Source organism: Glycine max, chromosome 7 (genome assembly GCF_000004515.6).
Source record: "Glycine max cultivar Williams 82 chromosome 7, Glycine_max_v4.0, whole genome shotgun sequence".
NCBI lineage: Eukaryota > Viridiplantae > Streptophyta > Magnoliopsida > Fabales > Fabaceae > Glycine > Glycine max.
The window spans coordinates 21,250,198-21,322,286 of NC_038243.2; the positions used below are offsets into that span (position 1 = coordinate 21,250,198).

Here is a 72,089-nt window from a genome sequence, read left to right on the forward strand (position 1 = left end):
CCATCATTGTGAATGATATTCAACTTTCTGCGCTTTCCCATAGTATGCAGAATAAACCAATCCAAAAATTAAAATAAAATAAAAATTAGATATAACTACATTATTGACTATGATTTTTTTAAACACCATGCCAAAAAATAAAAGAAGAATAAAGTAATTACCTAAAATGCGAATTTAGATTGCTTGTAAGCTATTTTTTCACCAATCTCGAATCACCAAGAATCAAACTATTGAGAAAACAACGAAATGTTTTTTGATAAAAAATGGATAAAATCATTATATTGTGAGTGATTTTTATAGATAACAAAAAATAAACACAAGAGTAATGAATAATAAGAACAAAAAACTAAAGAAAGGAATAAGAGTATATAAATGTGACAAAATGTTCAATACATGTATACTCAAAATATAACCTAATGTTCAAATAAAACAAATAAAAACAAATCATAAGAAGTCTTCATCGCTCTCATCATCATCTATATAATTATCATCCTTGTCATGTGGTAAAATGTTCTCCATAGGTATTGTAACTTCAATGATATCATCACTATCATCGGCTTCTGCTCTGATCAAATCATTATGATTTATCTCTTGTAAGACTTGTTCATTCCCTTGATTTGTGTCATTGGATTGCTCATCACCCATATCATATACATCTCTGATTTTAGCATGCACAACAACAAGCCAACCATTTTGTGTTTTATTCTCCACATAGAATACTTTCTTAGCTTGAGATGCAAAAACAAATGGATCATCGCATATATCATTCCCTGTATGTTGCAAATAATTGAAATTCACTAATGTCATACCGAAGTTATCAATTTTGCAACCCCTGTTTATATCAACCCAATCACACTTGAAAAGTATAGCCTTATATTTTCATGAATAATCCAATTGAATTATATATGTTAGTGCACCATAGTAGTGGATTTCTCCCTCCTTTGGGTTTTTATCTCTTGAACTGGCATAACTTAATGTCTTAACAGTTACAACAATGCCACTGTTTTGAGTCTTCAAGCACCTTTCACGTGTCTTTGTATGAAATCTAACTCCATTAACAATGTACCCGCTATATCTTCTTACTATTTCTAGTGAACCACGAGCTAACCACCTGATATCATTTGTCACTAGAGTGTTTTCTTGCTCTTCCAATCGAACAACCTACCACAATTTTATGTCAAATGGTTAAAATTTTTAATGAATGCAAAATTTAATATTATTGATGCTTCCTAAACTTACTCTTTCACGGAACCAATATGGAAATTCTTTACTATGAATTTTGTCAACTTCATATGGAGATAATTGACGATTTTGTCTCTTGATAAGATCAGTACGAGCTCTATGTAAAAAAGGTTAGAAAAAGTAAGCATTATCATTGATAGAAATATATTATACAAATATTCAACTAAATGAACATGAAAAAAATTGTATCTTTCGAAAGTGGTCAACATTGTTGCTATTGAAAAGCACATATCTATGTGCTTGAACCAATGCTTTCTTATCAAGAGAAATTCAAGAAGCTCTTTTTCTCTTCTTCACATTGAATCCAACTTGCTTCTTTCTCCCCAATGGTCTACCTCTAGGATTTAAAACACTTACATTTTCCACAAAACATGAGTCCTCATTTTGAGCAAATTGATTAAAACGAGTCTCCACCCTAGATAGATATCTTGAACAAAATATCAAGCATTCATGAGCTAAATATTGTTCTGCAATAGATCCTTCTGGATGTGCTCGATTACGAACAAATGACTTTAAAGTCAAAAGGAACCTAAAAAGAAAATTTTAGGTTACAAATTAAGATAATATCATTTTACTTTATAACTCTAGAATGTTTTAAAATGATTAAAAAGTATTCATACCTTTCAATAGGATACATCCATCGGTAATGTACAGGACCTCCAACTCTTGCTTCATGTGCCAAATGGATTACCAAATGTACCATTACGGTGAAAAAAGATGGAGGAAAAATCTGTTCTAATTGGCATAATGTTAGATCTACTTGATGCTCTAGGTGCTCTAAATTACGCTCATTAAGCACCTTTCCACACAACTCCTTGAAGAAACAACAAAGATCGGATATAGCTAAACTCACTTTGTCTGGCAAACAACCTTTCATAGCTATAGGAAGAAACTCTTGCATTAAAAGATGACAATCATAACTTTTGAGACCGGATATTTTGTGTTCCTTCACTTGCACACGTCTTGAAATATTAGACAAATATTCATCAGGAGCTTTTATTGTTTTGAGAACTTCCAAAAATGTTTCTTTCTCTTTTGAAGTCATTTGACACATTTGGTACAAGGGCATAAAATTTTTCCAAAAATGTGCTCATAAACATTCATCCGAGAGCGCCACTTGCAATTGACACATTTGGTACAAGGGCATAAAATTTTTCCATCCTTTGACGATTTCGCAAATGCAAAATCTAGAAAATTTAAAGCTCCTCTAATATACTTCTCTTTATTAAGAGAATTGTAGTTTATCCAACTCTTATCCATTTGATAAAATAAACTGAAAAAGTAGAATGAAATAGACATAATAAATTAGTGCTTAGTATAACTAAAATATCCAGGTATAAGTCAATCACAGTCGTGTTAGCAACTACAAAGTAGAATGACATTTTTCACTATCACTCAATTATGCAAAACTACATCAACTACTACTCACAATTATTTCACTTTTCATTCAATCAAGAAAAGGAACAAGATACCCTTAATACATCGAAAGTACTTGCTTTGGTGTTGTAAGTGGGGCCAAACACATGGAATGGCATGGGCCAGTAAGATACCCTTAATACAGACACCTGGCTTATAGATAATTAGATAATTTTGGTCTCACAAAGATGCAGCACTATTATTTTTGGGTAAGTGTTTTTGATTTGATTTGTTCTCTCCTAAGTTGACATTTGAAATTCAATCCGGACCCGGGATTGGTTTTGTCCCTGTCTAATTCCTAACCTTATATAACATTTGGATTTTAGAATATGTACTACAACAAGTTTGTATAACAGAGAAAGAACTAATTTATAAAAGGATATGTTTTTGTTCTCTTCAAAATCCATTCAATTCTTATCTCCTTGCTCTACCAACTTGGCAACTTTATGTTTTTCTTTATCGACCACTATACTAAAAAGAATATCATTTCTGATTAGCTTTCAAATCCATATCTATCCTCCTTCCTATTAATTTGCAACCGTACGCATGTGCACATGACAAGATATAAATGAATGCAAGTTTGGCCACTTAATGAAATTTGGAGCAGCTTCTTGGAAAGACATTCGGGCCTAAAAGAAGAATTTTAGGTCACCCTATATCGTGAAAGGGACTTGGGGATGTATATAGTTAATGATGAGGTCTAGCTATAGCTGGGGAATATTAATTTGCCAAATACTAATAATAATAAGGGGAACTTCATTGATAATTTGTTTGAAGATGTGGATTGGATTGATTATATTTTAGTAGTGTAGAATATAAATAACATAACTTATGCAAACTAATCCCAACAAGTAATAAGAACATATGTGCATTATTAATATTTGCACTTTTGACAATCTTGATGTAGCTACTAGCTAAGTTTACCATGATATATCATTAGCTTGAATATCAGACATGGGGACTAGTGATAGTACCATAATTTACAATTGGAACAACATTGCATGCAAATTCTTAAATAGGAGAAAATTAAACTAAGCGTACTGATGACGTAAAATTATACTACTATTCATATAAAAAAATTACAATAATTTTACAACATTACCTATTTTTACCACATTAATTATTTCTTTTATCTTTCTTTTTATTATATATAAGTTTTTGTGAAGTAAAATTATACAAAGCAAGTAAGATACTTCATCAAACACAGGAAAGTTTCCTAATCCAATATGGCAAAGAAAAAGAACTTTAATAGTCACAAATACAGCACACAGAACTATAGCATAAACAGAAGAGCACATTTATGAAAGGGTTTCATATCTACAAAACCTTATAATATGGAAAACTAACAAAAGCTTATCTTAATTGAAGTGAGAGTGTGAAATGGAATGTAGAGGCTAATGTACTTAACTGCCCCACTTTCATTTCTACCAATCATAGTCTAACATATTGACCTAACCAGTACTTGAGTAAGGCAAATCACATCAACATAACTTCATATAGAAATAAACTAGTCACATAAGGAGCAAAAGAGATATTACCTCCAACATCACATTCTTGAATGAAACAACTTCCTTTGCCTCTTCTACGGAGAGCTACACATATTATAGAATATTAGCACACAATATATATTTTGAATATAACTAAAATTCACAATGATGAAAGGTTACCTTATCCCAATATGCCCCTAAAAGATCCCTATTTTTATCAGAATCCTACAATGTGTAAGAAGCATAAGGCAAAAAATGAGGAACATTTGGAAAAGAGAAAACCAAAAAATCCTCTTGAGGGGAAAAAGCATGAACCAAGAGCATCAATGTGGTAAATAATCACTTCTAATTAAAATATATAAAGATAACCTTATCAAGCTTTTTCAATGGATGTTGTATGCGTATATGTCTTCTATAGTTAATGGGAGAGCAAAATTCTCAAGAACACTTGTTGCACTTCTGTAACTAAACCTTCACAGGAGAGAGCAAAGGCAACCCTGGAAGTTCTACCAAACAAATGCAAGTTTTTATCAGAATGCTGGATTTAGAATTAGTAGCACCAGAAACAAACTCAAAAGCTACTTATGGTACATTTTACATACAATTCAGCTAGCCTAGAATAGATCAGCACAAAGGCAATACCAGTCTAACAACTTTAAATTTTTGTTTCCATTTTCCACTTTCTATTGATTTTTATTTTACTGTTGAAGGCAGGGTGGGCAGCCTGTATAATCACACGTGGCTAACATATACCAACAGGCTGCATATTATCTCTAAAATAATTGCTAATACCTTGTTGATCTAAAATCATTTGACTAGTCACCCAAATTTTATTTTATATATATTATATAATAACATTTGAGGCTTAAGATTCTTTGCCTGACATGTGTCACTTACAAGTTGCCTCCATCGCATATAGATGGCCCCGAAGGAAATTTCGTGGCACACATGGGCACTAAACAAACTAAAGAGCATTGCCAAATTTCCACTGCCCCCAAGTACTTTCAACTCTTTATCAGATATTTGACACAAACCCCATGTGCTGCTTGGTTGGAATTAACATCAACAACGAATTTTATAATGAAATATCATCGCTGATAAGAACAAAGAAGAAAACACTATCTTTTCTTTTGCAAAAAATACATCAACAATACATGTACACGATAAGTCCACGACTGCAATCCAAACTCTGATTTATTTATTTAATTTAATTAACAAAATAAAACAAAACAAAACACTTGTGGAAATATAAGATTGGCTTGGGAAGAGAGGTTTGAGTTCGAAAGTAGAAAAAGGGAGGAGGAAATGAGTTCAAAATTCCTGCCACTGAAATTTCTACAAAAGTTTTTGTTGGCAATTTTTTGAATAAATAATTTTATTAACTGTAATATTGTAATTGAGGGGCTAAAATCCAAAGAAGACGAACTAATAACTAAAGCAACCCCATCTAAATGAAACTCCAGAGAGAGGTAAGCCACTAAAAAAACAGAAGCAAAACCTGAAACAGAGCCAACAATCCACTGCTACAACTAGACTAGCACATTCCCTTCACTCAATCCTAGTAGAAAAAAAGACTTCCATAAAACAAAAGGACATAACTAAATATAAATTAATAGGCATATGGTTCACCCTTATTCCTAGAGTTCGGGTGAACATTGGAGGCTAGGAAAATTCCAATCCAAGCGAATAAATGATCTATTGCATATTCAAGTAAAATATTAAGCAAAAATCGAAACCTAAACACACAAGATGCAGCTACGAAGTAGATCCACATCAGCAAGAGCAAATGAAGTCAAAAGAATTTTGATCCATAAAACACAACAGAAGCTTACGGATCCAGTAACCAAAAACAGCATGTAAGCACAAAAATTCATCCAAAATATCAGGTGAAACACACAAATCGCAGAATCAGTGATCAAAACGCACCTTGCGCAAACGAAACGCTATTTGAAGGGGAAGTGGTTCAGTGGTGGAGCAAAGGCAGAAGCAGCAACAACAACAGTTGCAAAGGGAAGTGAATCGCGAAAGAGCTTTAGTGAAGAAGGAAGCTTTTATATTCAGTGAAGAGAGAGCTAAATGAGAGTGAAATGAAACTCAAATGCAAATGAACCTTCGTCTTGGACAATGCCGCATATGGAATACTGTGGGACTGCCAGAATTTATGGGTCCTTTTCCTTTGTGTTGGAGCCAAACTTGTGTGAAATGAAAACGAAGTTGTAGCTTGTCACGTTTTATGGGCTTTCAAAAAGCAAATATATTTGCAACTAATAATGAAAAATTTAAGCTGATTAAATCATGCAAGCACTACTTTAGCAGTAAATTAGGTGAAAGAAAGCAACCAAAAACTAGCTAGCTCTTGTTAAATCACGTTCTAGGTTTCTTGTTTTTTTCTTTCGGACATCAAAAGTTCATCAAATTGATAATTTAAAAAATTAAAAATCACATTTTTTTCATTTTAGTTGGATTTGATTTTTTTATACTATTTTCCACTTTTAAAATATTTATATATTACTCTTTCTCTTATTGGAGTGTGGTGAATTTGACTAACAAGAAATTACACTATTATTTATAGGTAAAATTTTTTAAAATTTTATCTACATAAAATGTAGGTACAAGTTTTATAGGATTTTACCAACACCAAATAATCGTAAGTATAAGTTTTTTGAAATTTTACCAACACTAAGCATTTGTAAGTAGAAGCTATTTTGAGTTTTACCTACACAAAATAATAGTAAGTATAAATTTTTAAATTTTACCTATGACAAACAATTGTAGGTATAAGTATTTTTGACTTTTATCTACACTAATTTATGTGTGTAGGCAAAAGGCTTCCGTAAGCATATGTCATTTTTGTTGTAGTGTATTAAATTATTAAATTGAATGAAGAGAATAATACTAATAATAATATGAGAGTGAAGGTTGTTATTGTTCTAGGTTTCAAACCCATTTTTTCTTTATTTATTTAGTGATTTTTAATTTTTTAAAATAAATTTTTTAGTCATCACTATGTTAACTTAACTATTCTAAAATTTAAAACACAGGAAAACACTAAGTTTCTAACAAAAAATTGAAAAATGGACCAAAATATCCATTTAAAAAATATAAAGGACTAGAATGAAACTTTTGAAACATAATATGCCAAGGCGAAACAACTATGAATCATAACAGACCAAAAGTGACATTAAACTATTTTAAAATTTAAAAGTTAATAGAACACTAAAGTTTCTAAAGGAAAATTGGAAAAAAGGACCAAAATGATACATTTTGAAAACATAAAAGACTAAAATCAAACTTTCAAAACTTAATGTATCAAAGCAGAACAACTACAAAACATAATGGACCAAAAGTGACATTAAGCCTTAATTGTTTGATTTTGCATCTAATTTTAGCTTATTTTGGTGTAGAAATAAATGAAGAAATAAGATAATTGGTGTTGATACCCAATTCAAGGCTCTTTTAAAGGAAAATTTCAAGGTTGAAAGGGCCAAAATTGAAGCTTTGAAGGCGTTCAATGAGACTGTCAGACTAAACAAATTGTTTTACGGCCTATTAGTTGGGCTCAACATGACATGTTAGACTTAGTGCATAATCATTTACAACAGTTTTATTTTGCATGCAGGCTTAGCATGCACATGATGGGCTAAGCGCGCAGGACACTATGCACAAACGATAGTGTAACATGTTTAACACTATTTAACACTACTACAAAAAGCGGATTCAACATCGGTGTGTTAACATCGGTTGTTAAAAAAACTGATGTTAACATATGCGCGGTGGCATAATTGTAAATACCGTGTATATGTTAACATCGGTTTTGTGAAAAACCGATGTTAACAAAGTTCATTAACATCGGTTATTGGAGAACCGATGTTAACATTTATTATTTAACATCGGTTTTTAAATAACCGATGTTAACATATGTTTATTAACATCGGGTTTTTAGAAAACCGATGTTAACGTTTGATATGTTAACATCGGTTTTTTTAAAAAACCGATGTTGAAGTTATATTTTAAAAAATATGGTGAGCCCTAAGAAACTAGCGCTCTGTCTTCTTCTCCATCTAAGCTTTCGCGCTCTCTTCTTCTTTTAATCTCCGTCTAGCGAAACTGTCCCTGTCTGTATCTGAGCATCGTGTTCGTCGCACTCGAGCATCGTCTTCGTCGCACTCGAGCATCGTCACAAGTCTCTGCTTCTTCTCCTTCGCCACCATACCTAGGTATGTTTCGTCCCCTTCGCGTTGTCTTCTCCTTCTCTCTGTCTTCTTCTCCATCCATGCTTTCTTGCTCTCTTTGTTCTCCATCTACCTTGAAGTTGTATGTTCTCCATCTGACCATCATTTTGTCTAAGGTCGAGCATCGTGTTCGTCACACTCCAGCATCGTCAGAAGTCTATGCTTCTTCTCCTTCGCCACCTCACGTAGGTATGTTTGGTCTAATCCTGTATAAATATTTGATTGCATTCATGTATCGCACACTTAGTGAACTAAACATGGCTAGGGTATCTCATATTTAACTCGAGCATCGTGACAACTTTGTGCTTCTTCTCCTTAGTGAAGTTTCCCTTACCCTTATTGTGTTCTTCTAACAGTTTAAGAGTTACTGCCTATTATTGGAGTTTAACAGTTTCCCTTACCCTTATTGTGTTCTTGTAACAGTTTAAGAGTTAACGCCTATTATTGGAGTTTAACAGTTTCCCTTACCCTTATTGTGTTCTTGTAACAGTTTAAGAGTTTAAGAGTTAACGCCTCCGAGTTCCTAAAACCTTCCTTAAGATTAGAGGACCATTGGTTAAAATGAAGAGTAAAATCCTTGTCCATTGCTTTGATCCACGACCATAGTAGGAATAGGGCATCTTCTAACAGTTTGGTTCCATGAAAAGTTGTATCTTGGAACACCACCTTATTTCTATGGTGCCATATTGTCCAAGTTAAAGCAATCCACCAGCATTTCCAGGTTTTGGACCTGACTCCATCTGCTACCTCCATTCCATGTTGCAGAAAATGGTCCCTATGATTTTGTGGCATTACAGTGATAAGATTAACCCAGGACATTGATTCCCACCATAAAGTGAGGGTTTTGCTACAATTGAAGAACAAGTGTTCATCCTCCTCCTCCTTATTTCTTCATAAAGGACATAACATATCGTCTATCGGTATTTGTCTCCTTCTAAGGTTTTGCTTTGTTGGTAATCTATCCCGAAGTAGCCTCCAAGTGAACACTGCTATTTTTGTGGGTATTTTGAGTTTCCATATTGCCCCATAATCCTGTTCCTGTCTTACCTCCATCAGCTCTCCCCATATCAAATCATATCCACTTTTTGTTGAGTAGTCTCCTGTAGGTTCAGGTTTCCAAATCCAAGTGTCCTCCCTTAGGGGATGAAGTTGCTGCTGTGATATGTCCCCAAGAAAACTATCCGCCATTGCTATTTCAGAATCGAAAAGGCTAGGTGTCTTCTCCAATTAAGCTGCCATTCCCAGTTTGAGTGCTATTTCAAGAAAACTACCCATGCAATCATTATTTGGTTTGAGTGTCATTTCATTTGTTTTGCTTATGCTCTTCTTTCCCAGTTTAGTTAGGATTCTTTTATCAGCTTGTTCTTTTAATCCAACACAATGTCAGTATTTTGGTCTAAAAGTTAAGATAGTTCCAATGATTGCTTTTTATGCATATTTTTGTTTGTGAAGTGATCCTAAGAATTTTTGTATGTAGCTTGTGTAGAAAATTGAAACCAGTAATTTGAAAATAGGATGCTTAAACTGGTTTAGGCTATAAGAAGCAAGTTTTAACCACTATGCTACACAAGCCAGTAGCATAGTTATGAAACCAGTAAATTGAGAACAAGATGCTAAACTGGTTTAGGCTACAACAAGCAAGTTTTAACCACTATGCAACATTTTCTTTTAACCAATGTAGTGTATATGGTCCTTAAGCACACGGGTTAGTAGATCAATGTTTAGGTCAATGTATATGAAATAACATCTTTTCTCTTTTTTGCTTGATCATTATTAATTCTGATGGCAATATCAATAGATACAAAGCCACAACTGATATAGAAGTGGCCCCTGCAGCAAAATATAGAAGTTTAGTTGCTGCCACAACTGATATTCTCTGGATTCAAACTCTTCTCTTGGAACTTTCAGTCCCTCATTGTAGACCTAGGTAGGTTAATTATTCACCATGAAGTAAAAAGAGAGTGTCATTTATATATGCAGATAGATATATAACATAACAAGGCAGCTAGAGAGAGAGAAAAAATAGAGAAAGAGAATGATAGCAAGGGAGAAGTTCATTTATGTTCCAAATTTCAGTGACATGATTGATTCATTGATTAAATTCCAAGCAGCATGGCTAAAAGCTTTTGATTTCTGCCCTTAATTGTTTTTTTATTCTTCTGTATTTTATACTTGTTTTTTCTATAGTTCATTTCATCATCATTGTAACTATAGCTGCCCATTATAAAATAGCTTAGACAATCTAGGTCTGCTGCTTCTGAACCTTTTATTTATCCTTGAAGTAGTTTAATTTTTTTTTTATTTGTGTTCAACTAGTGAAGAGTGAAGACTGAAGTTGTTCTGTCAGACTCGTTGATTTTCCTTTCATTTCGATGGAAGCCTAAGCAATACACTACCACTGAATTGCCAGTAAGAAAAATTGGTCATGAAACACACACACACACACAAACCCTAATGACACACACACACACACACGTATGATAGAAACACACAGACACACACTGATGACACACACACACACACACACTCATCATACAAAGACACACACAAGTTTGATAACAAATTTGTTGAATTATACATGCAGAAATTTGTTCAGTTCTGACTTGTTAGCTGTGACAAGGTAGCTGGCCTCTTCATAAGGTACTTATCTAAGTTTAACTTAAATTCTACTGTAGTGGTGATGACCTACTAATATTAGTGAAAACAAATTTGCCTACTGTACCTTAGTTAATTTGTTCACAGTTGTAAGAAATGAATTGATTTTAACTTAAGTTATTCGTATTTTAAGTTTTCAAATATGCTTGCATGATTTATTTATTTTTTTTTGCACTGCAAAAATCTGAAGATGGAAGTCTGTCTCCATTTCATTTAACCAACACCAAGTGTGGAATAGATACTACCTTATGCACCACTTTTTTAGGAATTTTGAAGAATGACAATAGGTAGATAGGAAGGGCTGTTAGGAATATCCTGCCTCCCATAGAGAGACATCTCTGCTTCCATTTGGCTACCTTAGATTCAAACTTGCTGATGAGAGGCTGCCAAACATCCCAGCTTTTAGAGGTGGACCCTACTGGAATTCCAAGGTAAGAAAAAGGAAATTCCAGCTGGCCACAATTAAGGTAGCTAGCTGCTTCCCTGCACCAGTCCAAAGATTTACCCAAGCACCCAAATTGGCTTTTAGCATAGTTAATCTTGAGTCCTGAAACCAACTCGAAAATTCTGAGGATAGATTTCATGACTCTAACATTAGCTGTAGTTACAGTTCCAAAAAACAGTGTATCATCTGCATACTGCAAGATGTTAATCTCCTCCTTTTGCCTCCCCACTTTATAGCTGCTGAAAAGGTTTTTGGAGACAGCTGTCCTCATCAAACTAGTGAGTCCCTCAACTGCTATATTAAATAGGAAAGGTGCAAGGGGATCTCCTTGCCTCAGTCCCCTCTCAGGCACAAATTCTCTAGTAGTGCTGCCATTGATCAAAATTGATATAGTTGCACTAGAAAGGCATCCATGGATCCATTTTCTCCATCTTTCACAAAATCCCATCCTCATCATCATATAGTTTAGGAATCCCCAAGAAACTGAGTCATAAGCTTTTTCAAAGTCAAGTTTGAAAACCATGCAGGGGTTATTTTTGAATTTAGCTTTAGCTAAGACCTCATTAGCTATCATTACACCATGGAGGATATGTCTGCCTTTGAGGAAAGCAATTTGCCTTTCATCAATTAAGTGAGGCAGCACAAGAGCCAGCCTATTAGCCAGGACTTTGGACATTATTTTGTAGACACACCCTATGAGAGAGATGGGTCTATAGTCATTAAGAGATTGGGGGCTATTGGTTTTGGGGATGAGGGCTATGAAGGATGCATTACTTCCTTTGGGGAATCTGCCATTAATGAAGAATTCATCAAAGAATATGATAAAATCAGGTTTTAGAGTTTCCCAAAACTGTTTGATGAAATTGAAATTCAAACCATCCAGGCCAGGACTTTTATCTCCCCTGCAAGCCCAAACTGCAGACTTGATTTCCAGCTCAGTGAGTCTATCAACAAGGCTTTCCTTCTGCCTTTGATCAAGGGAAGAGAACTGGATCCCTTCCAAGGTTGGTCTGCAAGGATTCTGCTCTGAGAATCTTTCTTTAAAGTGCTGAAGAACTGCAATCTTGACACTGATGATTCTGTGGAAATTTCTGCATTAATGCAACTCCTTCACCATTCCAACAATCGGGAGTGATTATAGAATAGAAAAACTAAGATGAATTTAATTTAAATTACTGCTTTGTTATCATTCTTGATGGATGTTCTAGCATTCATGAGTATTGACTTTGTTTTAATGGCTTCCATTTCTTACTATATGATTAAATCCTGCTCTAATATTGGATGACCATTGGTTGAAATGAATACCAAAATCTTCTCCAAATGTGTCAGCCATGTCCATGACCATTGGTTTTTTTTTTTCAGGTTATCATAGACTACTTTTAATTGACATTGTTGTTGAAGGTCGTTCGGGTTATAGCAACTCCAGGTACGTACGTAGGAACTAGCATGTATAAAATATTATATAGTGGTGTTTGCTTTAAAATGTTATATACTGGTGTTTGATGTAAAATGTTGCATACTGGTTTCAATGAATGAGGAATTGAGTCCCTTAGGAAATGAATTGATGTAAAAAAACAGAAAACCTTCTGTAGTGCTTATTTTTCCACCCACATTTTTTTTATCAGCCAAGATAAATTATATTTATATATATTGTGAGTACCAGAGGTACAAAACAGTACATGAATTAGATTGAGTTGCCAGCAACATGGTTTCAAGCTCAGACTGAGATCAGTCTCGCAAGGAACCAAAGCTATGTTTTTTTTTGGAAGGCAAATTGTATAATATATTATTAAGATAAGCAAAAACAGTACAAGTAGTACTGAATGAAAAGATAATACAAAGCACCTCTGGTGCTGCCTCCCAAAGATAAAACCCAAGCTAACCCATCAAAAAGTTCATATCCACATAGATTAAACAAAGTGATCCTTTATATTAGAGGACCAGTGATTAAAGCTAGTGTTGAATCCTTTCTCCCTAGTTTTTAGCCAAGACCAAGTTGAAAACATAGCCTCTTCCATGACTTTCGAAGAGTCGAATTGGTTTCCTTGAAAGATGAGGTTATTCCTGTGTTGCCAAATAGTATTAGTTAGAGCCACCCACCACCCATACCATCTGCTATGATTTACATTAACTCTGAATCCTTCACAAAATTGTGCTAAATAACTTGCTGGGACAAGTGGGAGTGGTCCTACAACCTGTAACCATGTCATGGATTCCCACCATAGGGGCAGTGTCCTTTGGCAATTAAAGAATAGGTGACCCACTTCCTCCTGTACTTGACCACATAAAGGGCAATCAGCATCTTGGGTAATGACATTTCATCTTAGAAGGTTACCCTTAGTAGGTAATCTGTCCTTGAGGAGCCTCCAAGTGAAGGTTACTGCCCTTGGGGGGATGTTCATCTTCCATATTAGTTTGAAAATTCTGACATTTGAGGCTGAGGCATTGATATTCAACATCATTCTATAAGCTGATCTGGTGGAATATACTCCTGTAGATTCAGCTTTCCACACCATAGTATCCTTCACATTTCTCTGAATAGAAATAGAAGTAATATCTTCCATAAAATTCACTGCCAAAACACTTTCGTGGTAAAAAAGATTCCTCCTCCAATTGAGATCCCATCTCCAACCATCTTCAGAAAAATTCCCCATCTATGATATGATGTTGTGTTGTTGCCTGCTGATCAAAAATAGAGAATTATATTTCTGCTTTAGGGTGCAGTCTTCCCCTAACCATCTATCTGTCCAGAAATGAATTCTATCCCCCCCTCCCCACCAGGCTTCCAAACCAAGTTTTGTTGAAAGAGGCTCTGACTAGAGTTATGATAAATCTTCCTCAAGTCCCTCCACCAGTGTGAGCAGCCCCTTCTATCTCTGCCCGACTGAAGCTCTTCCCAACCACCATATTTAGATTTAATGATCCTAGCCCATAACTGCTGCTGGTCAGAAGCTAAATCCCATATCCATTTACCCAACAAAGCTTCATTAAATTTAGATATTTCTTTAATCCCCAAACCACCTTCCTCCTTAGGTAAACATATAGTTTCCCATTTTACCCAGGGGATTTTCTTGTAATCCTTGTCTCCCCCCCACAGAAAATTTCTTTGCAGTGTTACCAATCTATGAGCTACCTTTTGAGGGATCTTGAAAAAGGAAAGCAAATATATTGGTAAAGCATTGACCACCGAATTGATTAAAGTCACCTTCCCTGCCATGGAAATATTTTTCTGTGCCCACTTAGATAACTTGGATCCATATTTACTAATCAAAGGTTCCCACACCATGTTGCTTGAAGGTTTAGCCCCAATCGGAATTCCCAAATAATAGAAAGGGGTTTGTAGCTGCCTACATTTCAGAATTTGTGCAGCATGATTTACCCAATTGACTCTACCTCCTATAATCCCAAACTGGCTTTTTGCATAATTAATCTTCAGACCTGAGGCCAATTCAAATCCCCTGAGCATAGCCTTCAAAACAATAACATTCTCCCACTCAGCCTCACCCACAAAAACTGTGTCATCCACATACTGCAAAATATTAATGGGTTCCTTTTTCTTTCCAGCCATATAGCTTCTATATAAGTTCTTCTGAACTGCTTCCCTCATCAATCCTGTGATGCCTTCTCCAACTATATTAAAGAGTAAGGGGGCTAAAGGATCCCCTTGCCTCAAACCTCTAGTAGGAGCAAATTCCTTTGTAGGACTGCCATTGATAAGAATAGAAATGCTTGCTGACTTGAGACAGGTAGACATCCAGTGTCTCCATTTGTGGCAAAAACCCATTCTTTGCAGCATATAATCTAAAAAAACCCATGAGACTGAGTCATAGGCCTTTTCAAAATCCACCTTGAACACCATAGCTGGCCTTTTGCTTCTACAAGCTTCCTTAATCACCTCATTAAGGACTAGAACACCATGTAGGATGTGTCTGTTTTTTATGAAAGCTGTCTGCCTCTCATCAATAAGACCAGATATCACTTGTCTCAATCTATTTGCTAATAACTTAGTTATCACCTTGTACATACATCCAATCAAGGAGATGGGTCTGTAGTCATCAAATGACTGGGGATGTTTAATTTTGGGAATGAGAGCTATGAAGGAAGCATTACTGCCTCTAGGGAAACTGCCATGTACATGGAATTCATCAACAAATCTTCTGAAGTCAGCTTTCAGCATATCCCAAAATTCTTTAATGAATTTGAAGTTGAAACCATCAGGTCCAGGACATTTGTCCCCATCACAACTCCATGCTGCTTCTTTGATCTCCAAATCTGAAAAAGGAACAACCAAAGACTCCCTCTGCTCCTGGTTTAGTGAAGAGAAATGCACTTCATCAAGAGTGGGTCTACAAAGCTGCTGCTCAGAAAATCTGTTAAGGAAAAAATTCACAGCTTCCTTCTTAACTTCATTGGGGTTCTGGATCCATTCACCCTGAATGAGAATTCCATGAAGACCATTATAATGTCTTCTGAAATTGATGACTTTATGGAAATAAGCCGAATTTCGGTCCCCTTCCTTTAGCCATTTAGCTCTAGATTTTTGCCTTAATAAAGATTCATAAGTTGTTGAAACCTCCCACAATTCTTGCTGTAATTCTCTCTTAGCTTTTATCTCATCCTCAGATAGATTTCTAGTAGATGCTAAATCCTCCACTTCATTGAGCTCCTTCTGAATTTTGTGGATCCCCTTATCATTTATGAACCCATAGTCTTTACTCCACTGCCTGATGGCCCCTTTCAAATATTTGAGCTTATTTTTTAGCACAACTCCCCCCCATCCCCCCTGCTGGGCAGTGTTCACCAAAGGCTTCTGCATCAGCATTGACACTCTCCACCCTCTTCGGTTTATGCTTTTGTGTTTTCTTCTGTGCCTCCTCGTTATAAATCTCAGCTTTATTCGAGGTTGCACCAGAACGATCACCACCAATCTGTGCTTCTTCCTCGTCTATCAGGTCAATATCTTTCCTTTCAACTTTTGTTTTGTAAATTACAATGTAGTTTTCAAAAGCAAAGGTGAAACGAAAGATATTGAGCTGGTAGAGGAGGAACAGGCACGGATTGGTGCTGATCCTTCTAGTGGGACCTCCAATAAATCTGAGAATTATAAGGAGGAAGCATGGAAGAAAACACAGAAGCATAAACCAAAGAGGGTGGAGAGTGTCAACGCTGATGCAGAAGCCTTTGGTGATGACTGGAATATTTTTATTGCTCTATGCATTGTGAAGCTGAAGCAGTAGAACATACGAACAAAAGAGATACAGGCCATCAAAATGTGGCATTGGACAATAAGACAGGAGATTCAACTATGCTGAAGATGGGAGATTCAGCTAAAGTTGTGATCAAACAAGACATGAAGGGAAGAAGGCATAAATATGGGTTTAACAACAATGAACGTGAGAAGGCACAGAAGAAAAGGGTGGTGGATGATGAAACTGCCGACAAACATCAGCTGGATGAAGTCCTATGAAGATCCTCCTCATTCTCAAAGAGGGGAACGAGCAACAATTTGAAGGTTCTATATTCAGGAACTAAAGAATTCAAAATAGCTAGTAATAAGAGGGATTTGTTTTTGGGATTTTCTGAGCACCAAGAGCGGCTACGCAAGAAGTTTGCACTTGAGGAGGGAAGGATATTTGCAGCTAATGAACAAGTTTCTTAACTATTTGTCCTTAAGATTTTACTGTTTCTTTTTGCTAATATGTAAATATAAATGGTATAAGGGTATGGCGTAAAAACATGGTCTATATTTACTTCTAAGATTGTTAGGGGTAAAAATGACCATGTCCCTATGGCATAACCTTATATTATTTATATTTACATATAAGAAAAAAAAACAGTAAAATCTGAAGGACAAATAGTTAAGAAAGTTGTTCATTAGCTGCAAATATCCTTCCCTCCTCAAGTGCAAGCTTCTTGCGTAGCCGCTCTTGGTGCTCAGAAAATCTCATAAACAAATCCCTCTTATTACTAGCTATTTTGAATTCTTTAGTTCCTGAATGTACAACCTTCAAATTGTTGCTCGTTCCCCTCTTTCTTTTCTGCAAAAAAGAAAATCAAATGCTGTCAAAAACATGGATGAAGTCCTAAGAAAATCAATATCAAAGAAAACATGGATGAAATCACAATTAAAAAGCACAACTACCTGTCTTTCAGAGTCCTTTGGTTAATTTGTCTTGTCTCCTTATGTGGTGGGGTTTTGTTTAATAATCTTATACTTTTGCCTTCCAAAAAAAACTTATCACTAATCCTCTTTTCATTAATCCAATTTTGTATGTTATTGTATAAAAGATCATGGGTTCTCCACCTGCCTCCACTACTCCTCCTCCTCCTCCTCCTCCTACTTCGGACGCATCGGCTTTGACACCTGCCGTGAAGCGGACACGCAAAGCCTCACGCCTACGATCGTTGTCCACTAGACCACCTGGTGTTGAGAGACCAGTGGTGCATGTTGATCCTGCTATAGGGAAGGCCGACGGTCCCCACAAGAAGAAATTAAGAACATATTTGGGGATTGTGGCACGTCATAAGGTGGACATCACCTACGAGAACTGGAAGGAGGTCCCTACTGCTCAGAAGGACCTGATTTGGGAGGATATTCAGGTATTTCTCTTTTCTTATTTGATTGTGTGTAATTAATAGCCAAAAAATTTCATTATTGTAACAAATAAACTTTGTTTCATGTTGTCAGGCGGAATTTGATATCCCAGAGGCTTCTGACAGTAGGACAAAAAGGAAGTTACTACAGACCGTGGGGGAGAGATGGAGGTAGTTTAAATCAGACCTCACGAGGAAATGGGCCCTTGCAGCTGATCAGGACGGTGTCGAGGACACTGTCTGTGACAAATACGGCATCAGCAAGGAAAAGTGGGCCCAGTTTTGCCAGACTCGCAGAGACCCTTCTTGGGAGGTATGTTCCTTTGCCATTTAAGTTGTTTTTCATATTAAACATGATGTTGTTATACTTCATTCTACCCATTTCAAACATTATTGTTTAATTTTTTCAGGATGTGCGCATGAAGGCACAGGCCATCCAGAAGCAGAATACTGCCCCCACGTTTTGTCTCGTGGGGGTTATGATTATTTGGAGCAGAAGCTCCTTGCTGAGAAGACCAAGAAAAAGATGCAGGAAGCTGCATAGTCAGGAAGCGTTGATGGCGTCATCGACCCTCCATCCCCGGTCAGACGCCACGTGAAGTGAAAGATGGCCCGCACGAAGAAGACATGGGAGATGACGACTGAGGCCGCAAAGGAAATCGCTGAGAAGATTGTAAGTCATGTTCAACTAACCATTACAATTATGTTTGAATATTTTGAAAATGCCATGTACCACTGTGTGTTTTCTGTGCAGGATTCGTTTGAGGAGCAGGCCACACAGGGATCGTTCGTCCCCCATGGACGTCAGGATGTTCTAGCCGCTGCTATTGGACGTCCAGAGCACCCTGGACATGTCCGTGGTATTGGAGCCGGTGTCACCATCAAGAAATACTTTGGATCGGCTCCACGGACGTCCCGCAGCGCTTCCTCCCTGCCTCCTGACGAATTACACCAGCTGACTCAGCAGATCAAGGACCAGCTAGAGGAGTCCATCACAGAGAAAGTGACAAGGCAGGTCATGGCATCCTTCAGCCACCTTCAATCGCAGATGCAATCTCAGGGACTTGCAGTGCCTCCTGAGCCTCTGGTTGGTCCTGGTCCCTCCGGTCCTCGAGTGAGCACAAAGGGGAGTTGTGTTGATCCCTCAGGAAACGATCCTGAGACCGGTGACTCTGACAGGTGCGGCTTGTACATAGAAGCAGATCCTGCCCGCCTGGTTGCCATCGGTGGAGTTTATGAGGGATCCACTGTTGTTCATAACACTCCTTTGTTGCTTGGCCAAGTAAAGGTGAGTGTGGAGGAGGTTAGAGATGCAGATGCTCCAGTTCCTGTACCCACTGATGAGGTTTTCTTAGTGGGGCAGGCACTTCACACCTTCCTTGCTTGGCCGACACATCTGGTCAAGTCTTTATCACAGCAGGTACTTATTGTCCTTACTATATGTTTCTTCTTTTCAAATTAGGCTATTTAACTTTGTTTCATGAACAGGTAGCTGTGTCTCCGCCAAAACCACCTCCGAAGCCCGATCCGGAGGTCGATGATCCGCTTTATCTGATGACATTGACCATCCCAGAGCTTTTCTTGAGGCCTTATCAGGTTAGATGGGATGCCACCGTGTTCGGGGTCGTTAATCCAGATTTCCCCCTCTACATAAAGCACGAAGACCTCTCCTAAATCGCACACGGTGGTTAATGTCTCAGCATATCAGTGTTACAGTTGTGGATTCTGTAAGTCTTTATATAAAAGGCTTTTATTTACCTAAGATATGGCTTTCAATTCATAAATATTTAACTTTGACTTAACATAAACATGCATCTCACTGAAACATGTATGCGAGCGGGGAATTCTGATATCTATGGATTCCTCGAGCCTCAGTCCATTCAGAGGTCTGGGCAATCGCAGTTTGAATCTGAAAGTTACATAAAGAGTTGGATGCAGAGTTCACAACGCGATGTGTATCTTGGAGCCTACCTAAATGGGTAAGTCACAAAATAACAAAATTTAATTAATGTTTACTAATGTACTAACCCATTTTAGGTTCCACTGTAGCGGACATTGGCAGATGGTGGTCATCCTGCCCAAGGAACACTTAGTTGTCTGGTTTTGTTCATTGCATAACATGCAGACAACTACCTTAAGGGGATTATTAATAGGTTAGTGTTCTTTTCAATACATTTGCATTGTAATACCTCAACGTACAACACCAGTTTTTAATTGTTACTCATATGGAACAGTGCTATCAAGGGTCTTGATGATGCTCCACAGCCTAAATCAAAGGCTCATGCTAGGTGGATTGTCGTCAAGGTACGTCATTTACATAAAACTTCCACTTATATATATTTCTTTATGTGTCTGTACACTAGTTGTTTAATTAATATCCAAATTTCATTATGTATTTAGTGTAATAGACAAAAAGGAACTACTGAGTGCAGCTACTATGTCATGCACTGGATGTCCACCATCATTTTAGGAAGTTTTAGAAATAATTGGGAAGCGGTAAGTTTATTTCAAAGAAAATCGATTTATTTATAATTTGTATTACATTATTAACTTAATATGATTTATTTAATCATGCAGTATTTTAACGACCCTAGACCATTGGAGCCCGAGAGATTAAAAGCATTGCGGATTCAGTGGGCACAGTTTTATCTCCGAGTTAGAGATCAGGCCTAGGATTTAGGGACATTTTTTAACATTTTTTACATTTTTTACATTTTCTATGTAACACGAACATTGAATTCATTTGTTGATTGTTCTTTATAATATATAAATCAATTATTTGATGTTTATTATCATTAAAACTGCTTGAAAGTAGAATAAAATGTTTATTTGCTGTGAATTGGGCCTCCTGAAATTGCATTTGACAGGTACAATTTTGGGTTTACTGTAAAAACAGAAAGTATATATAAAAAAATATTTTAAAACAACATCGGTTATTAACAAAAACCGATGTTAATATCATAACCAACATCGGTTAGAATAAAAAACCGATGTTAACGTTTGTATATTAACATCGGTTTTTTGTGTATAACTGATGTCAGCGTTTGTATTTTAACATCGGTTATCTGTGGATAACCGATGTCAACTATTGTACATTAACATCGGTTAATTATAAATAACTGATGTGAATATTTGAATAGTAACATCGGTTATTTATAATTAACCGATGTTATACACAAAGAACTACACCAAATAAGTGTAAGCATCATCAACGTTGACATCGGTTTTCTAGAAAAACGGATGTTAAGGGCATACATTAACATCGGTTATTCTAGAAAACCGATGTTAAACTAACATATTAACATCGGTTTTACTGGAAAACCGATGTCAACGTTCATCATGCCTACACTTTTTTTGCTGTTGTTCATTGTGTTTAACATCGAGTATTTGGAGAACCGATGTTGTCATATGTATGTTAACATCGGTTCTCCAAAACCGATGTTAACATTCATACATTCAACATCGTCACTTTCAACATCGGTTTTAGAACCGATGTAGAATGTTCTAAATAACCGATGTTGAAAGTGTATTTTCTAGTAGTGTAAGCTCCAAGGATGTGAATTGAAGAACATTTGGTCGAGGGAGTTGTCTAAGGTTGAGGGTGAAGGCTATGAAGCTCTTTCATTTATTTTCTTCTTGTAGTTATGTAGTTAGATTTATCCATTTTGGGAGTTAATGTAACTGAACTTGTCTTTATGTTTACATTTTGATTATTAATCTCTGTTTATTGTTCATTTTAAGTGTTTTTTCTATGCATTCTTGTTTTCTTTGGTTTGATCACCCTTTGGTTGATGTTGTGGTTTGAATTATAATTGGAAAATACTTTTGAACTTAGAAATGGAAAGGAACACCTATTAGGTTTTTTGTTTAGGAATAGGACAAAACTTATTAGTCATATTTTAACTCTTGTTCTAAAAGCAAGCCACTTGGTTAGACTAGTTGAGGAATTGATAATTTGATCCAAGGTCTTAGATTCTTTCTATCCGAAGGATTGAAGTTTGAGTATTTTTTTGAGTTGGTGATAATAATTGAATTTTGAATTAGATGAGTGATTTTTTTTGCATGAGGAAGTTGATGTAAACCCATTTGCACAAGGGATGAGGATGGATCTTCAAAGGTTTTTCTTTTACTTGTATGAAATTCAGAAAATGGAATGGATAAGGAGAGAGAAAGTGGCGAGTTTATGGAGGGTTGAATGGAAGGGATTTGATTCAAAGTGTGAATGTGTTTGGATGGAGAATGATGACGATAACGATGGTGTTCAAGTGGGATTAAAGGCTGGTTTAAGTTTGGCAATTTTTTAGGAAAAAAAATAATCCGTAAATTTGAGTTAAGGTAAAATTATGGTGGCTGGTTGGGGAAAAACAATTTCTGGGTTTGTTTAGGTCGAATGAAGATTTAGAATGATAAAGAAGGAGAATAAAGAAGGTGGTTGGAAGAATCACTCCTCCGGAATTTGTGTTACACACAAGGTGGTCTTCCTTGATAAACCAATTTCTTGAATCACTCAAGTAACTAAGGAGATTCACTCCCACACTTTAGAAGGTGATTAAAACTCAATTCAAGGTCTGTTTTTTATTAGAAAATGTGCAGCCCATAAATAGGAATTTGATTCAAAGTGTGAATGTGTTTGGATGGAGAATGATGACGATAACGATGGTGTTCAAGTGGGATTAAAGGCTGGTTTAAGTTTGGCAATTTTTTAGGAAAAAAAATAATCCGTAAATTTGAGTTAAGGTAAAATTATGGTGGCTGGTTGGGGAAAAACAATTTCTGGGTTTGTTTAGGTCGAATGAAGATTTAGAATGATAAAGAAGGAGAATAAAGAAGGTGGTTGGATGAATCACTCCTCCGAAATTTGTGTTACACACAAGGTGGTCTTCCTTGATAAACCAATTTCTTGAATCACTCAAGTAACTAAGGAGATTCACTCCCACACTTTAGAAGGTGATTAAAACTCAATTCAAGGTCTATTTTTTATTAGAAAATGTGCAGCCCATAAATAGGAATGGCATCAAGTTGGTTCAAAAGTGAGAAGATGAAATGATCACCAATAGCAACAATTGATGGTGTCATTATACCTAATTAAAACTAGAATTATGACAAATGATCACCAATAACATCAATTGATGGTGTCATTATACCTAATTAAAACTAGAATTAAGACACAAAAACATGTGGAAAAATGCACAACTCCTGGTTAGCCAAGAGGCAGTCACAAGACTAGAGTTTCCACCTTATTAAACCTTAATTTCTTCAAATTAAAACAAACCCATAGATGGTGCAAATCCAAAGAGAATTGACAGTCACTTTAACAAAGTTTGGGCCTTTATTTCATCTAACAAAATGCTAATAAAACCACTCAACAAATGTGGTGCCCTCTACTCTTCTTGGAACATGGTGCAATTGACAATCCGAAGCTTCTCCACTTGTAACTTGGGCCTAAATTCAAATAGCATGGTTAACACTTGATGAAGAGTTCCTTGGCCTTCTTTGTTCTAGCCCTTGCCATAGGTCCTCCAAGTCTTTCTAAAGGTTCCTTGCCCTTAGTCTTTGCCATGTCTTCATCACTCTCTCCCTCTTCAAAAGGATTTATCCTCAAATCGGCTTCTCCATCTGCATCGAAAAGAGTTAAGTCCGACACATTAAATGTAGTACTCATATTATACTCACCGGGAAATTCAATCTTGTATGCGTTGTCATTTATCCTTTTAAGTACTTGAAATGGACTATCCCCTCTTGGTTGAAGCTTGGATTTCCTTTGCTCCGAAAACCTTTCCTTTCTCATGTGAACCCAAACCCAATCTCCGGGTTAGAAAACAACCTTTTTGCGCCCCTTGTTTGCTTGTCTAGCATAACTCTCATTCCTCTTTTCAATTTGGGCCTTGACTCTTTCATGGAACTTTTTCACATAGTTCACTTTGGCTTGTCCTTCCTTATGCTTAAAACCTGAAATATTAGGCATGGGCAACAAATCAAGAGGAGTTAGTGGATTGAAACCATAAACAACCTCAAAAGGAGAACAAATAATGGTGCTATGCACAACCCTATTATAAGAAAATTCAATGTGAGGTAAGCAAACTTCCCAATTTTTAAGATTCTTTTTCAAAACAGTCCTTAGCAAGGTACCCAAAGTCCTATTAATGACCTCCGTTTGTCCATCCGTTTGAGGGTGACAAGTAATAGAAAATAGTAACTCAGTACCCAACTTGGAGTCCCTATCACTAACAATGCTTCTTGGTAATCAATGGAGTTTCACCACTTCCTTGAAGAACAAATTCGCCACATGATTAGCATCATCAAATTTCCTACAAGGAATAAAATTAGCCATTTTAGAAAACCTATCAACAATGACAAATATGGAATCCTTACCATTACTTGCTCTAGGCAGTCCTAAAACAAAGTCCATTGATAAATCAATCCATGGAGAATCCAAAATTGGTAAAGGGGTATACAAACCATGAGGCATTACCTTTGACTTGGCCTTTTCACAAACAATACAACGCTCACAAAAATTTTGCACATCTTTCTTCATGTTAGGCCAATAAAAATTCTCTTTCAATGTATCTAAGGTCTTTTGGACCCCAAAATGTCTCATCAACCCACTTTCATGGGCTTCACACACAAGCAAGTTTCTAGTAGAACACTTGGGTACACATAATTTATTTTCTTTGAAAAGGTAGCTCTCATATCTATAAAAACCATCTTTAGAAAACTTTTCACAATTTTTTAAGATTTCACCAAAGGTGTCATCTCCTTCATACATTTATTTCAAGCAATCAAATCCAATCATTTTTGTTTCAAGCATAGAAAGCAAAAAGTGCCTCCTTAACAAGGCATCCGCAACAATATTTCCTTTTCCCTTTTTATGTTTAATAACATAAGGGAATTGCTCAAGAAATTCCACCCATTTGGCATACCTTTTATTTAGCTTTCCTTGTCCCTTTAAGTATTTTAGGGACTCATGGTCACTATGGATCACAAACTCCTTGGGATAAAGATAGTGTTGCTATGTTTTCAACGCTCTCACTAAGGCATACAACTCCTTATCATAAGTAGAATAGTTAAGGGTAGGAACACTTAATTTTTCACTAAAATAAGCAATTGGATGACCTTCTTGTAACAATACAGCCCCAATCCCAACATTTGAAGCATCACATTCAATTTCAAAAGATTTTGAAAAATTTGGCCAAGCAAGTATGGGGGCATTGGTTAACTTTTGCTTAAGAGCATTGAAAGCTTCTTCTTGTTTCTCCCCCCATTTGAAAACAATTTTTTTTTAAATTACCTCATTCAAAGGTGCTTCCAATGTACTAAAATCCTTCACAAATCGCCTATAAAAACTTGCTAGGCCATGAAAACTTCTCACCTCGGTCACACTTTTAGGTGTAGGCCACTCTTGGATAGCCTTAACCTTTTCTTCATCAACTTGTACCCCTTTGGAAGTCACTACAAAACCAAGAAACACAACATGGTCTTTCAAAAATAATGCATTTTTCAAGGTTAGCATACAATTGTTCCTTCCTAAGCACACACAACACCGATTTTAAGTGTGCAATATGCAAATCAAGGGTTACGCTATAAACAAGGATATCATCAAAGTACATCACCACAAATTTACCAATGAATTCTCTCAAAACATGGTTCATTAATCTCATAAAAGCTCTTGGTGCATTAGTCAAACCGAAAGGCATAACCAACCATTCATATAATCCATATTTAGTTTTGAAAGCGGTTTTCCATTCATCTCCTTCTTTAACCCTTATTTGATTGTAACCACTTTTCAAATCAATTTTGGAAAAGAAACAAGCACCATGTAATTCACCAAGCAAATCATTAAGTCTAGGTATTGGATACCTATATTTAATGGTAATATTGTTTAAAGCTCTACAATTGGAGCACATCCTCCAAGAACCATCTTTTTTTGGAACCAAAATTACTGGGACAACACATGGACTCATGCTATCTTTACTCATCCCTTACCAATGAGTTCTTCCACATGTCTTTGGATCTCCTTGGTCTCTTAAGGGTTGCTCCTATAAGTTGGCCTATTAGACAAAGAAACTTCAGGCACGAGATCAATTTGATGCTCAATTCCCCTCAATGGTGGCAACCTACTTGGAACACTTGATGGAAACACATCCTCAAATTCCTGCAAAATAGTTTTCACACTAGAAGGCAATTCAAAATTGTCAAAAGTGTTAGTGGTCAAAACATAATTTTAGCAAATCAACAAGTATAGGGGTTGTTTTGAATGAAACAACCTTTTGACCTCTCCTTTTGTAGCTAGAAAATTCTCTTTCACTTCAAGTGTTTCACTCATCTTTTTCCTCTCTTGTGTTTTCCTCTTTTTGTCTTCACTTTTTGAACTCTCAAGTGCTTGGATCTCTTTTTCTTTTTCTCTCTTTTCTTGAAGAATTTTCTCTTTCATTTTTCTTTGATCCTCACACACTTCTTGTGGACTCAATGGTTTGAGCACTATCTTTTTGCCTTGATGCGTGAAAGAGATCTTGTTGGTGAAACCATTATGATTAGCCCTCTTATCAAATTGTCATGGTCTCCCCAAGAGTAAGTGGCTGGCCTCCATAGGAACAACATCACAAAGCACTTTATCATTGTACTTTCCAATGGAAATATCCAACTCCACTTGCTTCCTTACTTGCACTTCTCCATCCTCACTAAGCCATTGAAGCTTATACGGCCTAGGATGTGGTTTTGTGACTAAATTCAATTTAAACACAAGTCTTGCACTTGCCACATTGGTACAACTCCCTCCATCAATGATCACCATGCAAACTTTGTCATTGATCAAACATCTAGTGTGGAAATTTTTTTCTCTTTGACTTTCCTCCATAGACTTCAATTGATGGCCAAGTAACCGTCTAATCATCAACAATTCTCCCTCCAGTGTTTTCTCCACTTCCTCTTCATCATCCTCACTCTCTTCTCCCTTTTCAACTTCGGACTCACTAATATACTCTCCATCTCTAAGAATCATGGCTTTCTTGTTAGGGCACTCATATGCATAATGTCCCAAGCCTTGGTGTAACATCCCATTTTTTCGTATATAAAATTTTAGAGAATAATGATGTTTTATAATTAAATAAATAAAGAAAAATAGTTATAATAAAATAATGGTTTGAGAGAAAATAAGAAGAGTATTTTATTATTCATTTGATGGAGAATAAAATAGAGTTTCTTTTTTTTATAAAATAATAAAAATAAATAAATAAAGTAAATAATAGGTCGTGAATACCCCTATTTATAAATAGCGACATGCTAGGTCAGTTTTCAGACTGACTTCTCAGCCTCCTCTGTCTACCAATTTCGTTTTTTCTCTCTTCCTCTCCCAAAACCCTCTTTCTTTTCCCGCAGGCCATCTGACCTGCCTCAGAAAAATGACGATCTCGGACTCATTCGCCGTTGGATCGTCTTTAAATTTAAATAGCATATTTGCAACCCATCTCCGAGCATTCTCATCGCTGGGAATTTCGATATCACGTCTGAGATAAGAGAAATACCCCTCGCATTGTAGCATTTCTCTTTCCCGCAGAAACCCAGAGTTGTCTTGGTAAAACTACGATCTCGATTTTGTTAACCGTTGGATTGTCATAAAATTTAGATATATTGTTCGAAATTCAGTTGTGCACGTTTTAACCGTTGGGAGTTTCGAAATAATGTTCGTGGAGGGAGACAAAAGGAATCGCATGAAGATAGTCCAAGTGGAGGTTTTAATCCTTTCTCCGTTTCTCTCACGTTTGGGAACTCTATCGGAGCAGTCGGAGGAAAAACTGGAGGAATCCTAGGGAACCGTTAGAGATGACGCTATCGCTGTGGGAAGACACGTGAGCCCGCTTAGAGGTAAGGGATGAGTTATTCACAGTTGGGGATTAGTGAGAACATGTGTAGGGATCCTTAAAGGATTAAATTGAGGTTTTATTTTGAGATGTTTGTTAAATTACAATTTTTCCTTTATGATTATAAATAAAATATTGATGTCCTAATGAAAATTGCTTGATAAATTGTGCTCCTGATATTTGTATATTTCGACCTATGATTTTGATATAATTGTGTAATATTATTTGAGGGGTTTTAGTCCTCATGTTGTGATAGTCTTTTATATAAATTGTTATATTGAGGATATGAAATGATGATTCAAATTGTGAGTATGTGATGAATTGTAGAATAACATGTTGCTTTGAGATTATAATATTGTTATTGAGATTGAGTATAAGTGTAAAGTTGAACATGTGTTAATTTGTGAGATACGTGTAAACATGTGATGGTGGATTATGACACTATGAGATGTGAAATTGTGAATGAATTCTAGTTGTGGATAAGTGTGTAGTTAACACTTGATGTGAAATTACTTGTGTTGTAAGCTATGAATTGTACAATAACCCGACCAGCGTTATCTTGAGAAAAGCGTTGATGCGCAGTGTTAAAGAGAAAATATAGGTTTCCTATTTAGGAACCAGTGTTAAATCGTAGCGCAATTGTGTTGAACGTGTTTAAAACACGAGTGTAAGGTCGTGAGTATTGTATAATTCATGAGCAGTGTCTGCATGCAAAAATTATTTTAGGGGTTGGACCTGAATCAGGAGGGAGAGACCCTGACGGACTCTTCAGAGTGTAGGCCTTGGGGGTCACCGAGTTTGAGTGCTCCTTTAAGCCTATGATGATCCCATATGGTTGGAGCATTCTCGCAAAACATCGTGACCCTGACTGGTCTCCCTATGATCTTACTTAGTGAGAGTGACCTAACAAACCCATGGTGTGGTGTATCTTGTTATGTACTCCTAAGCGCCCCAGGGTAGTTTTTCACTGACATGGTACCACATTGCATATAGGATTGAGTCTTAGCATAACTGTTGCATATGCTTGCTAATTGATGTGTTATTATATCTTGATCGAAGTGTGGGATTCTTGTGTAATGTGATTGATGATTGAAAAGTGAATTTTGAATGACGAAGTGGTGAAGTTACATGAGCTATGTTTAAGCAAGTGGTATCTCATTTATATAATATGTATATTTAATTGTCTTGTTTCTCTATTAGCTAGGACTATGATAACTCACTCCCTGTGTGTTGTTGTGTTTGGATCCTGTGATGATCTTGAACTTGTGTTCGGGGGAGCAGATGAATAGGTGGATGACTATGAAGAACCTCATGCTAGAGGACATGGGAACACCACGCTCTGATAGGATGTGACATTATGATATAGGTTCTATATTAATTGCATGAAACTTAGATGGCCTTCTTTGAGCCGAGATGACTTTATTATGTATTTGGACAAGTTTGAATATGATGTAGAAGAAAGTGAATGCGAGTCTTTTACCCATTTGAAAGGTTTGTATTTAAAAATATTTTAAAAGTAATTTTAATTAATATTTGAATTTTTATTCCTTTATTAATATATATGTGAGGGGTAGAGGGTGTCACACTTGGCAATGAAAACACTTCATATCACGACTCTTTTTTGAGGATTGTTCTTGGAATTTTGGAGGAGTTTTTAATGGTATAGGTGTTGCATTAAAGGTGGCAGCCCCTTTACTCTTGTCTTTCCAACTAGAAGAACCTTAATTAGTGGAACTCCTTTTGGCCACACCTTTCCTCTTCAATTGTTTCTCTACTTGGATTGTTTTGTGAAGCAAATCCTCCATTTTAACAAATTCCTACAGCTCAACAATATCACGGATATCACTATTTAAACCACTAAGAAATCTAGCCATAGTTACCTCTTCATCCTCTTTTATCTTGACTTGAATCTTGAGCACCCCCATTTCTTTATAGTATTCCTCAACACCTTTGCTACCTTGGGACAACTTTTGAAGTTTGAATTTTAAGTCCCTAGTATAGCTTGCCGGCACCAAAGTTTCCACCAAAGGCTCCTTACTTCTAGCTCTCTCCCTTTGCAATTTGTTCCACCACACAAGAGCATAATCCGAGAATTTCGCAGCTGCTAGTTTTAATTTTTGGGCCTCCTCATAGGTGTTACATGAGAAGATATGCTCTATCTTGAGCTCCCACTCCAAATATGCCTCCGGATCACTTTAGCCTTTAAAGGGGGGAATGTTGAGCTTGACTCCTTCAATTCGGTTTAGCCTTGGACCACCATCATTTCCTCCTCTCCTTTCTTCCTCATGACGTTCACGATTCTCTAATCGCTCAATTCTTTCATACAATTCCTCGTTGTTCTCTCTCAATAGTCTTTGCATTTGAGCATTGACAGCATCCAACAAGAATCTTTGTGCCCCATCCAATTGACGTTCACCACCAGCTGACATATTCAAAATATAAATAATAATAGTTATAAAAAAATAGAAGCTCACCACACTCAAGTGTATCTCTCAAATATGTTTTTTTTTTCAATTTTGTGCACTCTTGCCTTTTTCCACTCTAGAATTCTCCTTGAGTTCTAAAGAAATTCAAGAGAAAGTTTATACAAATTTCAACCACCAATATGTGACAAGGAAAAGGCTTAGGGCTAGGCTAACAAAGGCTTAGAACAAGGACAAAAATTCCAACAACTACATAATGGGATTTTTTTTTGAAGGAATTAAACTTCAAAATTTGGTAATTCAAACCTTCTAACAACCAATTATATTACCTTCAAGAATTTTTGAAAGCTATTATAGCATGAACCATTCAGCCCAAATATTTTTTTTTTTTAAAAAAAAAAATAAGTTTTTGCCTTCTTTTTTAACAAGAAATTAAAGACCTAATTTTTGCAACGGTTCAGCCTCAATAAAAAATAGCATGAACAAGGAAATATAAAATGACAAAGAAGAAATTAGAAGGATGTTACCAAGAAATTTCAGCCCAAGCAGTCTTGAAAAACCCTTGAACCAAAAGCTCTGATAACCAAAATGATGTAAATCCATTTACACAAGAGTTGAGGATGGATCTTCAAAGGTTTTTTTTTTACTTGTATGAAATTTAGAAAATGGAATGGATAAGGAGAGAGAAAGTGGCGAGTTTATGGAGGGCTGAATGGAAGGGATTTGGTTCAAAGTCTGAATGTGTTTAGATGGAGAATGATGATGATAACAATGGTGTTCAAGTGGGATTAAAGGCTGATTTAAGTTTGGCAAATTTTTTAGGAAAAAAATAATCCGTAAATTTGAGTTTAAGGTAAAATTATGGTGGCTGGTTGGGGAAAAACAATTTCTGAGTTTGTTTAGGTCGAATGAAGATTTAGAATGATGAAGAAGGAGAATGAAGAAGGTGGTTGGAAGAATCACTCCTCCGAAATTGGTGTCACACACAAGGTGATGTTCCTTGATAAACTAATTTCTTGAATCACTCAAGTAACTAAGGAGATTCACTCTCACATTTTAGAAGGTGATTAAAACTCACTCAATTCAAGGTCTGATTTTTATTAGAAAATGCACAATCCATAAATAGGAATGACATCAAGTTGGTTACAAAAGTGAGAAGATGAAATGATCACCAATAACAACAATTGATGGTATCATTATACCTAATTAAAAGTAAAATTAAGACACAAAAACATGTGTAAAAATGTGCAACTCTTGGTCAGCCAAGAGGCAACCACAAGCTTAGATTTTCCACCTTATTAAACCTTAATTTCTTCAAATTAAAACAAGCTCATTGGTGGTGCAAATCCAAAGAGAATTGACAATCACTTTAACACAAGTTTTGACCTTTATTTCAACTAACAAAATTATAAAATCACTCAACAAAGGTGGCGCCCTCTACTCTTCTTGGAACATGATGCAATTGACAATCTGAAGTTTCGCCACTTGTAACTTAGGCCTAAATTCAAATAGCATGGTTAACACTTGTTGAAGATCTTCCTTTGCCTTCTTTGTTCTAGCTCTTGCCATAGGTCCTCCAAGTCTTTCTAAAGGTTCCTTACCCTTAGTCCTTGTCATGCCCTCATCAGAAGTGATATAGTGAAATTAATCCAAACTCTTTTATTCTCTATTATTTTATCTTTTTTTATCGCTTCATAAAAGTACTATTTTTTATTTATTTATGCTATTGTTATTTATATTTCCGCAATCCAATGAAAATCACCGTTATTTCGATAATCATAGTTAGTTAACATTATTATTTTGTCGAGTATTATATAAGTTTCTATGGATATGATACTTTAACTTTAATTTTATATTGTTTGTGCAACCCGATATACTTACAAGGAGTTAACATATCATATTCTACCAAATGAATGCAACAGGCGACAAATTGTTTCATTCATTTAGATTATCATCTTTAACAGCAATAGTCTTGTTGCACTAGGTGAACAACAACAAAATGTATCACTCACTTACGTACATCAACGACCAAGCCTAAATTTGCTACTCTGCATATATTTTTGTGACTATAACGTTGAGCATTGGCATCAACATGTGATACACTAACAATATGATTTTGAAAACTATAACTTGCAATGATCCAAAGCCTACTGCATCAACTAATCCGATAGCTACCCCAATGTTTTCCCGTTCTCGCAGCAAATTACAGGGAATGAAAAGGAATATTCTAATACCACAAACGGCTAAAATGTTTCCTTGCAGCAAACAACACGCAATGATAAGGCATATTATCACCCCAACTTTATTTCTTATGAAGGTGTTTGTGAAGAAATCAGGAGCTGCAACAATAAGAAGAATAAAAACTGCAGGCAACTCCAGCCAATCTGCAATAACAGCCATGACTCATTATTGGTCACTAATGAAGAAAAGGGGAATATCCAAACTGATAACCAAGATTTGTGTGCTCTTAAATATTCATTTTCTTCCTATAGAAGTTAATGTTACAAAAAAATTTTCAAGACAGCATTTTCTAATACTGTTATATTTTAAGCTATTTTTTCTGAATGTCTAAAAGAATTCAATGTTTTTATAATAATATTAGTATCCTTGAAGTCTTAGTAATATGAAGAGGTATCAGGTCAAGTGTCCAAGCCAACACGTAGGTGTTTGTATCAGAAATGTGGTACACTATGCAACACTTCACAACAAAATGACTCTGCTTCATAGTCCAAAACAGATACAAATACAAGTTGAGCTAAGCTCAACCAGTTACAGGAATAGTTAGTTTTAAATTTTTTGTATTATACACTAAAATTAATGGATAGAAGCAAATAGTTTTTAAGGACACCGCTCATGTAATGTGCATCTTATATAGAAGAGCCTAAATACTCAGCAAAAATGTACCATACCAGAGAAGTGCCTTGGAAACAAAAGGTGCAATACAATAGCAATGAAAGCAATCCATTTTCCAAAGTCTGTCCTGTATAACCACAAAAGTAGAAAGATACTATCAAGAAAATTTTGATATTGGAGAGAACCAAAGACATGGATTTGATAACAATTAATAACGCATGATAAGATAATCACCTGATGATGCGAAAAATCAAGGAAGGCAGGCTGAAGAAAATGAATGGAATGAGTAGTGATGTAAGAATGTCCGTCTTCCAGTTCGCACGGTCCAATATCAGCAAATAACTTAAGTTCACAAAGAAAACTTATCAGTGAAAATGTAGAAAAACTCGGAAATTCGTCTACAGAAGACCACTTTGCAGGCTGAAGCCAAAAAAGAAAAAAAGAGAGTATAAGATTAAGTTTTGCAATATAAAATTGCACAATAGACAAAATAAGTTTGCACAAGTTTATAAAATTGATTTGAAGACATTCACCAGATGATGAGTATGAAATATTCCGGAAATTCTCAAGGTTCATACAAACTTTCTTAGCATATTACATACAAAACCAAAACCTTTGCTGCCCATTGTAATCCTACCTGATTAAAATAGGATTGGTGTAACATCCCAATTTTTGTAATATAGATTAAAAAGAATTGTTATTTATAAATAAAATAGATTTTGTTTTTATAAAATAAATAAATATAGAGCAAATAATAGGCTGAGTACCCTAGGTATAAATAGTTATGTTAAGTCAGGTGTCTCTTTTTGGCCTCATTTTCGTTTTTCCCCTTCTCCTCTCAAAACCCTTTCTTTTTCTCGCAGCCCACCAAACCTGTCTCAGAAAAATGACGATCTCGGACTCGTTAACCGTTGGATCGTCGTGAAATTTTAGTACCACGTTAACAACCCAATTTCTAACATTCTCACCGTTGGGAATTTCAAAATCATATCTCATCTGAGAGGAAAACCCTTCGCATTGTAGTATTTTAATTTCCCGCAGAAACCCAAAACTGTCTCGGTAAAACTACGATCCCGGTTTCGTTAACCGTTGGATTTTCATGAAATTTGGACATGTTGTTCGAAATTCAATTGCGCACACTTTCACCGTTGGGATTTTTGAGAAAATATTTGTGGAGGGAGAAAAAGGAATCGCATGAAGACAGTACAAGTGGATATTTCAATCTCTTCTCCGTCTCTCTGACGTTTGGGAATTCTATTGGAGTAGTCGGAGGAATAACGGAAGGAATCTCAGGGAACCGCTAGAGACGTTACTATAGCTGGCTGAAGACACGTGAGTCCGCTCATAGGTAAGGGGATGAGTTATTCACAATTGAGGATTAGTGAGAACATGTGTAGGGATCCTTAGAGATATCAATTGGAATGAGTTTTGGGGTATTTTTGCAATTTTCATTTTATCCTTTTAATTATTACAGTGAATTATATATGTTTGATGAATCAGTTGATGTCCCAATGAGAAATTGCTATGAAATTGATGTGTTTTTGTATTGAGTGTGAACCCCTTAGAAAAATTAAGCTTTTTTTATTAAGGTAAATTATATTTTAAATAATATTATTCAATGACTTATTTTATATAAATTATTATCTTGTTCTAATTTTTCTACGACGATGATCAACATGTTATGTGTATATAATTATTGTAATACTAGAATAATAAATTAATGAAAATTATAAGGTTAATGTCTAGTGGTAATTTCTTTTGATGTAATATTAAATTAATTGTTATAGAAATCCTTTGATAAAAAAAACAATGTAGTTTAATTTACTATATACATATACATATATATGTTTTGTATCATGCAAATATTATTATTGTGTGATGTGCATGAGTTATAAGGTGTAATAAGTTATTATAATGGTATTATAATATTATAGTGAAGATTGAGTAGTACAAAGTTGAATGTGTCAATTTACGAGATACATGTAAAAATGAGATGATTGATGTGATATTATGAGATGTTAAATTATGGGCATGATATTTGATTGTGAATAAGTGTGTGTTTGACGCTTGATGTGACAATAATTATATTGTGAGCTATGAATTATACAATAACCCGACCAGTGTTATCTTGAGAAAAGCGTTTATGCATAGTGTTTAAGAGAAAATGTAGGTTTCCTATTCATGAACCAGTGTTAAATTGTAGTGCAATGTGTTAAACGTGTTTGAAATACGAGTGTGAGGTCGGGGGTATTGTATAATTCATGAGCAGTGCTTATAAATGAAATATGTGATGAATTGTGGAATAATATGTTGCCTTGAGATTATAATATTGTTATTAAGATTGAGTAAAAGTGTAAAGTAGAATAGGTGTTGAATTGTGAGATACGTGAAAACATGTGATGGTGGATTGTGACATTATGAAATGTGAAATTGTGAATGAGTTTTGGTTGTAAATAAGTGTGTGATTAACTCTTGATGTGACATTATTTGTGTTGTAAGCTGTGAATTGTACAATAACCCGACCAGTGTTATCTTGAGAAAAGCGTAAATGCACAGTGTTAAAGAGAAAGTGTAGGTTTCCTATTTAGGAACCAGTGTTAAATTGTAGCGCAATATGTTGTACGTGTTTAAAACACGAGTGTGAGGCCGTGGGTATTATATAATTCACGAGCAGTGTCTGTGTGCTAAAATGATTTTAGGGGTTGGACCTGAATCAGGAGGGAGAGGCCCTGACGGACTCTTTGGAGTGTAGGCCTTGGGGGTCACCGGGTTTGAGTGCTCCTTTAAGCCTATGCTGATCTCATATGGTTGGAGCATTCTCGCAAAACATCATGACCCTGACTGATCTCCCTATGATCTTACTTAGTGAGAGTGACCTGACAAACCCATTGTATGGTGTGTCTTGTTATGTACTCCTAAGCGCCCCAGGGTGGTTTTTCACTGACATGGTACCACATTGCATATAGGCTTGAGTCTTAGCATAACTATCTCATGCGCTTGCTAATTGTTTATTATGAAATTGAGGTGTTATTATGTCTTGATCAGAGCGTGTGATTCCTGTGTAATGTGATTGATGATTGAAAAGTGTGATTGATTGATGAAAAGTGAATTTTGAATGACAAAGTGGTGGAATTACGTGAATTATGTGTAAGTAAGTTTTATTTGGTTTATATGATATGTATATCTAGTTGTCTTGTTTCTCTATTAGTTAGGAATGTGATAACTCACTCCCGGTTTGTTGTTTGTGTTTGGATCCTGTGATGATCTTGAACTCTATGTTCGGGGGAGCAGATGACTAGGTGAACTGCTTTAAGGAATATTGTGCTGAAGGACGTCGAGACACAACATTCTGATAGGATATGACATTGAGGTATAGGGTTTTATATTAATTGTATGAAGTCTCAGACGACCTTGTTCGAGCCGATGACTTTATTATTTATTTAGACAAGTTTGAATATGATGTAGAAGAAAGTGATTGTGAACCTTTTATCCCTTTGAAAGGCTTGTATTTAAAAATGTTTTAAAAAAATACTTTTAATTAATATTTGAATTTTTATTCCTTTGTTAGTATATATGTGAGGGATAGAGGGTGTCACATTTAGTTCCAGGGAAAGATATATGTGCTCAAGACCAAAAAGTTATTACATACAAAATATCTTAGAACGTGGGTTTGACTTAACTCAACTTTTTAAAAAAAAACTTAAAAAAAGATCAGTTACGTGGGGATTGCCCCACTTGTATATTTGGTCCAACATACAAGAGGTCCTTAGGCAAATTTCTCCATATAGGCTCCTTTTCGAAACTAATTCTCGATATGGGTCTCTTTTCAAACTATTTCCTGCATGGTGTCGTTTTTTTACATAAAAAGCATGCAACTCGCAAAAGCCATTGGCGAGTTTGGCCAGCCTTTGACACGTGGCACTGGTCTCGCCAGTGCCACTGGCGATTTGAGCTCCACGGGACTCACCAGTTTGACTGGCGAGTTGAGCTAGGTAAGCTGGCTAGCATTGCAGAGGGTTGCAGACACGGAACAACTTTTTCAGGTTGGGAATTGCCAGTGGGATTGGCGAGTTGTGCTTTATTTGGAACTGCCAGTAGTACTGACGATTTGTTCATTGATTAGCTGAGATCATCAGCTTTAAATAGCCTCCCTCTTTTCACATTTGCTGTGCGTTCATCATATAACGTGTGCTGAAGTGTTGCCAAGTTCTCAACACTTTAGTCAAATATCTCGCTTTCATATGCTTTGATTTTTTTTTCATTTATTAACATTATATTTATGAATTGAATCCACAGAAAAATAAAGAGAAAAACACGCTTATGAACGGAAATATTTTTATAGTTCAAGCACGTAGAAAAGTTAACTCTAAAAAAGACTTCCTACATGCAATGATATTTTAAAGGATTTTACAAATAATGCTTGCGAAGATACTGGGGTCTAAGTTATTATAAAAACTTTTGTAGTTTGCTTATATTTACTTATGATATTTTTCTTTGCATTATTATTTCTACATTTAAATAAATTTGTTGAGTGTGACATTAAAAGATACTCAAGTATGCATGAAATATAAAATTGGTTGTTTATAATATAATATAGATATTAGTTTCGAAAGCAAATTGATGTTTAAAATTATATTGTGATTTCATAAGCAAAAATACTATCGTTGTGTTTGGTGGCAAAAAGATAGCAAAGAAATGGAGGAGGAATGAGCAAAAGTGAGTATGTTCAGTATATATAAAATATATGATAGAAATAAAAACTGGGCAATTGAGTAATGTTTAAAAAACACACTGCTATTTAAAGCCAATGAGCAAATCGCTAGTGTTACTGGCAGTTCCAAATAAAGCACAACTCGTCAGTCCCACTGGCAATTCCCAACCTGAAAAAGTTGTCCCGTGTCTGCAACCCTCTGCAACGCTAGCCAGCTTACCTAGCTCAACTCGCCAGTCAAACTGGCGAGTCCCGTGGAGCTCAAATCGCCAATGGCACTGGTCTCACCAGTGCCACGTGTCAAAGGCTGGCCAAACTCGCCAATGACTTCTGCGAGTTGTATGCTTTTTATGTAAAAAACGACATCATACAAAAAATAGTTTGAAAAGAGGCCCATATCAGGAATTAGTTTCGAAAAGGAGCCTATATGAAAAAATTTGCCGAGGTCTTAATCGGTTAACGTGAAACAATTTTTCTCAAAAAAAAAATCATTAATAATGAAAAATAAATAAACATACTTGGTGGCTAATCATTCAAGATGCAAAGGAAAAGTGGCTACTCTTAGTCCACAAGAAAGAGAGAGATTGTTGGAGTAGAGTATATATACATAGCAGTAATGGATGCGATGAGTTGTGGGAGGAAGACTGCAGAATCCGAGACACCGAACTTGATGACACGTTGGGTCAAGTCCCTGAGATCAGAGTAGAACTGCTCCGCTGCTTGATCCTCAAAGAAATCTCTCATTGCTACATAGCAGTTGCTCTTTTGCAAAATTCGCAAGGGAAACTCAAAAACAAACTAAGTGGAATGTGATTTGGATCACTTGAAAGTGATATTAAGCATAGCAAAAGATACACTTATACAGTTGGGGCATTGACTCAGCAAGGTTCTTGGAAGTTAAGATGGTTGTTGGAATAGGTGGATGAAGTTGGAGTAGGGAACTATGCGAATCAGAAGAAGGTGAGGGTTAAGTAAAGTGAAGTGAAGGAGAAATTATTGTACGGTCCGGACCACTACGTCATACAATAATTTTCTCGACGTGAAGGAGTTGCAACTATGGGTTGGATTGGGATGGTGGGTTTGAAAGGAACTGTTAATTAAAATTAGACGGTTTGGGATGGATCTTGGAAAGCAATAAAGACGTGGGTAGCGTCTGGATCCCCCCCGCTACTCACTGTCTAGTCTCTAGCTCTAGTCTACGTCTATCCTCCCTCTCTCACCTACTCAGGTAAACTGTTTCCAAAAGTATTTAGAATCTTACTTTTGTTTTTGAAGACTAAATTTAAATTTTAGTCTCTTTATAATCTTTAAATGTGATTTTGTTTTTATTTTTTATTTTAGTAATTTTAATATTTTTATTTTAAAAAATCTATAATATTGATTTAATTTTTAATTTTAAATGTTTATTTTATTTTATTTTGATCAAATTGAATCTTAAACTTAACTTATTTAGTTAATATGTCATTAAAATTTAATTAATTAAAATGAAAAAAATTAAACATATACTAAATTAAAGATTAGACCAAAAGGAGTACACTATAATTGTAAGGAAGTAAAAGAGGGAAAGTCTTTGGTTGGATTATAAATTGTGTTTTTTAATCATTTTTAAATGCACCCCATAATTGTGTACAATATTGGAAATTTTGTTGTAAATATTAAAATTATTTTTTAAAAATATTATTACAATAAAAGTATTTTAAAAATATATTTTAATGTTTTTTTTGTAATGTGCGTTGTTATCATAGTCATCACCACAAAAAACATTCTTAAATTAATTTAATAGGATTACAACTTTTAAAATGAGTTTACCTTGAAATTAAAAATTAGAGAAAAAACTAAAATTAAATTTTAAAAATAGATGAGTTTTGAGTTTCAGTTTATTCTTTGTTTTTAATTTTTAAAAGGATGTTACAAATTAAAGATAAATATAATGAGTCAATTATGTTCCACTGACTCACAGGTCTAGCTAGGTCGAGTTATTTATTGGATCGACCATGCCTTAAACTTGATGCAACCTATTATGACCTAGTCCTTGACCTATTTTACATATATCCTTAGTTAAGAGTTATTAATTTTTTTTTGAATTATCACTACAAGAAAAATGACCTATACCTACGGACAAAAACTGTTACTATAAATAAAAATCCGTAGGTAAATGTATGATAGACTTTGTCCTATAGACATTTCTTCCATCAACTTTGAGAAGACGTATAATGATGACTAATTGTCTGTCACTATAGGTTTTACCTACTATGTATTGTGTGTAGGTAAAAGTCATTAGCTTTTACTTACATCTCCTAACTGTAGGTAAAAGTCTTTAATATATATCTATCATCTTCAACTGTAGGTAAATATGTTTAACATGAACACCTCTAATAAGAAGACAATTCTAGGGTGCCAATTTGAGAGCCTAACTAGAAAGACTATGACCTGTTTAGTAACTAGGGATGCACCTTGGCATTGCAATCTGCCCTCCTAAGATGGGTAAGGTACATAAAATTAATAGAGTCAAATGTCCTGCTTGAAAGTTGCCATGAAGCAAGACTAGAGCACTTAGACTACCACTTACATTACACCATCAACATCCAAGTCACCACATCCTACAGCTTGTAGATCTCTTGCTAGCTCTTAGGTCTTTTCATACGCCACTGCCAGCATTCGAAGATACCGAAACCTCAAATCAAATACAAAGTACATTGGCATCAGCCTGCTGTCAAAACTGGCACTTGGATGATAATAATGAAGGAAATTGGTTAATCGTACTCACTAATAGGAGCTCACCTTCCTCCACGGAAGGTAAATTGACAAGAGATGATTTCTCTAACAGTTTGTCCAAAAGGGCAGTGATTCACTGCTCTAAAACTCTCTACATGCAGAATTATGAGAACATTGGTTTTTGTGAACACAATAAAATATACAACCTATTCAAAGCCACAATATTTAGTGAAGACCATGTTGTCTAGTACCTGAACTAAAATTGACATGACTTCACTTGGTGAAGGGAATACGGCCGTGATTGTTGCAGCTTCTTTATGAACAGTATCTGTAAAAAAATACTGTCAATCATTGTCCTGCCAAGAATATTTTCATTTTAGAAACAGAAGAAAGTATAATTCAAACCTGTGATTTCTTTGTACAAGGAGGAAAGCCCACGAGCAACATTACTAGGACTAGCTTGGCCAGCCAGGTCACCAAGAACCAGCTTAGTGTCTGCATTCATTATTTCCACATCAATGAACATTGGACGTGTTGCCACATAATGTTGCATGGCACTTGTACCCCTGTTAAACTGCATTACAAATAGTAATTTAGTTAAATAGTAGCACTAATTTACCAAAAATTCAACATTTGATATGTTAGTGGGTACACTCAAATGTAATTATGTACAACAAAACTTTATTACTTGAGACAAAATTTTGGCACATTCTGAAATTTGAAGTTATATGAAGGTAGAGAATCTCAAGCCAGAAGCAGTTTGGTGCATATCAAACACCAAGACAGAACCATTATGCGAGGAAGTTATATGAAGATTAGCATTTGAAGTTTCCACATCAAATAAATACAAAACCATAGTGCTGACTTGTAGTCCAGCATATATGTAATGTGAATTGTTGAGATCCCATGAACAAGACCATGCAAGAACCTGGAATACAATTCCAGTAAAGGTGAAACCCCCCAAAGAGGGACTAGTAAACTCAACTTGTGACAGATCACAATCTTTGAGCAATAAATTAGTAGAACAAGGGGAAAAGGGGCATGAAAAAAAACTATTTTAAGAATTTATTTCTAATTTTCTACAAGTAGTTTGGAGGATTTTCTCTTATGTCATTTGAGGTTTTGGAATCAGGGGAACTAATGGCGATTGATGGCCTTGCCCTCCTGCCGAATGCTATTTGTAGTTAGTTCATGCCTAAGGTTGGAGAAAAAAGCTAGACTTTCTGGATATCTACTTACAACACTGCATCCTTTATGGAAATCAGTGGTTTTTTTATCTTCTTCATGGTGTTTAGTTAATGGTTACTTAGAACGGCCATCTTTGGAAAAACATGCAAAGAGACTGGAAACCTTTGCTCAACTCAAGGAGGATAAAAAGTTAAATATACAAGCAATACCAATCTTAAAAACCACAAAACATAGCAATTACAAACTATTTCCAACAGCTTTATTACTACTAAATTACCAAATCAAAATATTGAATCAAACTTCACCTGTAGGTCATAATTGACAACAAGGTTGCCGCTGTCCAAGCTGTAACAAAAGGAAATACATCAATGACCAAATTTTTACTACGTCAGACAAGATGAATTAGTACTTAATGCAACCATACCTGAGCACTGATAATTTCTTTCCTAGAGAAGCAAAGAGAGCTAGGCTACTACTATGAGAAACCGAAATGTGTAGGTCTTTAACACCATTTGTGCCGGAAGGCAGTAAGATGTCTTGCATCTCAAATGGAGACATACCTAGTAGTAGTATGTAAAATAAATTTAAAGGGGTTATAACTATTTAACAAACTTGTATTTGCATTGTGTGTACATTTAGCCAATAATTGCTCCGATGTCATTAGAAGAGGCCGCATGGTACAAAAATATGTAGCATTACTCATTAACATGCATTTTTAATCATTTTGATGTGTTACCTGCATGCATTGTATACTCTTCCACTGTTGCCTGCGATAGAGTTAATGTCATAGTTTTTGTTATCCCCTTAAGAGAAGAACGTCAATGTGTGTGTGATATTGGTTAATTGATTTTTCTATTGTGCCTAAAGTCTCATTGTATAATGGCCTCTAGGAATTTTGTGACCTATCATGGAAGGCATGGGTTAAGTTAAATGACATTTGTCCTCTCCAGGCTTTGGCTCTTCAAAGAGGCAAAGGTAAAGTGGTAATCATAAAAAAATTCAGGGTAGGAAAAATGCAATAGAAAGAACCTTCTCAAGTCTCAACGGACAGTCTCTTATCCCTTTTGTTGGGTAGTTGAGTTGAGAATATGCTTCTTTCTTCACTAGTGCATGGGAAAATCCTTTCTGCATTTCCCTCTAAAAGGCCACAAAAAGCAAAGTCCAAAGTGGATAAGCAAAAATGAAATATGAATTGATTGATTAGACTCCATACCGTTCCTAGTTGTTTGATGGACAAACTTATATGTACAAAACGTGTGGAAATTGGAAAACATCATGATCCATAATTATTTAATTGATAAACTCTAGGCAGCCATACAGTGGAGACCAAAATTGTAAATCATAAGATAACTTTATCTTCAATTTCATTAATTGATAAAAATTACACGTCTAGAAGTTAGGCAATGAATAGAATGTTTCAAGTTTCTTTAATGCTAAGCTTTAGTGGTGTCAACAAGTAAGGGTATTTCTTATTAAACAGTAGTGCTTGAGTTATCCATCTCTAAAAATAAATTATAAATATCTACAGAATTCTACTTGTATCCATCTTAGCTTGATGGTTCCATCCCTGACCAGACAGGAGAAAGGCATGCACACACACATATATATATATATATAGAGAGAGAGAGAGAGTATAAAGAGGTAGTATTAGGCTTCACTGTTTCACAAGAAGCATGGTCAAGAAGAAAATATCCAAAGGAGATATTTCCTAGTTACTTTTCCCCACATCCCGAATCCTTTAAAAAAAGGATAGCCGCCTTTCATCATCCCTTAATATCCTCTCTCTCACTCCCTTCTTCAGATCCTCTAAACCCACTTTAACTCTGTTTCTTGAGGTCAACTTGTGTAATATGCCACCCAAACTAGTTCTGCCGCTGGTTACACCAACCAACCCAAACCTGTTTTAATAACACTGCTCTCTCTACTGAAATATCACTATCATAAATTTCTACAAAAGTTCAGCAAATGCTAATAACTTGAGGAAGATAATAGTTCTTTGTTCAGTACACTTAACAACTGACAACTGAGGCTTTTTATGGCTATATCTAATTACCTGAATCAAATTGCTCAAAGAACTAAGCATCACAAATCTGATGTAACAACAATCTATTCTCCCAAAAACCTTTATATTAGAGTATTGGCATCAGGACATTAGCAGCAGCTAGTAGTAGCATTCCTAAGTTCACATTCCCAGAAATAACAATACAATGCTAGAAACATACACAATAAGTGTGAGTGGAGTATTAATTAGAAAATGTTTTCAATTGAGGTTTCTACACATATAGTCTTAATATTTAACCCTCAAATAAGTTCTGCCATACAGTTTATTTCTTGGTTCCATGTTCCAATTGACATCTTGCAAAATTTCAGCTAAAAAATAACTAATACAATTAAAAGAAGATATCAAGCAGACGCAACACAAGTATTTAGTGTAGATGAAGTGGCATCGAGCATTGCCTTCATAGTTCCCCTGTATTTTATGGATTTAGACTTGGGAACAATATTTTTCAGGACACCTATGTTCTTGCCAGAATAATGAAAGTCAATACAAGCCTATTATATTATTATTTTAAAATTATTATTTTGTATGTCTCTGTTTACTTAATTTTTTTCATAAATATTTAATGAAAGAATAATTAAATAAGAATATGAAAGAAAAAATAATAATTAATATATCAAAATTAAAAACCATCTTCTAAAGAAAATCAAACAAATTTTTAAAGAAAATTTTATAATTAGGAATGTAATGAGTATATTGTACTGTATACTTTAGCCAAACTATTTTTTTTAGAGGAAAGCAAAATTCCTGTGCAAGAAGAAAGAGAAAGAATAAGCCCAAACTCTTAACTCCAACACAAAATTTTGATCCATCAGGCTCTAACTCCAACACAATATTTTTTGCCACTCCCAACAATTACTACAAACATTAGTAAAATGCTTCACCAAGAGACAAAATCACAAGCAACCCGTGGCCAAGAAATGAAGAAATTACCTAAAAATAGATACTATAAATTTGTAGTAACCAACTCCACGGAAACTTCAAGCTAATGTTTCTGCATTAATTCAATTTTTGTTATCATACACTACTGCACTAGTTTGTCCTTGTTCTACCCAAACAGGCATGTTCCCGCTCTAGACTTAAATAAGGAACAGTTAGCACAAGCAATGCTACCTTGGCTATATATATTGCAACACACAAGGCATTCTGAATGTGTGTAAATCATCCTTCTGTAGCACTCCATATGCCCTTGGCAGTTCTATACCTCTATTTACTTCCCTCAGTCTATCATATGGGAATGGGAATACAAGAGGTATTTAAACCTATTACATAAAAACCCCACCCTCGGACTAAGAAATGTAATCATATTAAAGGATGATTTACACACATTCATTAAAGTATAGATTCCTATCAGAGATACTAAACTAAACTTCCCTAATAGCTTAATATTTTGAGATAATTGATCCTCAAACCTCCTTGAATAAAGTATTCAGGATTTATTCTTGCTTTCCCCGTTATTCTAGCAAAAGTTGCATTTTAGCACAAGATAAAACAGGCATGTGCTTTGTCCATGCTGGATGGGACATGTTAGTGATATAAAAACCAATATTGAGTCTTCAGTTCACATAAGAGCTTAAGCTTCCAAGATGATTGGTTTTCAACAATTTTAATATCAATAATTTTATCTTCTAATATAAGTTTTAAATTGTTCTCCTGGCCTTTTATTTTGAGTTTGATGTCATAAATTTCTTGATCACTTCAGCAGCTCAAATAAAATAATGGAATCTCTTGATTATATGTTAACCTCATCAGATAAAACTATATCAGAATTCCATCGTCCAACCTCTTGTTGGATAAAACCATATTTCCTTGGCATTTATTTTTATAATCATTAGACTAGTCCATCCCTAGAATTATCCTTCACTTGCTATTTCTCTGAATTCAATTGTGTACAAGTTAGTCCTTAAATTAATAAATTTACACAAAACATATTAAATTAGTTTTTCTCAAGAATCAAAATGAGATACAAGAATGGTTAACATGATACAAGTTGTATATATATTCAAGGACTATATTTTACAGAAATTGTTAAAAAATAGGTTATTATGTCCCTATTATATACTAGGACTATCAATGAAAAACTATCAACAATCTCATCAACAATCTTTGCATTTGCTGATAATCCAGTCTCATCAGAAGAACACCTTAGCCTCTGAGGTGAGTTTTGCGGCTGACACAAGCAACAAGGTAACAACCTCAGTGGTGAAGTCACAAATCAATCACAACTCGATTCATTCATTCATCCATTCACAAATAAAAATTCTACTAGTTCTCAAATTTTCAAAATTCAATGCTTCAAACACAAATAGAGTATGGAGAAATCGAATAGAAGATGAAGACATTCAAAGGAAATTCAAAAATGTCTCACACAGACACTAATAGGTGAAATTAGAGGTGAAGATGTAAGTGAGATACTTGAGGTTAGGGATTCTTCAGCTCCGCTAAAAAAAAATCATTGCGTCGAACCTAGGGCTTTTGCGGAACTCTGTGAGAGAGGAACAATTTTGTTAAACGAGATAATGAGTTTGAATGCTGAGAGAGAGAGATAGGGATAAGGAAAACGCAAATAGAGAACTCTACGAAATAAAATCAGCACTACTAAATAGAGAATGGAGAGAACTCTATTTATCGAAAAAAATGAAAGTATAAAGGGAGAGAACTCTACAAAATAGAGAACGGAGAGAAGTATAAAATCAAATTAATAATAAAATCAGCAGTGTAAGTATTCACGATGGGCCTCCCAAACTTCAAACAGTGCAAGTATTCACGATGGGCGTCGGTATAAACTAACAATTACATTTTTTAAATATTTTTTCTTCTATTGAGTAAAAAATTCAGGATAAATTAAATTAATCCGTAAAAAGAATACTAATCTAAATTAAAATTAATTCTTAAAATTATTAATTAACATATTTTCTTTAATTAATATATTTACTAAAAACATAAGAGTCTGATATTTAAATTCAAATAATTTTTGGAGTTTTACTTACACAAAGTACATAGTTGCAGATAGAAGTTTTTTTTTAATTTTAATGAATTTATCTACGCCAAATAATTGTAGGTACAAGTTATTGAAATTTACCTACATTAATTAGTTGTAGGTAAAAGTATTTTACACTAATTTATATGTAAGCAAAAGACGTCGGTAAGTAGAAGTCATTCTTTTTGTAGTGTATAAAAATTTATAAATTAAACTAAAATAATTAATATTTAATTTTACATATATTTATTTTCAAATAAACTTTTACTTTAATATAAATTAATAAATTGTTATATATTTAAAAAATTTCTTATTTATATTTTTTTTTAAAATTACATACACTAATGTATGGACTATTTTAAAAAATATTTTATGTAATTTATACAAATTAAGAAAAATTAAAAATAATATTTAAAAGATCTAGAAAATTAAAAATTTAGAATTTATTAATTTTATAATTAAAATAAAATTTGTCTTACTTATATATAAAAAAATTTACTTAATTTATACAAATTTAAAAATAATTTATGTATATAATTTATATATTAATATATGAAATTTACTTATAAATTGGTAAAATTAAAATATGTAAACTCTTCAAAATAAAATATATAAAATGATATAATATAAAATTAAAAAAGATTTATATATATTAGATATTTTTTATTTTAAAAAAATCTATAATTCAAAAAAATTAATAACTTTTGACTAATGATACATACAAAATAGTGTTTATAAAATTAATTAAACAAAACAAATGTCTTAGTGATTTATTGCTTTATCTTTGAATAAAAGGTTATTAGTTCAATGCTTGTATCACAACCAATGTCACGGTGGGGACGACCCAAACATATTTGACTATGGAGTCCCCACCAATATTTTATCTAGGGAAATAATGTTGAAAAACCTTTCATAAGTAGTCTTTGAAATTAAAGATAAGTTTGAGAGTCGATTAGGTGTAGAGAAGATATTAGTACCCTACAACGCCCATTAAAATGGTACCTATAAATAATTGCGCAAAATCATACAACTTTATAAATATTTATTTTACTCCAATAAAAGAAATATTTTTTTAACATTTAATTATTTTTTTTGTATTTCTTATTCAAAAGATTTTTTTTAAGAAAATGGTTGCACAAAGATTTAAGCTAGCAAATGGCTAGTCATTGAACTCTCAAAATGTCATTGGTTGTTGCACATTAAAATGAAAATTATTTTTAAAAAATAAATTGACAAAAGAAAATAACTCTATGCGCAAAAATTTAGATTGCTAATAGCTATCTTATAAACTTTCATGATTTAAGTAACATTAAAGGTAGAATTGTTACTCAATTAATGTCACAAACCATTGCACGAGTTAAAATAATTATTTTTTTTATTTGATATCACAAATATTATAAACAATATGAATTAATCAAAAGGCCCAAAAATCAGAATCTCTTTTCATGTTGCAATGAACTAACGAAACATAATGATTGCATCCTAGATCCTAACCTTAAGTAGAGTACTACACACACAAAAATCCACATAAAACATTGTATAATTTAGATCTTTTCTTTATTATTTCATAAATAAATAAGCTAGAAACCAAAGCAAAACACCTAAACATTGAGATCCTGGGTAGTTAAACAACACGTCATGCATATATCAAAACACAAAATGGAACAAATATTAAAAAAAAGAATAAAAGAGAAAAAAAAACTTAAAACCAAAACTAGCCTTCATAATATCGTATTTGATACTCCTATGCACATAAATAAATAATGTCACATTGCACCCACGGAGTTGCATGACGTTACATATAAGGAAAAAATGAATTGAATAAAGGTGTCGCAACCTACCCTTCGGCGGGAGGGCGACGCGAGACTCGCGGGATGCGTGTTCCACGAAAGGAATACGCGCGGAGTCGCCACCAACGTTTATTTGAGGAAAACGTCGGAAAAACCGGAAAAGACGCGATCTACGAACTTTTAAGTGAAAGGTTCGGGAGTTGTATTTACGCGCGGGGAAGGTATTAGCACCCCACACGTCCGTCACAAGGGACGGCAGCCTTTAATCGAATGTGCAAACATGACTTTGATTTTTACGTTCCCTTTTATGTCCTTATATCCTTTATACCCTTTTTATATTTTTTCTCTTTTAGTGGTCGACAAGGGTGTTTCCCTTTGCTCCTACGTATTCCTCAATTTGCGATGAGGAAATCAGACCTACGTAGTTCTTTCGGAACAAAGTGTTTGGTTTAAGTTTGTTTTTTGTCTTTTTTGCAAAATATGTTTTTTATTTGAACAAAAGGTCATTTAAGGTGTTGGACCATTAAAGGATCTTTTGATTTTGAAAGGAGAGAAACGTTAAGGCATTGGACCATTAACGATCTCTTGTTTTTGAAAGGAGAGAAACGTTAAGGCATTTGGACCATTAACGATCTCTTGGGGTGGTCGACAAAAGCGGGGCTTTTGCTCCTACGTATCCTCAATTGCGATGAGGAAATCAGACCTACATAGTTCTTGCAAAAGCGGTAAAGTCACATGTTGATTTTATGCTTTTGAACGGTCCATGTTAACCGATAAAAGCAAAGAGGACCGTTTAAGGCGTTGGACCTTAAAACGGTTTTTAGTGATTTTTCGGAAAAAAACTTGATTTGTGAGTTGATTTTAGTCTTAGTTTCACTTTGGTTATTAATCAATTCATTCAAGGAAACTTCCAAAGAAAAACGTCCGATTGATTTTTTTTATTATTTTATTCAAAGATGTTTTGATTATTTTATTATTATTTTTCAAGATATTTTGATTATTTTATTATTATTTTACTTTTTTTGGTTTAACCGAGGTTATAGCGTGAACGATCGGTTAGATTTCGTTTTAACAGTGATTAAACGAGATTACAACACAAATGATCGGTTGAAATTCATTTTATCATTTATTAGACGAGAAAACGGCTTAAATAAATGGTTAAAGCACGTTAAAAACGGAAGAAAAGAAAACTGAAAGTAAACGAAATTAAAGTGAAAGTACACAAAACAAGAAATGAATTGAAAGTCTCGGATTCGAAAACTTACCCGTTGAAGAACGAAGAACGAACGAAGAACGGATGAAGAACGGTGAAGAACGACGAAGAACGATGAAGAATTTCCACAGAATCGCTTACGGAAGCGTTACGGAAGTACTTCGACTTGATTTTTCTTCACGAAAACGTGTTTTTTGCCCAAAATAGCCGAAATGCATAGCCAAAGGGGTCTTGAACATTTTGAAACAGCTCCCCCCTCCCCTATTTATAGAAAAAAAGGGAGGTGCTTGCCGCCCAAAGACTTAATGAAGAAGATTTCTAAGCGCACCCGAATTACTAAGTTCACCCCCCTTTTCGTATTTTACGGAAAAGTTACGGAAGCCTTACGGAACTGTTTTCGAATTTGATTTTCATCTTTTTTCTCTTCCCTTTCACCAATGTTAAGTGAAATATGCTTACCCAAGGTTTTCGGAAATTTTACGGAAGTATTACGGAAGCCGCGGAAGCCCCAAAAACCATTTTTCAAAAACGTGGAGGAGCTTGCCGCCCAGTTGCTTCCTCCTTAAGCAACCCAACTTCCAAAATGTTCTGGAAGGGCCTAGATTTGAATTTCTATTTACACCCCTATCTTGATAAGTTCACCCCCTTACCTTTTTTGGTGATTCTTTTTTCGTAAAGTTACGGAAACTTACGAATCTCGTAACGATACTTGTTTTCTTTCCGTAATGTTACGGAACCTTGCGGATTACATAATCATCCCCTTTTTGACTTACGGAATGTTACGGAATCTCACTTAATTATGCAACGATGCTTCCATTTGATTTCCGGTGTGTCACGGAAACTTACGGATTGTGCATCAATATTTTTTGGTTTTCTGGCATGTCCTGGAATTTCACAAATTGCCTAATGATGGGTGCCAAGCACCTCACAAGGACCAAAGAAAGGTCGCATGTCATCAAGCAAAGGTCCCCGGACGAAATTAGGGTATGACAAAAGGTATAAAAAATGAATGTTGGACTCAAAGCTTTCATGAATGAAATGCTAACTTGATAAAAATAAAGGAAAACACAGAGATAATTGTCTATCTTATATTCATCAATAAATGTCATACACACACTACTAAAAAAAAGGTTTTCTACATCGGTCAATTAACATCGGTTATTGCAAAAACCGATGTTAATGAAAGTGCGGTGGCATTTTTGTAAATAAATGGAGTTACTTAACATCGGTTTTATAAAAACCGATGTTAACTACTTAATGTTAACATCGGTTATTTAAATAACCGATGTTAACATGAGGTTAAGATGAATATGTTAACATCGGTTTTGTAAAAACCGATGTTAACTTCATAGTGTTAACATTGGTTTTGACAAAACCGATGTTAAGGAGTTGAATTGAACATCGGTTTTTTGAGAAACCGATGTTACCTTGTTGAAGTTAACATCGGTTTTTAGAAAACCGATGTTAACAGATTCATCCTAACATCGGTTATCCTTAAAAAACCGATGTTGATGTTGTTATGTTAATAAGTTTAAACGTGTTGAAATTTCACAACTCATGCGCTCGAAAACCCTGCTGCACTCTCTCTTCTCTTTCTCCTCCCACCTGAAATCTGCCGGAAACCGCTCGGTCGACACCCACATTGCCCCACATTCATTTCGATACTGTCAGAAATCGCTGGCTAGAACCCATAGAACCTCCTATCGAAGAAAAGTCGAAGAAAACCCTACACTGCTGTTGGAACTGTGTGTGTCGAAAAAACCCTACACTGCTCTTGGAACAGTCGTGGGTGCTCAAAGCTCAAAGCTTTCTACGCTGCCAGTTAACAAGGTATGAGCTCTACCTTAGTTTGTTGTTCTTCTTAGTAAGTTCTTAATCAATGCGGTGGCATTGTCTGAAGGTTCTTATCAAATTATTGGGTCATTTTGTCCACTTGGCTAACCATATAAAAGTATCAATAAGAATGGTAATGTGGGGTTTCATTTTGTTGTGGCAGTTGATTGTGCTTTACGTGGTTTTCAAGCTTGACGAGAGTTACACGCCGAGCAAAGTTTCCATCCGTGCCGGTGATGGTTTTCACAACTTGAAGGTAAATTTTTATTTTATTGGTTTGGGTTTGATTGGGATGATTATGCTTAATTATTTGGTGTTGACTTTGGGAACATTTTTAGGAGATTAAGACCGTGGAACTCGTGAAGGCAACTGGGTGGGTTTATCTATCCTTGTCTGGAGCTGATCCTAGGTAAGTACAGTGTTCTTTCTGTATCCAGTTTTTGTTGGTTTAAGTTTGTATCCAGTTTTTGTTGTTTGGAGGCCTGGATTTTTGTTTTCAACGAAATTTTGTGTGCATGTTTTGGTAGATTTCTAGCATAGAGTAAAAAATAAAAGAATGGTAAGTAAGGAATTAAACAACAAAAACAAATATTGATCTTAGGAGAGTTTGCTGGCGAATTCGTGTATCTCCCTCCCTTCAATATGACATGAAGCAGATTTTGTGGTAAGTTCTCTCAGCTGTGACACACTTCTTCCCAATTGCAAAGCCATCTTCATTTCAAATAGCTCTCCATTTTCTCTTTTGTCCAAGTCTTTCTCTTCAATTGTGGCTTCAATTGTCTCCTCCAACAGTTGAAAAAATCCACCACAGGTTCTATACATTTCTAACACCATGCCAACTTGCCCTCCATGCTCAAAAGCATTAACCACCGTGGCCAACGCCCCAGCAAAGGCAGGAACTAATCCATCTCCTGAAAACACAGACCCTAGTGCAGCAATTCCTGAAGGAAAAGGTGTTGAAACAGCAAAACCCTTGTTTATCTTTAGTGCAATATTCCCTAACCTCTCATAGTCTTCCATGTCTTTTCTCTTCAACACTTCAATAACCTCCCTCATTTCCTCTTCCAACTCCACATTCCATCCATTATTATTGTTGTTCTTAATCTCCATTATCTTGTCTTTGTCATTGCTCGATAATCTACTTTTTGGCCACCATCTAGCTGCTTCAAATTTTGCTGGAAACTTTTCGAGCATTGCACCACCCAACAAGGGGAGTGGATAAGCCTTGTCTAGAGCCAAAACCTTCTCTATTGCATCCCTCACATCTCCTTCACTTGGATTTCCAATGGCGATTTCTGTTTCGATCTGTGTCTGAAGCTGCTTAAATAGTCTTGCAGTGTTTCTTTGTTCCTCAGCAAGTTATGAGGGTTGGATTTTGTTGGTAGCAAGTAGCATCCCCGTGGCTGCAGAAAACAAAAGTGTTGATGATAGTTTAAGAGCCAAAACTGGTGCACCATCATAACTACCTGCAACACTAGCCATGGTTGAAGCTGCGAGTGTTAGCATGTTGATGGAGTTTAGTAGGAGCGTGTTCCAATTCACACGTTGTTCTCCTACGTTGTTGTGCATTTCAATTCTGTCAGCTACAGCCTCCAAGATTGCATAGAGCTGAATAATGGCTTTGGAGGACCCCATGGTTTCCACTGTCTGAAATTTTTGAGAAGATATTTGATACAATTCTGGGTATTTATCTCTAAGAGTTATTCCATCACCCACCCAAGAATCTTCCCAAAATAGTATTTGATCACCACTGCCCAATTTCCAAAGAAACTGCTTTAAGACATCACCCATGTTGTTGTGATGAATTATAGACCTCAAATGAGACCACCAAAAGGAATGGGTCTGCTTAGGAGGGCCCTCTTCCAATCCTCTCCACCCCTTGTACATTGAAGTGAGAATTCTACTCCATTTTTTTTATCAGCAAAATAAGATATGTATATTAAAATAACAGTACCAGGGGTACTATAATTACAATAGTTATAGAAATCGTAGTGGATCCACCTGTCAAGCTACTCAGATTGGTGTGTATCATTTTGGAATTTTGCCCAATGGGAGTATCCCCTCTTGTCTGTATAATTTTGGAATTCAGACCAACCACCATATTTAGAATTTAAAATTCTTACCCAAAGCTACTACTGACCAGATGCAAAAGCCCATATCCATCTACCCATCAAAGCTACATTGAATTTCGAAATATCCTTTATCCCCAGACCCCCATCATTCTTGGGCAGGCAAATATCAGCCCATTTCACCCAAGGAATTTTCTTATGATCATTGTCTCCACCCCACAGAAAATTCCTTTGTAAGGATATCAATCTTTGAACTAACCTTTGAGGTATGTTGAAAAAGGAGAGAAGATAAATTGGAAGAGCATTCAGGACAGAATTTATAAGGGTGATCTTCCCACCCATGGATATATCTTTCTGGGCCCATTTGGATGATTTAGATTTGAATTTATTGATGAGAGGCTCCCACACCAGCTGGCTTGAAGGATTAGCACCAATAGGAATGCCTAGATAATGAAAAGGATAATCCATTTATCTACAATTCATGGTATGAGCTGCTTCCAAAGCCCAATTAACTCCACCTTCTATGATCCCAAACTGAATTTTAGCAAAATTAATCTTTAGGCCAGAAGCCAGTTCAAAGCCTCTAAGTAAAGCCTTTAAAGCATAGACATTCTCCTAAGCAGCCTCACCCACAAAAACAGTATCATCAGCATACTACAATATATTGATAGGTTCCTTTTTCTTTCCATCTAAGAAGCTTCAAGTTAAGGCCATCTGGCCCAGGGCATTTATCCCCTCCACAACTCCACACAGCTTCTTTGACCTCTTGGTGAGAGAAAGGGGCAGTCAGCTGCTCCCTTTGCCCCTGAGAAATAGAATTGAATTGAACCCCATTCAAGGTAGGTCTAGAGTGGTTCTGTTCAGTGAATCTGTTATGGAAGAAATTGGCAGCTACATTCTTCACTGTATTAGGTTGCTGGACCCACTCCCCATCAATAAGAATACCTGGAATAGCATTGTATGCTCTCCTGAAATTTATTATTTTTGTGGAAGTAACCAGTGTTGCAGTCCCCTTCCTTCAACCATCTGGCCCTTGATTTTTGTGTCATTAAAGATTCAAAAGCATTTGAAGCATTCCATAACTCCTGTTGAAGAGAGTTTCTATCCTTAAGCTCTTGATCAGACAGAATTCGATGAGAGGCTTGATTCTCCACCTCATTTAGTTTCTGCTGAATGTTGAGGATCTTCTTGGCATTAATATTCCCCTCTACCTTGCTCCACTGCTTTATAGCAGCTTTGAAGTTTTTCAGCTTATTTTTAAGGACAATACCCCCCCAACCCCCTGCTGATCATTATTCCAAGCCTCCCTCACCATTTTTTGATACCCTTTTTGTTGCAGCCACCAGTCAAACACCCTAAAGGGCTTAGGACCCCAATCCACCATGCTAGTTTGCAAGATGGTTGGGCAATTATCAGAAAGATTCCTTTGGAGGACAAGTTGACAGCTCTCAGGCCAAAGAGATAGCCAATTCTCCGAAACCAAGAATCTATCAAGCCTGCTTTTCACACAACCATTAGGCCTAATCCAAGTAAAACTATTCCCAGCACACTTAATTTCCTGAAGCTCCATATCAGAAATCCACTGATTGAAAGCTGAAATGTCATATTTTTTTTATCGGCAAAGGTAAATAATATATATTGAAAGAAGTACCAGAGGTACTTATAATACAAATTAGATCCATATAAATGGTTCCACAATCAGAGATTGGTATTCTGAGGGGGAACCAAGCTATGGATACAAAATGCATATGAATTTACATGTATAGATCTCATAACTATGCAATCCCCTGCTGATACATAAAACTTTCTGGTAAATTGCTTAACCAGTGATTGAAATGCACTGTGAAATCCTTCTCAAAACTCCTAAGCCAAGACCATAGAAGGAATATGGCTTCTTCAAACAGCTTATTAGCATCAAAATTCGCATTAGAGAAGACTATACTATTTCTAAGTTTCCAAATGGACCAGGTTAAAGCTAGCCACCAACATTGCCATCTATTATTTCTTACACCAGCAGGTTGAACACCCAAATGATGAAGGAAGTGCTGCTTTGGGCTTAATGGAAAAGCACCCTTAACTTGCAGCCATGACATGGTTTCCCACCATATGGGTTGAACTTTGCTGCAGTGAAAGAAAAGATGGGATGCATCCTCTTGTTGGGTTCTGCAGAGAGGACAAAGTGAATCTGTGAGCTGTATCTGTCTTCTCTGCAAGTTTTGTCTTGTCGGCAGCCTATCTCTTAATAATCTCCACGCAAACACCAGAAACCTAGCTGGAACCTTTATCCTCCAAAGCTTCTCAAAACATTCCTCCTGACTACTGTCTCTTGCTTCTTCTCCTATCAGATCATAGGCACTGTGAGTTGAATATTGTCCCTCTGGATCTGTAGACCACTCCCAAGTATCTGAACCCTGTTGTTGGATTTTATTTTCTGCAATATCTTTGAGAAAGTTAGCCGCTAAGGTGATCTCATTGTCAAACAAGGCTCTTCTCCAAGCAAAGTTCCATTCCCACCCCATGCCTTGATACACTCCCATGGATCTAATGAGTTGATGCTGCTGCAATGAGACTGAATAAAGTCTAGGGTACTTCTCTGCCATTGACCAAGACTGAAATGGATGCAGAATTGAGGCACCCCTCAATCCATTTGATCCACTTAGAGTTGAATCCTGTTCTTTGAAGCCTATTGTTTGAAGCATATACTTAGAGCTGAAATGTCATATGGATCTGCCCTTCTTTGAGATAAGCTAATTCTTTCCTCTGAACTTCTAATGCTATTGAAGTCCCCAAGAAAACATTGCAAAAACTGAAAAAAAAAACATGATAGCACCATGTCTAGTTGAAATTAGTGCTCCAACAGAGTTGCTCATTTAGGCACAGATGCACCTAGCTAGACTTTCGGCAAAAGTTAATAACCTATCTTTAAATTCATGATTGCCAAAATTTGAAACTATTTGACACGCCCATAGTTTTTTACTCCATACTTTAGGATAAATTTCTTCCTAAATTCTTATTAAGAAAAGAAAATAAGAAGTTAAAATCAATTGAGGGTGTATTTGGATTATAATTTTGTTGAACATAATCAATGGTTTTTTTTTCCAGTAGTGTTGTTCTTTTTTGGTTATGTGCTTTGTGTCATACCCTAATTTCGTTCGGGAACCATTGTTTCATTGCATGTAACCTTTGTTTGACCGCTTCGAGGTACTTAGCACCCTTTGTTGCACAATACGTGAAGTTCTGAGACATGCCGAAAATCAAAAGGAAGCATCGTTACGCAATCCGTGAAATTTCGTAACGCGCCGGAAATCAAAAGGAAGTGTTGTTGCACAATTCGTGAGTTTCCGTAACATTCCGAAAGCTAAAAAAGGAGTAATTACGTGACTCGTAAGATTCCGTAACCTTACGGAAAGAAAACAAGTATCGTTACGAAATTCGTAAAGTTTCGTAACGTTATGGAAAAAGAATCACCAAAAAAGTAAAAGGGTGGTGTATTTAGTAAAAAAGGGGGTGCAAATAGCAACTAGGCCCACTTGGGCCTTCCAGATTCTTCCTCTAGAAGGCGGTTGCTTCTGGAGCAAGCAACCTAGCTCGCCTAGGCGAGCTGGGTGGCAAGCTCCTCCCCTATTATCCTATAAATAGAGGGAGGAGTGAAGAAGGAAGGTGTTCAGCCTTCTTGGCACTTCGTATTCACTTGAAATCAGTGGGGAAAATTGTTTCCGTGAATAAAATCCAAGCCGAGGCGCTTCCGTAACGTTTCCGTAACATTTCCGTGGGTGATTTCGCAAAGATTTTCAACCGTTCTTCGTCATTTATCATTCGTTCTTCATCGTTCTTCGGTCTTCAACCGGTAAGTTCCCGAAATCGAACTTTTCAATTCATTCTATGTACCCGTGGTGGTCCTCATTTGTTTTGTGTACTTCTATTCTCGTTTCATTTACTTTCCGTACCCCCTTTTGACGTGCTTCAATCATTTACTTAAGTCATTTTCTCGCCTAATCAAAAAATAAAATAAATTTCCACCGATCATTTGATTTGTAATATCCGTTAATTTCTGTTAAAATGAAATCCGATCGTTTGGTCACGCCGTAACCACGTTGAAAACCAAAAAGAGGTAAAATAATAATATAATAATAAAAAATTATCTTTTACTAAAATAAAGCAAAAAATCAATTGGACGTTTCTCTTTGGGATTTCTCTTTCTTAATTGAATTGACTAATAACTAAAGTGGAACTAAGGCTAAAATCAACTCGCCAAGTCAAGCTCGTCCGCAAAAAAAAATACTAAAAAGGATTTTAAGGTTCAATACCTCAGTTTTTCTTACCAAGTAAAATGGATCATTTTTAAGGTCCAACGCCTTAAAATGACCACCTTCCAAGTAAAAAGAATTGCTTGATTCACCCTTAAAAAAGAACTACGTAGGTCTGATTTCCTCTTCGATGGAGGGTACGTAGGAGCAAGAGCCCCGTTTTTGTCGACCTCAAAAATAAAAAAAGAAATAAAAGTTAGGGTAACACAATTTCACACAATTCTAAAAATAAAGGTTGTTGTCCTTTGAGACAAACGTGAGAGGTGCTAATACCTTCCTCAAACGTAAATACAACGTTTTCCACAAATAAACGTTGGTGGCGACTCTGCGCATTTTCCTCCTTTGGAAAACGCACCCGTGAGCCTCGCCTCGGTCGCCCGCAAAAGGGTAGGTTGCGACAGTTGGCGACTCCACTGGGGACTTTTTTTGTGAGTTAGGCCTATTTTAGGGAATTGTGGAATTGTGAAACTTTGTGTGTGCATTTTTTGAATTGTGTAAATATAATAAATGTTGTCTCTTCCACATTTTTACACTGCATTCTAAGCACCCACGGGTTTGAGTAAAAAAAGGGGCCCTATACCCGGGTCCATGGGAATTTAAGGAGTGGAGGTGAATCTATGGTCATGCTAGGTCTCCGCCTGGCTTGATAATAGTGAAACCTCGTCTAGAGCTTTCTCTCTTTATAATGTGTTGTCATTGGTATTCCATACCGCCGCAATATTATTATCTTGAGTGATGATACCTCTAGAAAACAGCCATGTGAGATATGGATCGTTGGGAGTTGTTATTAGAGACCCCTAGATATTATCCTATAGGTCCCTAAAATAGGGGCACGGAGCAAACACGCTGCGTGCCATTTTAAACACTGCCATGCATGTAGTCCTAAATGTCATGTATGCCTTTGCTGCATGATTATTTGTGGATATTGCCATGTTGTGTGCATCCCCGTGTTATGCTTTTGCGCGCCTGCATCATGCCATCACACATGCGCTGTATGTGGGTCTCGTCTTTTGTCATGGGAAGTCGGAATATCCATATCATCTTCTTAACTGCACACATGGGGCACTGCGCCCCCAAATGCGCAAGTAAGGAGATATGATTTTCCGGGCTCTCGTGTTCGTAAATGCATTCATATCATGCATCGCATAAACATCTCTTCAGCATCATAATGAACATATCGTTCCTGCATTTGTCCGTTATCACATTCCAGCCTCACATTTTGCATGAGTCATTGCATCATCATGCATATGCGTTCAATATACTTTTTGTTCTACATGTTTGCTCATACATGATCCTTGTGTTTTCCTCTACAAAAAAAAAAAAACAAAAAAAAGGGAAGCATGAAAATTCATGATGCATTCTTAGTTGCATGTGTTAGGTACCACGAGCCAACCATGTTGGGATCATAAACCCATTTCTAAAATTAAAAAAAAACACAAACAACTAAACAAAATGATTGAGAATGGTACCTAATGCATGGTTAACTAAGAAAGGATGTTTCTTCGGGCATCTCAATCTCATAATTACATTTTCCATAGCATGCGTATTCCCAAGTCTTTCATCCCTATGAAATGTTGTTGAAGTATTGGCGATCAAAATTGTCATTCCCTGGGTTATGGGGTTGAACCAAGCTCGTGCTTTTACGAAAAGGTTCATCGAGTCAAGTTGAAGTATGGAAGTAACCATCTTGCAAAAATTGGGGCAAAAGATGGATCGTGTTACATCATTGCTTCGTCTACTGCCAAACACGTTTAGGATTGTTGATATCCTTGTTACTTCTAGCTTCACCTTGACAAAGATGTCATGGGCCATGTTGAAAATCTAAATTGATTCAACCCCATGTCATGCGTAAAAATTGGCAATACTTCAACTATGCATCATTCGCATACATCCATGCTTTTCATTGGTTGCATTGCTTATTACATTCTTTCCTTGAAAAATAAAATAAAATAAAATAAAATGAACTTAATCATTGTTATAAAAAAAAATGTTTTACGGTGCCCTCACCGAACCCGTACTAGAGCTAGAGTAATGGGTGAAGTAGATGAGGTACAAGAGAAGATGAAGGCCGACATGGAGGCCATGAAAGAGCAAATGGCCATGATGATGGAGGCCATGATGATCATGAAGAAGATAATGGAAGCCAATGCGGTTGCAATTGCCGCTACCAGAACTGTCGCTAAGGTGAACCCGATGCCCCCATCTGGCCTCAACCAAATGAATCATCCAACCTCAACTATGGTAGGCAAAGATTTGGGAAGTACGGGCGGCCCCCATGATGTGCAAATTCAAAACGAGCACGCCTTCCTGCCATATGGCTTGCCTCTCAACTATATGCCACCCAATGTGGCGTACACTCCCAATAAGAATGTCAATAACTCCACTCCTATACCCATTGAGAGCCAACAACCCCAAACTGATCATGCACATGTCTCTTAAACCATGGGGGAGACACATGAAATTCCCCATCACAATCTAGCCGACTTCGAGCCTTGCCTCGGATATGCCACTGAAGGGCAAACAGTTGGTGGTATACCCCTACAAAACCCTTTGGAGGGACCTCAGTATCACCCCCAGCTACACCTCTTGCATTCCACAACAAGTAAAAACCCTCATGCTATGGCAGAAATGGGAAAGTTGGATCATCTAGAGGAAAGGCTCAGGGTCATTGAAGGAGGTGAAGATTATGCCTTTGCTAACCTAGAAGAGTTGTTCATAGTAGCCAATATCATCACCCCTCCTAAGTTCAAGGTGCTGGACTTTGACAAGTACAAGGGGACTACTTGCCCCAAGAACCATCTAAAGATGTATTATCGGAAGATGGGGGCATACGCAAAAGATGAGGAATTGTTGATACATTCCTTCCAAGAAAGTCTTACTAGGGTAGCTGTTACCTGGTACACTAACTTGGAACCTTCCCGAGTCCATTCTTGGAAGGACCTAGTGGTTGCCTTCGTTAGGCAGTGTTAGTATAATGTCTTCGGATAGGATGCAACTACAAAACATGTGCAAAAAGGGGGCACAGATCTTTCAAAAAAATACGCCCAAAGGTGGAGAGACCTGGCAGCTCAAGTGGCACCTCAATGACGGAGAAAAAAAATGATGACAATGATAGTAGACACATTACCAGTATTCTACTATGAAAAGATGGTGGGCTACACACCTTCAAGCTTTGATGATATGGTCTTCACCGACGAAAGGATCAAAGTGGGTCTAAAAAGAGGCAAATTTGATCATCATGCTTTGATAAATGCCAAAAAAAAAAAAACTGGGGCAAATGAAGAGGGTGAGAATGAGGGAGAAGCCCATGCTATGACTGCCATTCCTATACAGCCAAGTTTCCCACCAACCCAACAATGTCATTATTCATCCAATAACAAACCTTCTCCTTACCCACCACGCAATTATCCACAAAGGCCATCCCTAAATCAACCACAAAGTTTGTCTACCGCACTTCCAATGACGAACACCACCTTTAGCACAAACCAAAAACACCAACCAAGAAATGAATTTTGCAGCAAGAAAGCCTGTAGAATTCACCCCAATTCTAGTGTCCTATGCTGACTTGCTCCTATATCTACTTGATAATTCAATGGTAGCCATAACCCCAGCCAAGGTTCATTAACCTCCATTTCTCCGAGAATACGACTCGAACGCAACGTGTGCTTGTCATGGAGAGGCCCCGGGGCGTTCCATTGAGCATTGTAGGGCCCTGAAGCGTAAGGTGCAAGGTCTAATTGATGCGGGCTGGCTGAAATTTGAGAAGAATCGCGTGTAAATCCTGACATTGACAAGAGATGCCACACATGGGGCAATTTTGAAAGCTGTTGTTAGATGTCTCTAATGACTCATCAGGATTTTCAAGTTTGTACCATTATTGTAAACCACAGTTACAATGTTAAATGAAATGGATAAAGTTGATATCTTTGTCCCTCATCCTCTCACAAACGCATCTTTGCTTATTCAACTTTCACCGGAATGTGGGGGCAAGCCATTGGTCTGTTTGCTCAAGCGACCTGTGCTCCTGAGTTTGGACTTCCAAGGCTGTTCAATCAGAGATTACTCGTCTTGCACGTTGGTGGGGGTGCCGTAAAACAACGAGTAAAGTTCAAAACAAATAAGTTTCAAAATAAAAATAAAAAAAAGAGTTCCAAAAGAAAAAAAAGCATTTAATTGACTGTGTTTTCAAGACGTTCATGTGACCTCATTTTATCATTCCGGAAAATTTGTCTTTTTAGAGAGAAGTGAGTTATCAAGAATAGGATGTTGGACAAATGGCCTCAGTTACCTTAAGAAAAAGGGGGGTTGAATTAAGATACAAAGACTATTCCCCAATTAAACTTTCACTCTCTCTTTTCGGACTAACAATACACCCTTAACATGAATTACTCAAAAGACAATTCAAAATAAACTTCTTTAAAGCAAAAGATAAATAGCAATAAATAAAAGAAGTTTAAGGGAAGAGAGGAATGCAAACTTGATTTATATTGGTTCGGCCACTTCCCGTGCCTAAGTCTAGTCATCAAGCAACCCACTTAAGTTTTTCCACTCTCTTTGAAAAACTCTTTTTACAAAGTCTGAACCACACAGGGACAACCCTTCTCTTGTGTTCAGGAATCCTCTACAACAAGAGACCCGCAGTCTCTTAATCCCTTTTCAGAAATAAGAGGAAGAGAAGAAGAAATCTCTCTTTAAAAAGATAGATTGTACAATGAAGATCAATCAAAATTCCTTATTGAATATGCAAGTGGTTGACCAAGGAATCTTTATGAGAGGATAAGACATTTCAGTTTAGAAAAACTCTCTTAATCTTTTGAGAGGATAAACTTTTTGGGCAATGAAAACTCTCTTCAAATTCGTGTTTCCAAGTCACGTATAAATAGACCTTTGATGGCCATTCATAAACCATTTGAATAGATGTGACTCTTGGAAATTATTTTCTGAAAATCTCTTCTAGTAATCGATTACAAGACTTGTGTAATCAATTATAGGCTTTAAAATTTGAATTAAAACGCTCAATAAACTGCTGGTAATCAATTACCATCCATGTGTAATCAATTACACATTATAAATTTTGAATTCAAATTTCTAGTGACTGTTATAAATATTTCCAGCTGCTTGTAATCGATTACTAGAAAGTAAATTGCAATTTGAAATGATTTAGATAGAATTCTTTGGCCAAACCTTTTGCTTTTTCAATTTGGAAACTTCTTCCTAAGATTCTAGAGATCAGCTTGATCATATATCTTGATTTTCTTGGATTCTTGTCTTAGAAGCACTTGATCCTTTGGCATCATCAAAACATCAAAACATCTTGCTTCTACATAGGAGTCATTTGACTTAATCCATCAACTGAAAAAATCCTTCAACTATTTCTCGTCCTTGGAAAATTCTTTTTGCAAAAATCAACTGCTTCTTTCATTCTCCCTTGCTACAAGGTTGTGAAAACAAGACAACGATGGTTACCTCATAGCCCTACACTGGGGCAATGAAAGGCACCGTGCATGAACCTCAAGCGAACCTAGGGGCAGATTAGAAGTTCTCACCCAATAGGTTCCCTGCTACAAGGTCATGACGAAAGACAACGATTGGTACCTCAAAGCCTTACACTGGGGCAATGAGGGGCACCGTGCATGAGCCTCAAGTAAACCTAGGGGCAAATTAGAAGCTCTCACCCAATAGGTTCCCTGCTACAAGGTCATGACGAAAGATAACGATTGGTACCTCAAAGCCTTACACTGGGGCAATGAGGGGCACCGTGCATGAGCCTCAAGTAAACCTAGGGGCAGATTAGAAGCTCTCACCCAATAGGTTCCCTGCTACAAGGTCATGAAGAAAGATAACAAATTGGTACCTCAAAGCCCTACACTGGGGCAATGAAGGGCATCGTGCATGAGCCTCAAGTAAACCTAGGGGCAGATTAGAAGCTCTCACCCAATAGGTTCCCTGCTACAAGGTCATGACGAAAGATAACAAATTGGTACCTCAAAGCCCTACACTGGGGCAATGAGGGGCATCGTTCATGAGCCTCAAGTAAACCTAGGGGCAGATTAGAAGCTCTCACCCAATAGGTTCCCTGCTAGAAGGTCATGACGAAAGATAACAAATTGGTACCTCAAAGCCCTACACTGGGGCAATGAGGGGCATCATGCATGAGCCTCAAGCGAACCTAGGGGCAGATCAAAAGTTCTCACCCGTCGATGTTTTTAAACAAAAAAAGGGGGGGGGGGGGAACAAACCCTGGCATTTCAATGGATTGATTAAGCATAAAAAAGCTCCATTGTCGTCACTCCAAAATGGTCAAGTGACTAAATCAAACATAACATACACTCTGAGGGAGTTCCCGGAGAGATTTGCAAAAGATAGGATAAGGTTGCATGAATTATCACCTCTTTCAAAAGGACAATCAATCTGTGTTTTCCAAAAAATTTAAATCAAAATAAAAATCACAAAATAGGGAAAAAATGTCATGAACATTGTACAACTTTCCGTTGCATTGCATTGTTTCATATGAAGTCCACATTTACCAAATTTCAAAGGTTGCATACATCTGCATCACTAAAAATCATGTTAACTGCATAGATTTCCTACATCTAATGTCCAATCTTTTGAATTTGGGATGATCGGCCCTCTCGATGAGTCAATCTCTTGCATTCTCATAAGGGTGGACCCTTGGGTACACGCCCTCACCTTCAGAGGACTACACGTCCTCACCTTCAGAGGGCTGCACGCCCTCGCCTTCAGAGGGCTACACGCCCTCGCCTTTAGAGGACTACATGTCCTCATCTTCAGAGGACTATACGCCTCACCTTTAGAGGGCTGCACGCCCTCGCCTTTAGAGGGCTACGCGTCCTCATTTTTAGTGTGCTCCATATCCACACCTTAATAGAATTTAAGGTCCTTTTCCCTTAGATGCTTAACCGAGACTTGCGCTCCCGGTTAAGGGGCCAGTAGTTTCCTTTTATTAGTTCCTGGGCCACCCCCTGATGTTGGAGGACGACCAACTATGCGAGCACAACCAGAGAGGGAGGCTATCACGTAGCTACTATACATATTGGAGGACGACCAACTATGCGAGCACAACCAGAGAGACGAGTGCGGGTCATGCACACCAACATGACCACTCTTGCATAGATATGGATGACGTTGCTGCTTAGCAACATTCCACTCGACGACCGCAATGCCGATCTCCCCTGGTAGAAATATCAGTTGGTATGTTGTTCCGACATAGGTAAGTATGCATATGGCTAAACTGATTTCTGATGCCATCCACTATTTGCAGGGATCGTGCCCACAAGACACACAATGGACCCGGAGAAGTCCAACAGGGCCCTCGGGTTTCCAGCTCTAGCTACGGGCCTCTGTCAGTCCTACAGGGTGCCCGTTTCCCCCAACAAGGTCACGCCATCATAACATAGGTAAGTATGCACATCGCTCAATTGATTTCTAATGTCATCTATTGTTTGCAGGGATCGCACCCGCAAGACACCTAGTGGGCCCGAAGAAGTCCAACAGGGTCCTAGGGTTTCCAGCTCTGATTACGGGCCTCTGTCAGTTCTACGGAGTGCTCATCGCCCCCAGCAAGTTCATCAGGCCCCCTATTAACCGGGCTTTCGTCGAGAAGTACTGCGCCCCCAGGAAGGCGCAGGGCGAGACACCACAGCAGCCTAGGGATGGCCGGCAGCGGGCAACAAACGCACTGCCACCACCTCTAGAGTTCACCTCAGCTTATCCACAAAAAGGTTAGAGCGTTGCCTACGACACATGGCCGACCAATAGGCGACCAAGTCCAAAGCCAAAGGTAAGCAAAGTACTAGGTCCGTGACCGACAAGTCATAAGGCGTCCAGCTCAAGACGTTAAAGAAGCGCTATTAGGAGGCAACCTAGTACCTTTTAAATCTCTGCTTGTTATTTCATCACCATTGTTTCTCCAGTCATAGTAGGACACACCTAGTTGTTCATGATCCTAGGAATTTAAATAAAACAAGCACAAGCTCGGAAGGTAGTCATACCTCACAAAATATATATATGTATGTTTAGGTAGCAAGATACCTTGGATATGCATGTATGTGGCAAGAAATACCTCACAATATATATATATATTTATGTTTAGGTAGCAAGATACCTTGGATATGCATGTATATAGCAAAAATACCTCACAAAAATATACACATGTTTAGGTAGAAAAATACCTCATGAAAAAAAAAACAAAAACAAAAAGAGAACAAGAAATATATCTTTCGGCTGAAAAGCCAACATGCTTTTGAAGAGAAATAACTTCCAGCTTTTCTTAGAAAAAAGATTCACTGATCATAACCAGTTTTTTGGAAAAAATGTGTATACACCTGAAGGGTGAATGCTGTGAAAATTTTCCTGAACGCCCAAAATAGACTCGGATGAATGCATGAATTGATAAAAAAACATATTTTGGAAACACTAGGTTGACTTAAATAGGGAAAATGAATCCTGAGCCCTAGTGTCACATGACCATAAAAACTTGATGCTTGAGTGTCCACATGGGTGCATGCATGACCAATTTTGCATAAAATTTCTGAATCATCATTGTTGCATGTGTATCATGGAAATAATGTAGGACATCCCCTTTATCCCCGAACCGCTGGCCAAACCCTGACATATATCATGACCAGCCATTTTACAAGTCTTGAGCCAAAATCCCAACTTATCATAAACCTTGACCCAGGGTGAGAATGCCAATCATTGCCCTCGGAAGAAAACAAAAAAAAAGAAAAGGAAAATTTCAATCAAAGAGTGGGAGAAAGCAAAAAAAGAAAGAAAGTTCCCAATCAAAGATTGGAAGAAAACAGAAGAAATATACAGAAAGGTCTTTGGACTAGACAATATCTGAACAATACAGATTTGTCACCAAGTAAACAAGAAAAAAGGAAATCACGACCTAAAGTGGTCCTCGCCCTTTGATTGCCAACCAAAATCCTATGCGCTAGCGACTTTCTCGCCCCGCACTAAACAAAAACAGAAAAGGAAAAGGCAAAAACACTCAAAGCCAAATTTCCCACCTAAAAACCATTTCCAAAAAAAAAAGTCTTATTGATCCATGATCACACATGTAATCTTTGATTTGATAGGAAATGATTTGTGAAATCAAGTCATGACATATCTATGGTTCGGAATTAGGATGAAACACTTACCTTTGTGAGATTGACACACTTTGAGTAATTTTCTTCTATTTTTGTTGGACCTAGTGCTTCCTCTAAATGGTCATTTAGAAATGAAATGCTAACATCCAAAATCTCATTTACGGTAATGAGAAAATTTCATCAGCATACTCTCCTTCCCCGATAGACACATTGTTTTTCATCCAAAAAACATATGTTGCTCTGATTAGTTGGAAGTTTTGTCTCTTTACTAAAGCATGTTCGCATTTTAGTGAAGAAAACACCGAGACTATTTTTAGTCTCACAGTTATCCAGAACTACGTAGGTCTGAGTTCCTCATCACAAATTGAGGATATGTAGGAGCAAAAGCCCTGCTTTTGTCGACCACCCCACCTTTTGTTACTGTGACCCAAGAGTCCGGTGGCATGCGGAGCCACATGACCGTGGGATCCCCAGATTCATATTTGTATGTTATTTCATTTCTATGACTTGAGGGTCTAACATTTGTTTTTGTTGTTTCAGTTGTCATGTGTTTTGTGCATACATTTTGTTTGGACTGTTGCGTTAGTGCATACTTCGTTATTGTCGATAATGTTTGTTGAAAGTCCAGAACCATGTAGAGTTTTCATTTAGGAACGTCGTCCTAAAATAAAACGAACAAACATCGTGATAACGCCAAGAATAGAAAGAGAAAGAGGTGTTGTGAACAAATGCCATGTCTATATATAAAGAAAAGAAAAGAGTTTTTTATATGTAAAAAGTGTATGGAAATATTTTGTGTGCGTGTATAAATAAGGTGTGGAAAGAAATTCTTGAGTGTGAGCAACGAGTGTATATAAAGAAATTTTTGTGTAAACCACGAGTAGATGTTGAAAAACAAAAAAGAAATCTTTGAACAGGAATAGAGTTTGTATGTAGGCCGTGTTGATATGAAGAGAAAGAGTTTTTAATGCGTGTGTATACAGAAAAAGTTTGTCGTATATAGGAATGTAGGTGTACAAAGAAGAGCTTTTCTCATAGATGATGATGGATGTATAGTTTTTGCAAACATAAAAAATGAAACAAAAAGAAAAAGAAAGAAAGACCTCGAAGGTCGGCATGTTATGGTCCTAGGAAGCATAAATCATTCGCAGAGAGCAAACATATCTTTTGGAAACAAGAGACTGACGCTAAGAGTTTATTTTCTGGAATAACCGAGATAAGAATGGATGGATTCATTGAACCGATGAAAGAACATAATTTGGAAATATTGGGTCTACTTGTGTAAATCCCAAGCCTTAGTATCACAATGCCATAATCTGGATGCTTGAGTACCCACCTAGTTGTAGCCATGACTAATTTTGCACGTTGTTTCCAAATCATCATTGTTACGTGAGCCTCGTGGAAATAATATGGAAATTCAACCTGAGACCGACACCTTGACACACGAATTTGTTTTGCCCCAGATATCAAAATCGGGCTCGCACGATGAAAAGACCTTGTTGAGACACAACCTTAAGCTACTTTGAACCTTGGCCCATGAAAAGAATCCTCATCCTTTCCCCCGAAGAAAAGGACATAGAATCTCCTCAAGGGAGAGCGAATAACGAATGGTAAAACCCGAATTCCCAATCAAAGATCAGAAAGGAAGAAATGAAAAGAAAGAAAGGAAAAGGAAAAGAAGGATTCTCGATCGAAGATCGGAAGAAAGTAAAAAGGAAAAGATCGGAGGAAAATAGAATAATTCCCGATCAATAAAGGAAACCAGGAAAGAGAACAGAAGATCTTCGGACCAAATAAATTTTCGGCGAGGTAAATGACCGCCGGCAAAGGGAAGACCCACTTTTGAAGTGGTTCTTCCTTTGGGATTTTCCATTCAAGGTCGCTCCCGACTGGCGATGTCCCGCCCCACATAAACAAAGAGGAAAAGACCGAAACACCCAGCTTCCTCTCCAAAAACACTACCCTCGAGAAAATCCTATTGATCCGTGATTGTGTGTGTGATCTTTTGGTTCGATAGGAAATCATGTGCAAAATAAAGTCATGGTGCAACTATGGTTTGGGATTAGGGTAAAACACTTGCCTGTGTGAGTTTTTATACACTATGAGTGATTTTATTCCTAGTTTCAGTTTGACCCGACGCTTCCCCTGAATGTTTATTTAAAAGTTAAATGTTGACATCCTGCCCATCATTTTCGGTTACAAGGAAAATTACTTTTGGCATGAAGTATATTGTTTCTCTAAAATATGGTGCTCTCGTGAATGATTTATTTTTCCTTGCTAAAGCATGTTCGCCTTTTAGGTGCAAAAAACTGGTGGACCATTCGGTCCTGCCAACAAATCTTATTCGGAGACCCATGAATTGATTGCCTAGCGCTGTTCATGCGTCCTCCACCAACGAGTCTGGAGCCCCGCGAATTGATTGCCTAGCGTTGTTCGTCTATCCTCCACCCTCAAATCTTATTCGGAGCCCCATGAATTGATTGTCATTCATGCATCCTCCACCAACGGGTTTGGAGCCCCGCGAATTGATTGCCTAGCGCTGTTCGCCTATCCTCCACCCTCAAATCTTATTTGGAGACCCATGAATTGATTGCCTAGCGTTGTTCATGCGTCCTCCACCATCGAGTCTGGAGCCCCGCGAATTGATTGCCTAGCGTTGTTCGCCTATCCTCCATCCTCAAATCTTATTCGGAGACCTATGAATTGATTGCCTAGCGCTGTTCATTAGTCCTCCACCATCGAGTCTGGAGCACCGCGAATTGATTGCCTAGCGTTGTTCGCCTATCCTCCACCCTCAAATCTTATTCGGAGACCCATGAATTGATTGCCTAGCACTGTTCATGCGTCCTCCACCATCGAGTCTAGACCCCCGCGAATTGATTGCCTAGCGTTGTTCATGTGTCCTCTGTTATCAAGTGCGAAGCCTCCGGTGGCTGGGAAATGTGGTTTTTTGTTATTTTCCCGACCGGTTCCTTCGCCAAACATGTGTATATGTGTATATTATGTTATTGGTGTTTTTTGTTGTTTGTGTTTGTTTTGTGTTGTGCAGAGAAAGAAGGAGGGACGGAAGTCGTCATAGGCTAATCACGGAAAGGGCGAAGACGGATGAAATCAGTGTTTTATCTTTGCTTTCCTCTTATCTCTGATAAAAGGTAAGTAAAGAGGGGCAACTGTCATACCCTAATTTCGTCCGGGGACCATTGTTTCATGGCATGTAACCTTTGTTTGACAGCTTTGAGGTACTTAGCACCCTTTGTTGCACAATACGTGAAGTTCCGAGACATGCCGGAAATCAAAAGGAAGCATCGTTATGCAATCCGTGAAATTCCGTAACGCGCCGGAAATCAAAAGGAAGTGTTGTTGCGCAATTCGTGAGTTTCCGTAACATTCCGAAAGCTAAAAAAGGAGTAATTACGTGACTCGTAAGATTCCGTAACCTTACGGAAAGAAAACAAGTATCGGGTTACGAAATTCGTAAAGTTTCGTAACGTTATGGAAAAAGAATCACCAAAAAAGCAAATGGGTGGTGTATTTAGTAAGAAAGGGGTGCAAATAGCAACCAGGCCCACATGGGCCTTCCAGATTCTTTCTCCAGAAGGCGGTTGCTTCTGGAGGAAGCAACTTGGCTCGCCTGGGCGAGCTGGGTGGCAAGCTCCTCCCCTATTATCCTATAAATAGGGGGAGGAGTGAAGAAGGAAGGGGTTCAGCCTTCTTGGCACTTCGTATTCACTTGAAATCAGTGGGGAAAATTGTTTCCGTGAAGAAAATCCAAGCCGAGGCACTTCGATAACGATTCCATAACATTTCCGTGGGTGATTTCGCAAAGATTTTCAACCGTTCTTCGTCATTTATCGTTCTTTCTTCATCGTTCTTCGGTCTTCAACTGGTAAGCTCCCGAAATCGAACTTTTCAATTCATTCTATGTACCCGTGGTGGTCCTCATTTGTTTCGTGTACTTCTATTCTCGTTTCATTTACTTTCCGTACCCCCTTTTGACGTGCTTCAGTCATTTACTTAAGTCATTTTCTCGCCTAATAAAAAAATAAAATAAATTTCCACCGATCATTTGATTTGTACTATCCATTAATTTCTGTTAAAATGAAATCCGATCGTTCGATCACGCCGTAACCACGTTGGAATCCAAAAAGAGGTAAAATAATAATATAATAATCAAAAAATATCTTTTAGTAAAATAAAGCAAAAAATCAATTGGACGTTTCTCTTTGGGATTTCTCTTTCTTAATTGAATTGACTAATAACTAAAGTGGAACTAAGGCTAAAATCAACTCGCCAAGTCAAGCTCGTCCGCAAAAAAAAAATACTAAAAAGGATTTTAAGGTTCAATACCTCAGTTTTTCTTACCATGTAAAATGGATCATTTTTAAGGTCCAACGCCTTAAAATGACCACCTTCCAAGTAAAAAGAATCGCTTGATTCACCCTTAAAAAAGAACTATGTAGGTCTGATTTCCTCTTCGATGGAGGGTATGTAGGAGCAAGAGCCCCACTTTTGTCGACCTCAAAAATAAAAAAAGAAATAAAAGTTAGGGTAACACAATTTCACACAATTCTAAAAATAAAGGCTGTTGTCCTTTGAGACAAACGTGAGAGGTGCTAATACCTTCCTCAAACGTAAATACAACTCCCGAACTTGGAATATTCTTTATGACCGGTTTCCTTCTGTTTTTTTTTTACGTTTTCCACAAATAAACATTGGTGGTGACTCCGTGCATTTTCCTCCTTTGGAAAACGCACCCGTGAGCTTCGCCTCGCTCGCCCGTACAAGGGTAGGTTGCGACACTTTGGAAAGTGTGAACTAATGTTTGGAGCTTCAGAAACGACACAGTAAACACAGCCTTTATAATATGTTTGAGTGGTTGAGAAGGAGGGTTTAAGGGGGAAGGA

General features: G+C 36.6%; 2 protein-coding genes, 1 long non-coding RNA gene and 1 pseudogene across 12 annotated transcripts; all 4 read right to left on the bottom strand.

Annotated features, from left to right (window-relative positions):
* Window positions 1-4,071: 4,071 nt before the first annotated feature.
* On the bottom strand, window positions 4,072-4,663 carry LOC106799370 (uncharacterized). Its single transcript, XR_001389060.3, has 3 exons — window positions 4,515-4,663; window positions 4,326-4,370; window positions 4,072-4,250 (listed from the first exon to the last, which is right to left on the bottom strand). It is a non-coding gene; the product is annotated as an uncharacterized lncRNA (long non-coding RNA).
* Window positions 4,664-32,432: 27,769 nt separating this feature from the next.
* Window positions 32,433-46,582, bottom strand: LOC100803516 (uncharacterized). 10 transcript variants are annotated; one of them, XM_014778065.3, is made up of 10 exons: window positions 46,293-46,582; window positions 42,848-42,955; window positions 42,555-42,585; window positions 42,243-42,378; window positions 42,124-42,163; window positions 41,036-41,204; window positions 40,882-40,958; window positions 33,439-33,546; window positions 33,261-33,326; window positions 32,433-32,735 (listed from the first exon to the last, which is right to left on the bottom strand). In XM_014778065.3, the coding sequence occupies exons 2-10, from the start codon at window positions 42,947-42,949 to the stop codon at window positions 32,661-32,663; spliced, it is 804 nt and encodes a 267-aa protein (XP_014633551.1). In that variant the 5' UTR covers window positions 42,950-42,955; window positions 46,293-46,582; the 3' UTR covers window positions 32,433-32,660. The 10 variants fall into 10 exon arrangements, 5 of the variants coding, with proteins under 5 accessions (XP_014633551.1, XP_014633550.1, XP_040873059.1 ...); XM_014778064.3 differs by having other exon boundaries at window positions 42,848-46,047; window positions 46,293-46,580; XM_041017125.1 differs by lacking the exon at window positions 42,555-42,585 and having other exon boundaries at window positions 46,293-46,577.
* Window positions 46,583-52,290: 5,708 nt separating this feature from the next.
* On the bottom strand, window positions 52,291-53,484 carry LOC100799099 (probable F-box protein At4g22030; annotated as a pseudogene).
* Window positions 53,485-54,408: 924 nt separating this feature from the next.
* On the bottom strand, window positions 54,409-55,332 carry LOC102665547 (uncharacterized). Its single transcript, XM_006584251.1, has 3 exons — window positions 55,075-55,332; window positions 54,708-54,982; window positions 54,409-54,631 (listed from the first exon to the last, which is right to left on the bottom strand). Exons 1-3 carry the CDS (start codon window positions 55,330-55,332, stop codon window positions 54,409-54,411), a joined length of 756 nt encoding a protein of 251 aa, XP_006584314.1.
* Window positions 55,333-72,089: the final 16,757 nt, after the last annotated feature.

Excerpts from the sequence above, each read along its gene's own strand:
- LOC102665547 (XM_006584251.1), bottom strand. The coding sequence starts at position 55,332 with ATGGAGCTTCAGGAAATTAAGTGTGCTGGGAATAGTTTTACTTGGATT. Across the intron at positions 54,983-55,074 it reads AAAAAGGGTATCAAAAAATG|TGGAGCAAGGTAGAGGGGAA; the intron begins GTGAGGGAGGCT and ends GCTATAAAGCAG. Across the intron at positions 54,632-54,707 it reads AGCATACAATGCTATTCCAG|ATTCACTGAACAGAACCACT; the intron begins GTATTCTTATTG and ends CTTCCATAACAG.
- LOC100803516 (XM_014778065.3), bottom strand. The coding sequence starts at position 42,949 with ATGCAGAAAGGATTTTCCCATGCACTAGTGAAGAAAGAAGCATATTCT. Across the intron at positions 42,164-42,242 it reads AAGAAATTATCAGTGCTCAG|CTTGGACAGCGGCAACCTTG; the intron begins GTATGGTTGCAT and ends CTTTTGTTACAG. Across the intron at positions 40,959-41,035 it reads CTTGTACAAAGAAATCACAG|ATACTGTTCATAAAGAAGCT; the intron begins GTTTGAATTATA and ends ATTTTTTTACAG.